The following is a 68,849-nucleotide window of genomic DNA, read 5'->3' on the forward strand; positions in this document are numbered from 1 at the left end:
TGAAATATTTTTGCTGAAATTTCTGCTGGCAGAGGGGTGGCATGGAAGGTAAATATCCATTGAAGAAAGTAGCAGCCTCGGTGGTCAATTTACACCATGTTTTCATGAGCACCTGGAAACTGAAATGACTTTGGGGATGTGTTAAGCAACCGTGGGCTGATATATCGACAGCAAAATATACAAGGTGGGAAATTCTGGTCTAGAGGAGGGATTGCTTTCTACGGCCAATGTTATCAGTAAGTAGGAAATGGGGGTGTTTTCAGAATTTTTCTCGAGCAGACAAGGTTATTGGCTTTGGGAGAGTCCCACAAGAACTGTGGCTTTTGGATGAAAAACTCGTGATGATAAAAGCTGTTATGTACCATCAGATAGTCTCCCTCCAAATCCATTTACATCCAAAAAACTGCATAGCAGGCTTCAGATTTTTAATTACGGGATATTTACTCTCATTTGAATCTAACTTCTTAATACCAGGAAAACCCATGCAGCGCACTCTCGACACCAACACGTTTGCCACGCCACTTCCCAGTGGGCAGAAGATGGGTGGAAGCGGCGAGGGGCCAGCGGCTCCGCAGAGCTGATGGGAGCCGGTTTCTACCCCACGCGTGGCGTGAGTGGCCTCAGCAGCACGGTGCCTGTGGCTGGGCTGCCACATCGAACCGCTGAGCCCGAGAGCTCGAGGCCCTGGGCCGCGGAGTCCTGCTAAGTGAAAGCACTTTTTAATGGCGATGTAATGGAACTCATTAGCGTCTGCCGTTTTATTACACGGGTTGAAAATTACTTATTAGTGTGCATACATTCACTCTTCATGCTGATCATTCATATGCTTTGCTAGAAGGGTCCAAGCGCATTTATCTCAGATTTATCTTCCATCTCTCCAGATCACACGGCTGCAGATGGAAAAAGCCTACAGCACTGCCTGTGAGCACTCAGCCTTGCCCTGGCAGGAGAAGCGGGGAGTTTGCTGCTTTGGCTGCGCGTGGTGCTTTCGTGCGCGGCCCCTCTCCCCAGAGCAGGGGTGCGAGGCTCTGGCGTTAAAAACCCTGAGCAAGGAGAGGTTAAAAGCTGGGTTAAGGAAGGAGATGTTGCAGGAGGTCTCTCCGGCAGAAACCTGCAAGAACAAGTGCTTTCTTCTGGTTCTGAGCTAACGCGGGTTGAAATGCCAGTACTTGGGGTAGTAGAATAAAAGGTTTTGGTATTATTTTAAAAATACTCGAGTCCTTTGTGATGGCCACAATGTGGCACTAATAGGTGTCTGCTGGGGTTGGGAGGCACCTGCCACGGCAGGGTGACAGGGTTTTGCTGGCTGCCCTCGGCCCCAGTCACTGCTTGGGGCTGCAAACTGGGACTAGCACTTGTGCTTCCCCCCGGTGTGGAAGAGAACCCGATCCAGACTGAAATGGTTGGGTTAGAGTTTGCTCATAAGGATCCTTAGGTCAAGCTGGATATTTTTCAACGGGAAACTGTCAGGCGTTCTGAAATTGAAAATTCCCAGTTAGATCTTAGATTTGTAACTGGTCGCCCTGAGACCTGGGAATGGTTCTGCACCAGCGTGATGTTTCTCTTACAGGAAGGAGCTCTGGGTGCCCTTTGAAAAGCTGTTCCCTCGTGGATGCCAGAGGTAGCCCTGCAATTTGGTCGGTCACGCTGCATTTGCGAGTCCCTCAGGAGCAGGACTGCTGCGACACCCCTCTGGGGCAGCTGGGTTCGCTGGGGCACGGCACTGCGGGGCTGCTGCAGGAACATTTGCCCAACCTTGAGTGTGTCGTCCCTAACAGCGTTCCTGCCTGGCAGGATTCACGGAGCAGTAACAACTACATAAATAAGTCAAAACGTGTGACTCAGGATAGGAAGTTAGGGCTTTTCTTGGCAAAATCCCCTTTCTCTTTTGCAAAGCATTAAAGGTGCCTGAGCCTTAGTATTCTACCATCCACGTGTAAAGCTTGGGCTTGCATCTACTCACCTCACCAGGGAACAGCATGATTGGTACTGGCCGGCAGCGAGCAAGCTGGTCCAAAGGTGCTGGGGAACAAGAAGATTCCTTTCGGAAGTGCACTCCTGGTCCAAGCTGACCATGAGGTGGGCACAGCCCCTGGATGCAGGGAAAAGGGATGTGACCAGGAGTGCACTGCAGCCACTGATGGGCATTCAGTCCTCGGGACCAGGCTAGAGCTAAAGTAAAACTGTAGGAAACATTTAATGGTGCTCCCCTGGCTCCCGTGCCTGGCAGGCTCTGCTACTCGCCAACGTAGCTGCTGTCATTGTAAGACCTGTGTTGCTTAGCTGGGCTCAGCTCTGGTTTTCACATTGCTGCTGGAGGAAATGAGGGTGGGAAAGATGTTTCTTTTTTTTTTTCCCCCCTTTCTTTAACGTTAGTTATTTACAAACGCGACTCGCTCAGGAAAAATACTCCAGGTTTGGCCACAAATGCCCCAGGGGTATTGATTCTTCCTTAAATACTAGTCAGTTCAAAAACTGTTATCACAAAGGTGTTTGTTTAAAGCACATTAGCTAAAAGGTTGAATGCATCAGTAGCTTCACGTAAAACATCAGCCACCCTGCTGGCTTGGGAGCATTCTGCGCTGGGCTTTATGAGGATTAGGGGGAAAATGCATTGGGCTGAAGGGGAACAGCTCAGCCTGCTCCACTTGGCTCACAACATGGTGCTCCTGTGCATAGAGACAAAATTAGGCAAGTGGAACCTGAGAAAGGGGCTGAGCCACCACCCAAACGGGATGGTGGAGCTAAGGGTTATATCAGTCACCTCGGCTGCATTGTGCTTCCCCACACCCCCCCCTCGCTCCAACCCATTGAACTAAAGCTGTTCCCAAAGGGAGGTTGGGGTTCGGGACCCCAGGTGAGGTCACCAGCCTCAGAAATGAAACTGGAGATATTCAGGGCCAGAGAGACCCAGAGATGATCAAAGAGGTTAACAGCCACCATGAAAGCATCTTTAAACCTCCAGGCTAATGTCAAAGCAACCAGGCGTCTGCGATAAACATGCAAGGCATGCTTCAGTCAGGGAAAAATAAATAAGCTGTTGTACCCAGAGCAAGGGAGGTGGGGAGCTCCTGCCCAAATCACTGCTCAGCAGAGGAGTTTCCCTGGAGACTGCTTCCTCGGAGCCTGCGCGGGCCGGCCCAGGGCTGGGAGGCAGCACCCGGAGCCACTTGGCATGGCTCGGGCAGGCACAGGGACACGACTGGGGTGAGGGGTGAGGCGGAGAGGCAGGCTCGGGGATGATGGCTAAGTGCTTTTGTTGAATTTGGGGAAAGCAGAGCTGGATTCGTTCCCAGTGAATTGTGCCGCAGAAATGCGGCGACTTCTTAGCTGCTGCTCAGCAAGTCCCCAGAGCTGAGGAGCAGAATATCCCAGTGCCGTAGATGCTGGGCAGAGCAGGGGAAGATGGATCCGGCAGAGGTGAGGACACTGAGGGAGGAGTGGGGCGTTGGAGGTTGCTAGACATGGCCGGCATGTGTGCACCAGCTGGAGATGGTGCACACCGAGCTTCCCTTCACCTGAAGGATGGGCGTTCGAGAGCTGACCAGCCACGGCGATTTGTCCCCATGGCTGATGCAGGAAGGTTGCACGGACACTTCCCTTTCTCCCCCCTTGCCCATGCGTTTATTTTCTAACATTTAAAACCGTGCTGGGGTTTGGCCTGGCTGGCCACCGAGCAAGCGTGGAGGCTGAGACTCGCCCAGCTCCCTCCTGCCTGGCAGCCCTGGAGCCAGTTTGGCTCTCAGCCACCACGGGCTCCTTCCAGCTCACGTGGCAGGCAGAGCGGCGTCCCGAAGGGACCGAGCGGCAGGAACGCTGCGCCCCGGCTGGGGGACGGGACAGGGGCCCGGCTGGGCTGCGTGTCCTCTGGATGCAGCCACCTTCCTCAGCCAGCAATGGGTTGTGCTCCCCGCGCAGGGACCCGCTCCTTAGAGAGGGTAAAGGTGCAAGCCTGGCTGGCAGGGAAGGCGGCCCGAATCGATGGGGGCTGTGGCAGCCCCTGAGGAACGCAGTGACCCCCCAGCACATACGGGACCGGGCTATACAGAGTACGGGATGTGGCCTGTGTAATTGCAACTCAGGTATCAGAGCATCCCCTTGGGACGTTCAGCCAGGCAGCCAGGCCAGCAGCCGAGTCTTCTGGAGTTATAATCAACTTATATAAACTTCCTTTTGGGATTTCACCAGCCAGATTCTTAAATGTGTTTTGGGATGCGGCACATGCTGGCGATCCCCCAGGCTGCAGCACGCGAGGGTGCTCTCCGCGCCGAGAGGTTGGGTACCGAGGGATGCGGGGAGCCGGAATGGTCTCAGCGGAGCATCCGCGACGGCCTGAGACTCCCTCTGGGAACCCGCCAGGCCCTTGACGCTGTCGCCCTTCCGCTCGTGTTTGTCTCTTCTTCTACCGCAGCTCCGCTGTGAAATCGGCTTTTTTCATCCTTCTCCACGCACCGTCAGCTGGGAGCGACATCTTGGGTCGCCTTGTCACGCCGTCGAGTCTCCCGCGGGGTTTGCGCGGGTGGCTCAGCGGGAGCACAGGATACGCCGGGGCTTCCAGATGAACCTCTGTTTGCAGCAGCTCTCGGGGCCGGCTCGGGGCGGGGGTCCGGGGCTCCCCGGTGCGTTCCGCACCGGGGAGCCCCGGACCCCCCCCCCGAGTTGGCAGCGGAGCCCCGAACCGAAGCAGGGCCTCTCCCCGCGGCCCCTTTAAGCGCCCCCCCCCCCCCCCCCGCGAAGGCCGCGGCCGGGCGTTGCATCAGGCACGTGCGCGCCGCCGCGCCGGCCCGCGGGCGCGCGCCCCGCCCCTCCCCTTCGCCGGCGGCGGCGGCGCGCGCGGGCGGGCCGGCCGGCGCGGCGCGCGCGCCCCCGCGGCAGTCGCGTGGTCCCCGCGCGTCTCCATATTGCGGCGGCGGCGGCGTGGGGGGGGGCGGCGTGGGGAGAGCGGCAGCGGCGGGGCTCGGGGGGGGGGGGGGGGGGGGAGTTCCCCGGCGGGGCGGGGGCGCGCGCGCAGATGGCGACGCAGGTGGAGGCGCTGCTGCCCGGCGCCCCGCTGCTGCCCGCCGAGGAGCGCGCCCTGGTGCTGAAGCCGCCGCAGGACGGCGGCCGGGAGAAGGGCGAACCGCCCATGGGCCCCGACGGCGGCCCCGCGGCGCCGCGGCCGCCCAGCGCCAAGCAGCAGAAGGAGGAGAGCAACAACCAGGAGAAGGAGAGCCTGCTGCGGGCGGGCGGCGAGGCGGAGGACGGCGGCGAGGCGGGCGGCGCGGGGCGCCGGGAGTTCATCGAGGCCCCGCCGCCCAAGGTGAACCCCTGGACGAAGAACGCCGCCGCCGCGCCGGCGGTGAACGGGCAGTCGCCTCCAGGTGGGTGCCGGGGCTTGGGGCCAGCTTGGGGGAGGCGGGGGGGGAGGTCGGTTGCGCCGCCGACCGCGCCCCGGCCGGCCGCGCCATGCGGCACGGCGTGGGGACGGCGCCGCGCCTGCGGCCTGCCGGGGAGCGGGGCCGCGGCCGGCGTGAGGGGAGCGCGGCGCCGGGAGAGCGTTGCGGCGGGGGGGGGGGGGGGGGGGGGCGGCGAGGGGGTGTCGCTGGAAGTAGGAAGCGGCGGTGCCGTCCGTGGCCATGAGGCGGGGAGCGCGTGTGCGGGGGAGGGGAGCGCGGCCCGGTGCGGGCAGCGGCCATGAGGCGGCGGCGGGGGGGGGGCGGGGGGCGCTGAGGGCCGGGTGGCGGCGGGCCCGGGCGCGAGGCGGCCGAAGGCGCTCGGCGGCGGCGCGAGGCGGCCGAAGGCGCTCGGCGGCCGGGCCCGGGCGGCGGGCACGCGGCCCCCCCCGCTCCCAGCATTCCGCCGCAGCGCGGCGCGGCGCGGGCAACGTGGTCGCTTCCCCGGGCGCCGCCAGCGTGCGGCTTCCCCCGGGAGCGCGGCCCGGCCGCCGCCGCCCCCCGGGAGGGGGTGCCCGGGCCCTTGCCTGGCCCGCGGCCTGCCGCTGCCCACGTGTGCGGCGGGGGCTCCCCCGGCGCGCAGGCCGCGCCGCCTTTCTCTGCCGACTCATGGCGGCGGGGCTGGGGGACTGCGGCGGCGGCCGAGCGCGGCTCTGCCCCTGCACGCCCGCGGCCGTGAATAGAGGCTGTCAGCAGGGAAGCGTGCGCGGCCTTGGGGGGGGGGGTGTCCCCAAAAGGCAGGCGCGTGGGGAAGCAGAGGGGCAGCGGCCAACGGTAGCGACGGGGTGACGCTGTCCAAATCTCGTTTGTAACCCGCTGCTGTCGTCAGCAAAGAAATTGCGGAACACCATTTCTGCGGAAGCTGGGATAGGTGCTGCTTTTACCAGGAGGGCATCGCTCATACCTGCTTCCAGTGACTCCGTACTAAGAGGAAGGCACACAAGTTTTCATTAAGCATCTTATTTAGGAAAGACTTAATTTTTCCGGCCTGCTTGTTTCAACTTTAAAATTGCACTGCCGGCTGTGGCATCAGATTCCCTATTAGTGTATGCGCTAGTGTTTTTGCAAGAACTGTTACTGCCTAGCATGATGATTTATCAGAGGTATTGATCTTTGGAAGATGGATAGCTCTGCAATTTCCACCTGGAAAGCTGTCATCTTAGTGGGAAGCGTGGAGAAGAGGTTAATTGTGCCAGGTAAAAGTCCCTGTTTGATTTTTTGGTGGTTGTCATTGTGTGCATCAACATAAGCAAAGCTTAATGAAATCCAGGAGAGCGTTGCTGTCCGCGTTTGCCTCTTGCACTGTGACATAAAACTGGTCACATCGCCCCTTTGTGTGAAAACTGCACTCCATCGCGCTGCCTTCTTGGGTAACAGTTCCTAGAAATAAACTAAAAGACGCAAAACTGCAAGATTGAACATTCCTGTTTGAGGCTGACATCTAAGGTGCATCCAGATTCGTTACCAGGCCCGTCACAAAGGTGGGTGACTCGTCAAGGTGAGCAGGTATGAGGTAGTCTGCCCAGCACAGGGAGGGGGCCCTTGCAACTCCTGAGAGGATTTTTTTTTTGAGGGAGAGAGTATGTTGGTAGCATGTCCACCTTATGGTAGGGTAAGGAAGTAGTGCTGCAATTCTCAGAATTTTCTTGGGCCCAGCACAATTGTCCCGGTATTCCCAAAGGTGTTTAAATAATGGAGTTGGTTAGTGGTGCGTTTTGGGACACTTGGCAGCAGCGACTGGTTCCTGCAGTGCCCAAGACGCTGCCGCTTGGCTCCCCTCTCTTGGAGGATTGTTTCTTTTGCTGCCTGTTCGTTAGCAGAAGAGAAACCATGTAAAATAAACATGGCTGGTGAGCTCCCATGAGAGGCAGGCTGGCAGCTGACCTTGCCTGGCAGCCCTTTGCCCAACTACCTTCTCGTAGAGTTTGCAGGCTTCTGTCGTGTCTTTGCTGCTTTGGACGGAGGATTTCTTTTGGCAGATGCTCAGAAAAAAAGATCTGGAGTGTGAGTTTTTGCAAAAGATGATGCTGGTGAGGTGACTTGTCGTGTTCTGGTGACCTCCAGGAGATCTCCTAAGGAAAGTGACTCCTTTATACGTTGGAAGTGGATTGAGAGCTTGTAAACTTGGAAAGTCATCACTGGATGTATTTGTTTTTTCAGCAGAGCTTAGAAAAACCATGGCTCCCAATCCAGCAGTGTTCCCAGAGCAGTGCTTGTGTGCTGGAGATATTAAATGTTTCCAGCCCTGATCCTGCCGGAGGTAGTGAGGAGACCGAGGAGCCTCGTGAGGACAGCTCTGTAAAGATAAAGGGATCCCTCTATGACTTGTTTTACAGGCTTTGAAAGCCCTAATTTTTTATAATTATTATATTAATTACAGGCCCGTAGAGCAGATTTAATGGACAAGACCTGCTCCTTAGGTGTTCACCCATTCTGTAATGGTCTGTGTTGGAATTAGTGCTTGTAAAAGTTTAAGGCATTGAGCTCTGGCCCAGAGAAAATAGAGCCACCTTCAAGATCTTTGTGAGTTTCTGCTGTTGGTGCTGGAATATGGATAGGCAAGAGCTTACCAAATCCACCTCTGCTTGGTTTGAACTGTTTGACTTGCTGCAGCTGGGAAAGTTGAATCCATTGTGGGGCTGAGGTAGGTACTGAAGAACAGTGTCCTTTTTTGATGGATTAGGATTTATCTTCAGAAATTGGTGTCTTGCCTACCTGCTGCAGCATTTTATGCTCCAGGTTGGCAGTGAGGTCTGTAATGGGGTGTTTGAGTAAATGTTTCTGCTTCTTCAGGAAGGAGGATTATTGAAGCAAAGCCTCTCCTTGCTTCTTAACCCCTCCTCCCAAGAGCACAACGGCGTGGCAGTAAGTGGAGCAACCATTAGATCGAGTTAGACAACAGCGATACTGCTGATGCTGTAAGTGGAGGCTGAGGCTCAGCTGTAGTGGCACACCAGAAAATCTTTCCTGGTGCCTTGGCAGGATGCGTGTTACATTTCTATTTGTGTGTGTTTCAGAGTCAGGGTACAAGAAAGCAGGGGGGGGGATCCTCTTTTGAGTCCTGAGGTAATGCATGGTCCTGTCCTATGTGGCAAGGCTTGTATTTGACACTGCTTACTGCTTGTGAGGGACGCTGGCAGAGCTGGTAATGATGCCTCATTTTTACACTCTAATGATCTAGTAGCGAGGTCTGTGTGACTGTCCCCTCGTTATTATACGTTCTCTTCTTATCATGTAAACAAATGCAGCCAGCAGCCTGACTGGCGAAGGCATGATGGTAGCGTGTGTGTCTGCAGTAGCGAAGGAAACATTTTTCTGGCAAAAACAGCTTTGCACTTTTGGCTGTAAACCAAATTCAAAGTATTTTCTCCAATTCTTCTGTAGAGGAGAAGTGTGGCTTGCAGTTAAGACAGCTCGACCTTCTGGAACATGTTGTTCTCCTCCACTGTGCCCCGTACCAGGGCTGGTGCTGATGCAAGCATTGGTGTAGACAGGTGTTAACAGCACCCCATTTTGAAAACCTGCTGGATTTATTTCAAGAAAGTTGCATCAAGGCACTTGGCACTTTTTAGTTTTTAAAGCCATTTACATCCTGGAAGTAAGAACACGCAGGTTTTAATGACTGGCACTGCAATTGCTGAGCTTTGCCCGCACTAACTTTTATGCCGGTTTTCATTCTTGTTGCGTACGCTCAGCCAGGAGAAAGCAGTGTATTTCCTAGTGGAGATGCAGGAGGTGTTTTAATTTCTTGAGTAGAGTTTCTTGCTTGCTGTTTGGCAAATGTGCTGGGCGGATAAGCAGTACTTTCCAGAACGCACACCTTAGTTGCCAGCAGCGAGCACCAGAAGTTAGCTGACTATTGTTCAGAGAGAGTGCGTGTTGCTTTATGCCAGAGCAGAGGCTGGGTTGGCTACCGGTACTGAGGAGAAGGCAGGGGAAGATTCATTAGCTTCTCACCCCTCGCTGACTAACTCCCCATAGGGCTTTCCTTGAAACCAGCCTCCAGTACAGGAGATAAGGTGTATGGGAAGCTTGTTTTACCTTTGGCATTTCTTTGCGTTCGGAGTAGACGCGTGCATCTGCCTGCTTGGGTATCCAGCTCTGTAGCACTGCACACACCTATTTCCAAAGTGTTGGGCAATTCTTGCTCTGTCGTGGCACGTAATTGTGGAGCTCTCCTCGCTGTTTGTTGCAACAGAGCTGCTATCACAGCAGGAGTCCTCCCCCCTCCACTACCCCAAGTTTCCTCTCAGACATACTGTTGTGCTCTGATCCCACAACTCACGTTTGAGTAACTCTTCCCATCTTGTTGGGGAGGATGGGGGTAACTGGACCTCGCTGCTCCAAAAAGCTGTGAAGGTTAGTGTTTTCCCTCCCCCACATACCTTTGCTCTTCAGCTTTGTGCTGGACCTTTGCCCTGTTCTGCACTGTTTGTTTCGGGAAGGCTGGGGAATGTGGCGCAGCTCCTGAGAGCTGACTCACGGGCCCTGGTTGCTGGGCTTTGGCACTTGCTTCTGCCACAACCTCTGGTTCCAGATTGCCAGGTCCAAGGCATCGCTGGAAGATTCTCACCAACCACCTCCTTACCTTTACAACTCCTTTTTTAAGCTGTTTATTGCCTCTGGTGCCATGGGGGTTTGCACTGGGATTGCATCTGGGATCACTGGATTAGGCAGCGGAAGGACAGACTTGGGTCGGATGTTGAAGACAAATCAAGTGCGAAAAGCAGGGCTGGGAACGGGGGCACTGGGGCTGCAGTGCTCTGCTCTCCCTTCCAAATTATGACACCTGATCCTTTCGCTCTGCTCATAGTGTGAAATTATCCTCAGGGGAATGCCAGATGCTGACTTGGATAGAGTTCGGTTGCTCTTTGCATACTTGAAACTACTTTGTAATGAATCTCCGACACCACCTCAGTGGTAGTGCTTGTTTGGCTATATAAGGAATGGGCATTTTAGTAGAAAGCTGTGCTGTCTAGACCAGGTTGGACGTTGCAATCCTTACAGTTACTATGGATGCAAACAGCAAGGGTTTAAAAAAAAAGTCATCTTAATGATGACTTAAATAGCCTTGACTACTGCCAGAGGATTTTGGTGTCCTTTGTGGTGGTGCACCTCTCAGAGGAGCTCCGCTCCCATCTCAGTAACCAGGTAAATGGAGGTACAGCGGCCTCGCTGTAGATCTGACAGATAACCTGTAGGAGAGCTGGGAAGGGTTTTTGCTCTGCTCTGACCGTAAGTCCAGTTGGAAGTGGTGAGCTTTGTTCATTCCCAACCGTGATACGCATTTACATTATGGCCTTTAAAATGTTATTTATCCTCTGGCTGTTTTGGCATTGGAACCTTTGCTGACTTCATACCAAGGGCTTAAGACTCCACGCTGCTGGCTCTGTCAAATCCCTGCTTGCTGTGCACCCAGGGAGCTTGGGGAAGGGGGTGGTGCAACCTTGGCGATACCTGCTGTGCTCTCTCATGGTGGTAATGTCATCTAGGTGGAGCTTTGCATGGGCAAGAAGTCATCTCCCGGGGCTGGGTAAAACTCTGGGTACTCTGTGTGGATGTGTGGTCTCTGGCATGGCCAGCTCGGCATTTGTCCCTTTCTTCGCTTGAGACCGGGCTTCAGTTCCAAACTCGTCCTGCAGGTCCAGGTCCTTCTTAGTGATCTCCGAGTGGAGTTGGGAGACTTTTCTCCTTGCATTGACGTAACTGGCTAATCTGAACATCTAGTAGCAAATGATGCAGCTGCATGACTTGAGCAGGTCAGAGGAGAGGTAAAAGAAAGGCTTCGAAGAAGTTAATGCAGTGCTGTGAGAACTTAAAGCAGCTACTTGTGTATTTAGGCAACAATAATTGGTGACCAGAACAAATGAGAACTGAATTTGGCCTTGACTAAATCAATTACCAGACTTCTTTGTGGGGAGAGTCCTGGGTCAGGGTCAGTCTGGATTGCTTGGCTGAAAGGAGAAATGGGTGTGCATGTGAAGGTCCCACAGCTGTGGAGTAAAAACTGGCACGAGGCATTTGGTGAAAATAGGTTTGCTGATGGCAATTCTAATACTGCGCAAGATACACGGGGTTTTTTTGTGAAGGGTTGTGGAAACGGTGGTCAAGTCAAGTGTCAACATGTCTCTAAACAGAGGCTCCTCCTGTAATTGCAGGTTCCCAGAAGATCCTCCTAACTGAAGTTTCCTCTGTCAGAGTACGTGTTTGTGCTACAGTTTGGGGGGCTTCTGTGGGCAGGCCTGGGTGGATTGCCTTTTCTGCACAAATTGGCACATGATATGTTGCAGCTCCACTGGTTTCAGTATTGCACCGGGCTGCCGATGCCGGTTGAGCTGCTGGAGCCATCCTTAGCAAGTCGTACGGCCCAGCTTTGGTGTGACACTCGCTGTGGGTTTTGCCAGGATCAAGAGCTCTTCCTGCAGCATTAAAGCTACATGTGCTGGGGGATATTCTGCTGTGGCATGCAAGGAGAGGGAGGAAGGGCTGTGAACTGGCTGATCCAATACCTGCATTATCAGTGGTTTACCTTCAGTGTTCTTCTGGAGCAGAGCTGACTTAGGAGCAGCAGCTTGCCTCGACAGTTCCATGTGTTGCAGCGCTGTCTGGAAACATGCAGCGGGCAGCTGGCTTCAGTACTCGGCAGTGGCTGTGACTTTATTTTTGTGGGGTTTTGATGTTTTGTTTTTTCTTCTTTTTTTGTTTTGTTTTGAGTCATTCTGTTCCTTTACATGGTCACAAGTCGGAAGGATTGGTAGAGATCTCTGCTGCGGATAGCTTGGGGCTGACAGTGTGTGGGAGGTGACCATGGTGGCCCTGCCTGGGTTGGATGCTCTGGTGTGACGGGTCAGGTGGAAGCCTCCGTTGGCTTTAGAAATGGCCGATGGAGGTGGCTGCTGGTGTGACTGAGGTCTGTCAGTGCCACTCAGTCTGGCTCTGGCGGCACTTGGAGGTGACACAGGCACTCTTTCTTCACTTGATCTAGAAAATGGCACTCCGGTTCCCTCCAGAGCGTGCGTGGCACGCACGATGTGCTGGCGGGCGCAGCTTGCCCTGACCTGTGCTCCTGGGGAAGCACGTTTGCTTCCTGCCGGGCACCCCTTGAAGTGGCTGGAAACAGGTCTGCAACCTGCTGCTTTAGCAGGCAGAGCTGGCCCGTGACCTGGCCACATGCCTGCAGGTGCTTCTCTTCGCTCCCGACTTGCTCCCCAAAGTGGCCCTGGCCTCTGACGGGGCCCAGGAGAGGCATCCCTGCCCCACGAGCAAGGTGATGGAGGTGAAGCATCTCTGGTGCTCCACAGTGTTACTTGTTTGGTCTCTGGCAAGCTCTGCAGACATCCCTTGGGGATGGTGAGAGCGATAGCCAAGGGGATACTGGGAAGAAATGGGGGCTCGGATGGGGCTTGTGAACCTCACGTGTCCTTGACACATGAGCCAGAGTGAAACTGTGATTGGAAAGCTGGGCGGGGGGCGGAAATGTGCTGCCTGTCCTTCCTGCTGGGTGCCGGTGCAGCCGGAGGGGCTGTGTGAGCCTGGGGGGTGGCGCGCACGTGGGAGCCCGGTGCTGCTCCGCTGTTCCCTGCCCAGGTATGGGGGTGCAGCCCCAGAGGCTCAGGGGGTGGTGGGAGGAAGCAGAGTCCGTCCCGAGCGCACTGCTGAGCACATTTTTCCAGCTGAACAGCAGCGTGTGCTGCGCTCCTGCAGAGTGACTCTGCAGTCTGCAGGGCATGGCTGCGCGCTGGAAGGGATCCGCCGGCAAGAGGGAGGGTGCAGGGGGCTGCTTATCTCTTCTCCTTTCCTGGCAGTCATTTGGCTTTTTTGACTCGCCTGCCGAATGCATGCATGGAGAGAACAGAGGGTTTTCCGAGCTAGATGCATTAGGCTTTATGAAGTCTGAAACACTGAGAAGTGAGTTTTTCCTGACTAAATATGTGGGGAAACAAGTATGAAATTGGAAAAGCCACAAAAATGAGGAAAGGGTAGACTTTTGTTGGTGGGAAAGAAAGAGGGAAAGGTGTGTGGGGAGATTGGTGTCTTATTTGCCTGGTAACTTGGAGGTGCTGCCAGAAGGGGGGTACGTTGCTAAATACTTAGCACTGTCTCTAAGCAGATTATTTGTAATATATATTCAGCCTTCACACTAAATTCACTCTGCTCCCCCCCCCGCTTTATAACTGTGCTTTTGAAAGCTTCTGGTCAGTGGTGCAAATGAGTGATTATTAATTTACCAAATGTTAGTTACCAAACTATCTGGTTTGCGCACTTACAGATGGTGAAGCTAGTGATGGAATGACAGAGTGAGAACTTATGGTTAATAAGCAACACAAATGTTTGATAAGCCAATGTTCCCTTTACTTCAAACTACAGGAAATTAATTTCTTCAGATTCTACAAGGTCAGATCTTCCATTTTTTTTATTAAATGTTGCAAAAGAAGCACCGAGTTTATTCCTGCAAGACACTTAAGATTCTCACTACAATAATTTTATACCTTTACTGTAGCCCTTCCAAATAGTCACAAAGTCAGCATAGCTCAGGAGCAATGTCGGTTTATGTCCGCTCTCCTGGCCTCACAGAACAAGCCTACTGAAAATAAAGGCTTGACCATAATAACAAATAGCAGTGCTCTTGGCCTCATCTAGTACAAAAGAGATCTTCAAAGGAGTGACTGAAGCACTTCGCCCTACCCGTGTACCTCCAGACGGGCTCACGTTGGCAAGTCAGCTGCAAGGCTGCACAAGGGGGAAGGTAAAGGGAAAAACAGAGCAAAGAATTAAGTGTAAAGAGGGACACCAGTGTGCATGATGCTGAGAAATTATGTGACTGTAGCAGCAGATACTGAAATGTGGAGAAATGCATTGCAAAAATGTCGTTGGGAGGTTTTACTCTGACTGAAACAGAAGCGATAGGGTATTTGTGCACGAGATCCCACCCAACAAAACAGAAAAGCGAATCACGGAGGTGTCTCCACCATGTGCTCAGATGACAAAGCATGAGACTTTGGGTGTGATCATACTAAATTTCACTTCCCAACTCCCAGCTAAACCTTGAAAGCTCGGGGGAATAGCTAATATGATCTTCTGAGTGCTCAGAAATCCTCTGCCACTGCAGAGGGTCTTGCACTGAGCTGAACAAGAGGGGGACTGATTTCTTTTGGCTTCCCAATCTGAGGTGAACTCTTCTAGCTCCCCTTTTTTTAATTGGAGAATGACAGATGTGACATTTGCATGCTGCACAGGGAGTCATTTGCTGTAAGTGACCCATGTTCTTAAAATGTAAAATTAAACCTGTAAGTAAAACTGTGAAGATGATTTGGAAGAGACGTGGCAGATTACAGGCAGACAGCCCTCTTAACTTCAGTTGGAGCTGAAATCTGAGTTGGTGTAATTAACAGCAGAGAAGTGGAACCAAGCAAGGATGGAGTTTGGAGGGTGATTGGAAAAGCTGTGTGTTTGATTAAAACCAACCAGATAGCCTGGACCAGAGAGGGGGAACATCTCAGACTGTGAGTCTGATGATTTCTAATTCAGTTAAGAGATGTAATTATGTTGTCTTCACTGTGCTGCCTTGTGTATCCTGCAGACCCCCTGCTTGGCGCTCTGCCCGCAGCCCTAAGGTGGAGAGCGCCTTGCAATGTTCAGTTCCTGGGGTTTTCACAGGGATTTATGGCATCCCTGCCTGATGTTACGGGGTATACCCATGATACTGGTGCTTTTGAGGAGGTGGGGGGGATCCTCTTTCATGGAGAGGCTGGATTTCTGGCTACGGTAATGGATTCCCCTCTGCAGGGAGGAGGATCTGTCTTGCCCACTGCTTATTGAGCTGTCCTTAGGCAAAGGTTTGCTGTGGTGTCTGAGACTGCCTGCCCTTGATGTGCATGCAGAAAAGCATGTTGCAGCGCAGTGTGCTGATAACCCTGTTGGAGGAAAACGCCATCCTATACCTGTTTCCACAGTGTGGGATCCGGTTGGCTTCTGGGCCTCACCAAAATCGTTCCTGTATTTCAGTGAGAGTCTCTGAGACACGTTAATTTTGCTTGGTCATGCCTGAAATTTTACTGCCAGTAGCTTAAAGAACAATTTGGGGAGGGTGACTGTGATCATGGGGCCTAGACTCACGTAGGGTTGGTCTCCTGGAAGGCCAGGCTTCCAGCAGTGTCACTTTGGGCTTACTGGTGATTAAAGGACGTGAGGCAGAGCGCTGGGTTGCCAGCTGCTTCATGGGAACAGTAATCAAGCACCTTCAAGGTGCCTTGTACTTTCTCTGCAGCTTTTTGTTGGGTGCGTGAATAGGAGTGTTAGGACTCATGCTTGGAGCCTCAGCGCTTTGCTGCTTCTCCGTTTTGGAGATGGGGGAAGAAGGGGTTAATGGGAGAGAACACCCAGTGTTTGTTCTCTCTGGTGCAAGCACTGATAAGTGGATGGGAGAAAAAACAGCCGTGACCTTACAGTTATTCCTTTTGTGCCTGCACGTACCTGAGTGTTGGATTCGCAGGACTGTCTGTTTGGAGAGCTCTTGCTTTTCCTGGTCAGGGTGACCAGATGCATTCCCCAGAACCTTGTTGGCATCTCTGGTGCTCAGAGAAGAGACCTGGAGCTTCTTCCAAGCAGATCTCTGTCAGGTGCTTTTGCTGGGCACAGTGCTGGTCCCACTGGTGACCGTGTGTTCAGCCGGAGTCACAGCCTGCTCGGTCAGCTCAGCTCCCCTTCTGTCTGGAAGAGACTGAACATCACCATTAAGGTACTAATTTAATTTAGTATGTGGTGTGAAGTTAAAGCTAGGGAGCTATCTCAGACAGATAATGCTCTGATTTTGGAGTAGGTGGGGTTTTTTTTTTTCGCCCAGGGGTGTTCCTCTTGCAACTCAGTGATGCTGGAAGTCTTCATCCCTTTTCAAGTACATGAAGTTAGCAGGGGCACCCTGAGCTTCACCAAAACCACAGTCGTTTATATGCTGTAAACCTATTCCAAGCATTTGTTTCCACGTGGTTTGTGTCAGAGCTCACACTGGCTGCAGCTCTTCAGCCGGTGTAGGTGATGAGGGTGTCTGAGAAGGAACCAAGCCTCTACTCTGGATGGAGAGCAGAAAACCAGTTACTGAGGTCAAGTGGTCTGGATATCCTTGCAGAGAAACAGATTTGGGAGCTGATAGATGCTTATGTAGCTTTCTTTTTCTTGTACAGACCTTATTGGTGTCTTAGGACCTAACCAACATCACATTAGGGTTGATCCATCTGTTTCAAGCTTCAGCTTCTCTTTGAGGGGGTGAAGATACTGCAGTAGCAGAGCATTGTTAGGAGGCATGGGAGGTATTTGCCCGGACCTGGCAGCTGAGGGGGGTTGGGAAGATCTGGGTGGCTGAGAGCTGGACCCTCCCTGAGCCTGCTTGGCAGGTAATGAAGGAGGGGAGCAGGAAGCAAGCAAGATCTCAGGAGGGACTTAATTGGCCATGCTAATCTTTGGGTTTGGGGTTTCTTGCTTTGCTACTTTTTCCGAGCAGACCTCGCCCCCTTCTCCACTGAGCGATGCTTTGAAGAGCCCTGTAACTGTCTCAGGAACCTGTGCAGGCACTGCCTTGGCCTCTGAGGGGGAGCCAGGTGAAAGAGATTCGAGCTGAAATGTTGCCTGGGGATGGAGAAGAGATGCAAGCAGCGCTGGTCTCTTTGCAGCAGACACTGGACTATGTAGTTTGGGCCTTTTCCTTGCCTGTGCTGTTTGCACTGGGAGGATTGCCATCATAGCCAGAGGAGCAGAACTGAATCGTCCCCGCCGGGCGGCAGGTCAGGTTAGGAGGAGAGATTCCCAGCGATCCTGCTGTCCGCCAGCATTTCCCTTCCCTGTCCCTCTCCCAAGCAGCCAGCGCAGCCCTGCAGCTTTCAAGCCATCACAACCAAGTTCTGGTCACGTCTCTGCTGCCGAGTCCCCATGTGACCTTGGAGAGGTCATTTTTTTGCTGACATCCGAGTCCTTTGTCTGCAAAATGTGGAGGATGATTTAGTTACAACTTCATGGGTCGAAAGCCAGAACAAATCAGCTGGTGTCTTCCTGTAGCAGCGGCAGCATAGATGAGCCCCGTGTCCCGCTGGGAGTGGCCGAGGAGCATGCTATCGTGTATGCTTGTACCTGTGCATGCCAAGGAGCAGCCCTCGCTCAGCCCACCAGTGCAGTGGTACCAGTCAGTGTACTTTGGTGACTGGCAGGTGACATAAAGCGCACTGAGGTCGTTTTTCCCCCAGTTTGGAGAGCAGAAGGGTAATTGCAGGTGCGGGGGGCACAGTGGGTGCAGGGAGCTGGTTCTTGCTGGCGCTCTGCCTGCGGCCGTGCTGCCCTCCTCGGCAGTTACGGCTGTGGGTTGCTGTAATAATGAGTCAGCCGTTCTCTTGCATCAGGGCTAATGAGCCGCTCTTCAGTCGCTGCCTCCCGGGCCCTGTTGGGAAGAAGCAGTGTCCATGGTGGAAAAGGGGGGCTGGGGACAGGCAGCGGGTGGTGCAGCTCCCTTCCTGGCTGTGGCTCCCAAGCAGGGAGAAGGCAGGCTTCCTGTGAGGGTGTTTGGATTCAGCACCGAAGTGTGGCTGGTGGAGGAGCCCATTTGGCAGCATGCTTCTGCCGTGAGGCAGGGAGCAGCGGAGGGGAGGTGTGGGCTCATAAATGGGGTAGTCTTTCTGGACCTGTCCCAGATACCTGAATAGCAGCAGTGGCCAGATAGCCCCTGGGGAGGGGGTATGTGTGTGGGTGCATCAGCTTTTCTCTTTAAATGCCCCATTTTAGCATACGGTCTCCTCCTGCATATAAAAATACCATCAGGCAAAAATTGAGATTCTGTATCCACCCCCCAGCACCACCTAAAATAAGGATGACTGCCCTCAATTTAGTTACGTCTCCTGGGCTTTTTGTGCAGCAACTCCGGGTATGGGTGTTCAGAGCAAGCGCCTCTGTACCATGTCTGCACCCTCACGTGACAGTCCTGAAGGGGATGCTCCGCGCCTGTCCAGACATCCTGCCGGCTGCAACCCGCACCCTTGACCTCCTGCTCGCTCCTTCCTGTACCCCCCTTTGCTGATAACAGGGAGATTGGTGAAATGTGTTTTCTGCTGAGATGTTATGGGCTGTACGGATGATGTACAGAGCTGAGGAGGATGGTAAAGGGCTTGGGAAATACCTGGCTCGGCAGAGACTGGTGCTGCAATGAAGAGATCACTGGTTCCTGTGGAGATTAATCCCTCTGTTTAGACACCAAGTCTTTCTGGTTGTGGGCACATTCCGAGAAACAAAGTGTCTGCATGGAGGAAGGGGAAGGAAATGGGAGGCCACAGGGCCCAAATTTCATGGGTCTTCCTTGCTTGCATCGCAATATTGTTAACTTCTCGCTCCTTCCCATTTGGCTGCCTGGGGGCTATTTTCTATCGGCGCAGCGTGGCAGTCTGGGTTTGGCTGGGAGGTGTGCTGCAGGCAGGGGCAGAGCTGCCTGGCTCCTGCACGGGGAGTGCCCGCTGCTGGGCAGGTCGCTGGTGCGTCGGATGGTGGAGAGCTGCTGCAGAGCATCATCCTCCACAGCGTCTGGCCTACGTCAGGGTACCTGGCGTTGGGGTGCCTTGGGCAGAGGCAGGCAGGAGGGCGGTGTGTGTGGTGGGAGGAATCAGTAGGGCTGGTTTGCTGGCTTTGGCTTTCTATCTTGGGACTTTGAGCAAAATCCCAGCCTGGTGTCTGTGCCTTGGGTCCTTTGTGTTTGATTTTTAACCTTGGGAGTGCGGGGAAGGGAGCTGACCTGGACTCAGTCCTGCAGTGTGCTAGACAGGCTCCTTGGGGAGCAGCCCTAGGGGTTTAGCACTGCCCTGCCAGCCATGCACATTTCTGCCTCCTTCCCCACCATGGCTTTCTTGGGAAAAGAAAGTGCTGCCTGATTTAGACTTCTCTTGGGCACCTCAGGTGCTGCCCTTAATTGGCAGGCTAATTTCTAATCTAGTCATTTGTGCTTGAAAGGGAAGAAGGCATCCCAAAGGGTTGTTGTGCCTGGCGGTCCCTGACCAGCCCTGCCTCATACGTGTGCTCCCAGCAACCCTATTTTTCAGAAGAGCAAGTCCTGCAGACTGATGGCTATGTGCTCTTTCTCAGCAGTGGGGAAAGCTGCCCGCAAGCCTAGCGCTGTGCATCTGTGCTCTGGAGAGCTTGGAGTCAAATCTGCATTAATTGTAGGTGTGATGAGTTGGACAAGCTCAGTCTCTCCCAGACAAGAGGGCTGAGGACTTGGAGGCAAGTGCCCTTCCTCAACAGGAGTTGCACTGGCAAACCTCTCAAAGTGAACGTGAGCAACGTCTGCCCCTGGCCATCGTGTGTGGTTCTTGCTTGCTACCGACCTAAGCAACTGAGAAGTTTCCACTGCTTTTCTGGTGTGTGTGGTGCCAGGTCTGCTATCGAGTTGTTGTGGCTAAACTCAAGAGAAGCTAGGTGAACCTCGGTGTGCATCCCTAGAGCCGGATGGGGCGGCGGGGATATAGCAGTGAGCTGAGCAGAGGCCTTGAGGGAACACAAGCTTGGAGTTGCATCGGTGACATAACTGATAGGACACGTCCCTGAGGGGTCACCTGCAGTTGTTACCTGATTTGGTGGCAGTTGCGGCTTCTAGAAGGGGGTAGCCTGGGCCTCTTGTGGATGGCTGGCCGTGTAGATGGCTGGCCAGGCTGTGGCATGCATTTGATGAAGAGTTTGTTGGACAGGCTAATGGGAATGCAAACCAGAGAACTGCACCTGGTAGCATATAGCAAGGGGAATGGTTGCCAAGGCCCGTAGTTCTTGGCTGGCGCAAAGGAATTCCTTTTCTCAGCCGTTGTATTATTATTATTTATTGTTGTTGTTGTTGTTATTAAAATTTGGGGTTTTGGTAATAGCTGTTACAGCTAGTCGATCCAAACAGGTGGGATACACATTAACCAGTGCTTCCACCTTGTTCCTCTGTGGAGAAGCTGTCTGGAAGTTGCACAAGTAAGGAAATGCATAAATTGCCTTTTGTTTGGGACCTGTTAGATAGAGTGTTTCTACTCACTGTTGTAGGAGCCTGATCTTGTCAGCAACCATCAGAGAAATACAAGACTTCTAGATGCACCTGGGTGATGTGCTGGTGAAGGGTTGCAGTAGAACATGCAGCCTGCAAAAGATCCAGACTGGTGCTTGGAGGATTTTCTGGATATGTTGTTTTTTCCCTGAGATCATACCTTCAGCGTGGCCACAGACCATAACTGCGTAATGTTGGAGGGAATTTTGATATCCCCCCCTCTTGCTTCTGCCGCTCATACGTGGGATGAAAGCGTCTCTGCCTGAGGATGCCTTGAACATGGTGCACTGTCAAAGGCAGAGAAGTAGGAGCTCTTTGGTAGAGGCGTGTTTTTGCTGTTTCTGCATTGGTTGAGCCCAGGCCAGAGAGCATTGCCCTGTTCAAGGGGTAGTCCTTGCTGCAATTCTTGTGACTTTTCAGCAGAATGTGTGTTTTGGGCAGCTGATAAGCAGGAGCCAGGGGCCTCCCTCTGTCCTAGGAGGACCTTGGCTTGCTGGCAGCTTCCCTTCCCCCTCTTACACATTCCTTGAAGAAAACATAGTGTATTGCTCTTTCAAAAGTGCTGTTTTCATAGCTTCTTGGGGAGCCTTTAGCCACAGGGTTTCTCCACACATGCTGTGCTGCGTGCTCCTCAAAAGAATGAATCTTTCATCTGATCCTTCCTAGCTACTTCAGTGAATGTCTTCCTCCCAGCAATAAATTGGGTCCATTAGGAGAAGGACCTGTACTTCTAACTGGAAAGAGCCTGGGGGGTTGGAAGATTGAGTTATCTGTTCCAGGATCTGAAACTCTCCAGACTCCAGCAGCTCTGCACAATGGGCTGTGCTTGCTGGAAGAGCCACCTGAGATGGGAAGGCGAAGGCATTCCCCCGGGGAGATGGATGATGTGCCAAGGCACAGGGTGCCTGTTTGGGTGATGGGTGTATACTTCTGGCTGCCCGTTCTCTGGTATAGGTGCCGTGCTGGAGCCAGGCACAGCTGTTGATGTCCCTTGTGGCTATGAAAACCAAGAAGCATCAGGAAAATGCTCATTTTGCTTTTTGTTTTGGCTGCCACCTGCGCTCCCCGGCTGGTCACCATGTTAGATGCTCTCTGTGCACGTTTCCATTTGATAATGCTGGCCAGGGGAGCATGGGGGTGCCACCGACTAGCTCACTGTGTGCAGCTTTGTACATCTCATGAGCTTTTTATTCCTCACTGCTGCCTGCTAGAAGCCAATATAGAAAGTTGTTTATGAGAGCAATACGTTCAGGTAAACATTGTCTCCTTCAAAATCTTTCTCACAACAAGTGGTTGAATTGAGCTGGGTTCCAAGCTGGATTGATGTTTAACTTGGGATACTAAGAAAATACTTCCTCTGTTTAGCTAAAGCAAACAAATCAAGAGAGGAGGGACCTTTTAAATATGATTCTCACTCCAGCTGCAACCAATACTGATTTTTTTCCTTTTTTTTTCTTTTACAGATATATTTCCAGCTGACGGCCAGTCTGGTATGTATTAATTAAAAATGGAGTTCTTCCTCTCTCTCCCATGCCTTCCCTGCACTTCTCTTTCTGCAGAGTCAGCACTAACCAGATTTAGAAGAAAGGAATATGTAACAGACATTTATTTAAAAAAAAAAAAAACAAAACAAACAAGCAAACCCAAACCAAAACAAAACCAACACCAAAACCCCAAACCAACCAAACACATGTAACCAACACACCCAAACCAAAAAACCTTCCCCAAAAAAACCAAACAAAAAAAGCCCCTCTAATACTTGGCCATTCCTGTATGGCAGTGACATGTTTTATGCTTTCATGTAGTGATAACTACAGCTGCTGGAAGGTTACTTTGTAGCATGGCAAATTTGAGTGTCTGGGTAAAAGAGTTTGGGAACTTGTAGGTCCTGATCATCACACGTAACTGAAAACATTGACATCTCAAGATGCAAATGTAACTCGGAATTGCTGCTGTTAGTCTGTATATTAGTTGTATACAGCTTGATGTGTCCATGAACCTGAAGATGTATGTCTCAATTTGCAGTACTTTGAAAAGTTGCAGACTTCCCCCTTGGCTTGTTTAGTTTGTGTGCTGCTGCTGAGTATCGCTGTTAATGACAACCGGGATACACGCTGCGTTGCCATCAGTGCAAGACTGATGATGACTTCCTGGCCCCAGTAGTCTGTGCAGCCTCGCCAGGAGGGACCCTTCAGAAGAGGATTGGGCTCCTGGGGAGGCTACTCTGGATGGAGGTCCCAAATCAGAAAAGCGATGTAGTTTTTAAAAGCAGGTACTCATGATCTCAATTCTTGCCTTTCCTAAGCTGCCAGGGGCTCTTCATCCAAGTTGATGTTGTTGGAAGTGCCAAGACTGAAGGAAACATTTATGTTTTACCCAGTGATACCAAAACAAGTCAGTAAGATCCTGTTGTCTCAGAGCTGTAGTCCCTTGTGGAGATGTTCCATAGCAAAGGCACTGGAAATGGGGGTCAATGACTGGCTTGGCCTTGTGCAACCTCGGACATGTCACTATATCCACCTCCTACCTGCATCTTTGGCTTTACACGGGATCACATTTCTCCAGTTCACGTGATAGCATGAGGATAATTTGCTGCTGATTGTGGAGGCATTGTGTAATCAGGATTTGGAAGTATGGAAATCAGCTCCATTGTCTGAAAGCTGATTTCAGTAAAAATAACTCACTGGTTTTGAGTGGTCTGGTGTAACATTGGAGACAGTGTAATTTGACTTCATGAACTGAACAGACAGCTGGAAGTCATGAATGTGTATGTGTTTCCAGAGCTCTAGCCAGCTAACAAGGCCATGGTATATAACTAGATCCACTGGAGCATTGCAGAAGATGACTCTGTAGGTGTTGGAGAAGGGACCCAAGTAGTAACCCAACCCATTTGTAAGTCTTTCATGATTTTCTTGCTTTCAGAACATGTGTGAGAGTGAAATATTAAGACTGGCTTTGAAGGAGCAAAAGTATATTTCCATGTGTTGAGCTCAGAAGAGGCTTTTCTCCACCCTGCTGAAGATCTGCCTTCATCAGGTGCTGGGTCTTGTCTGCCTGTGCTGCAGACTCAGATGTCCTCTGTTTGGCACAACTCCATTCTCTGCTCTCCACCTGGTTGGGGACCTCCACAGCTGCCTCCAGGGTGGGGCATGAGTGTGTGTCTGCAGCAGATGATAGTGTTTCAGTAAGTGCATGTTACATGTCAATAGTGTTGCAGAAAACATTATCTACAGAGCTTGGGAGCTTTTTACAATTTTATATTTTTAAGGAGATAAGTGAAAGCTTAAACAGGATTCCTCTTAATGGTAGCCGCATGGGACAGCGCACAGTCCTTTCTCATGCCTTCTCCTGAAAAGCCTTAAAGCTGGTGCCATGCTTTTTCTTCCCATGTATTAAGTGTATCTGGAAGCCCTGATATCTCAAAACACAGTGAATTGTGAACGCAGCAGGCAAAGGCAGGGTAGCACCACTGACAGGGGGCAGCAGGCTTGCCTGGAGCATACCTGCTCCTAGCGTCAGAGTTGTTGTGTGCTCCTGAGGCTGTCGTGTGTGACTCCCTCACCTCCCTTTCATTGCTGAGGTTGTTTAACGAGTCAGTTTGCTCAAGTCTGTTACTGCAAATCACCAGGACTCCAATATCTATGTCAGTGCCTATTTTTTAAGGTTAATCTTGTAAGGCCAGGTGGGTCTGTATGGCTGGTTTTCCCTCTTGGTGAGAAGTCCGTTGTTCTTCCTGCCCAAGGAAATGGTTAGCATAGTGATGGAGGATGCTGAGTTGTGGTAACAGAGTTGGGACTGGAATGGGTGGGGAGCCTGAGCCAAAAATCAGCCATTTTGTAGGCAGAGCAGCTGTAGCATGCCCCAAAGCATGTTCCCGCTTGTTAGCGTATGGATGCTGGAGGCGTTCTGCCCTCAGCCTGGTGTCACGTGCAAGCGCTATGGAGGTGGAAGGGCGGCAGTGTTTGTGTCCTGGTTACCTAACAGCATTTGGAAATAAAGCTGTTCTCGGAGAGAGGTGACTGACTTTCCTTCTGTCTAGCAGAGCAGTTCCTCAGTCCTCTCCCACATGCAGCGACTAGGATTTGGCAGCTGTAGGGTGCTTTTCAGAAGAAGCCACTTCAAACCTTGTGATCTGGAGTTCAGGTGGAAAGTGGAGAGATTTCAACACCCTTGAGAGATGTGGTGCTGGGCTTGGTGATGTGGTGACAGAGCAGAGGGACGGAATCTTATACTCCCCACTTCTGCTGTTAGAGGAGGGCTGTGAGGGCACATCTCTACCCGGATCTCTGTGGATGTGTTGGCCGTGAACATCTAAACCCTCTGCGAGGCTGCTGATGCTGTCCACGTCCCAGGACTTGTTGCCACATGGAGTGGTGAAGTTTGCTGCCTGCTATTTGAAGAAATACTTCTACTTACTTTAAACAGATCTCCTGCTAGCTTCGTGTGCTGTTCCTGGTTCCAGTTGGTCAGGAGGTGCCATCCTGGTATCGTATGCCGCAGCCAGTCTTCCTCAGCAGTGGAGGATCCCAGCCTTTTTAGTCTGACCTCTTAAGGAGCTGCCTCTGGGCAATTTAATTGCTTTTCTCTGTGCGTCTGTAACACTGCTGTGCCCTTGTTGAAGTGCAGAGACCAGAGCTGACTGCAGGATGCCATTGTGGATGCGCTGGTGTTCAACACAGCAGCAAGTAATGCTCTGTCTTGGTCTCACTACTCCTGATTTTATAATCTTCTGCTGTGCCCTGAGCTGATCATTTTGGAGAATTGTCAGCAATGGCTAAGATACCTTTCTTGAGTAATAAATGCCACTTTCAATTAAATGCTATGAAGTTTTCACTAAAGAGATGTGGGTGATGCTCTCACTGGAAGGAAGCAGTTTTTAATCCTTTATAAAGAAAAGGAGGGGAGATGGATCTTTAAATTAGGAGAGAAAATGCTGTGTTGCACTCTTTTGTAGCTAGGTATTCCTGACTCCTTTGGGAAGGCTCACTCTGATTAGGGTGTTTTTACTCTTTTATTCTGTGTATTGAGGCAGGGGAGGCAGCCACCTGTAGCACTGGAATTACCTGGATTGGAGAGAGTGGTTTATGCAGCAGGATCCACGTGATTGTGCACCCAGGAAGGAAGCTGGCAGCATTTGTTATATCAAAGTTATTTAGAAAAATCTTGAATTTTGCTGCATCTGGCTTAAGGTGGGGGGCATAAGTGAGGAGGATGTTTGTTGTGCTTGGAGACCATGCCCTGAAATCAGCTCAGCTGAGATACAGTAATCCTTAAGTAGCAAAAAAGGAGCCTTTCTGCCTGCTCTCAAAGATTGCAAGGGTATTTGGCTGCCTTGTTGTTGTCATGGTTTTAATGCTCTGGATTCACCAATGGGAGGAAGCTCCCATACCCGTGCCTAGTTTAATCCAGGTGGTTATGGGACTGTAGGATTTCTTCAGCTCATTTCTGGAGACACCCTGCTTAGTGAGTGACCTAGGTCTGGTCTCCCTAAATTCCTGGGAATGTTTGCTGCACCTGGTCCTACCACCAAATGGCTATTGCTTTCCCCTGCCCCAAGAGATGGGGCTGGATTTCTGCCTGGTGGTGGCTTTGTCTTCCTTGGCCTTGCAAACTGAGCTGCTGCTCGTTTTCCTTTTGTCGTACGCAGTCGGGGAGGCAGGTTTGCAGCTGATCTGGTGTGGGCTTCAAGGGTGAGGTCTAGCGGTCACTTTGCAAGTGGCCACTGCGCAAGGGACATGCTGGTCCTGCAGAGATTCCTCTGCAAAAGTAGCCAAAGTCGGGTACAGGAATCACAGCGGGGAGGAACTAAGAATGATGCTATTTAAATTACCTCATGGTCTCCTTTCTAGAAACCCAGTCTGTGGCTCTCTTCTTTGAGATGATAGGTTTTCCAGAGGCATGTTTTGTGCAGAGTGTGCACCTTTGCCTTGTACAACCCCTCGTCCCCCTCCGCTGGCACAGGCGGTGGGAGCCACACCGTCCCCTTCTAGACAGTGCGAATGTGTAGAGCTGGACGGTCTCGTGGCAGGCACTTGGCTCTCAATTCCCATCTCTTTGTTGTTAAATATTTACAGTGAGAGGTACCAGATGCTTCCCAGGAAGGGTTTTGTCAGCTTCCAAGTTCCCAGATGCAGCTGCAGAGCTGCAGAAGAGGCTGACGGCCATTAAAGGGATTGCATCAGTGTGATGCCCTGGGTTTGGCAGCGACGCAGTGACCTCTTCTCGCTCGTGCTACGGGCACTGCTGCTTGTGCTGTCTCATCGGCTGCAGTGGGATGTGGGCGGAGAGCACCCCTCCGCTGATGACAAGAGATTAATGATGTCTGCTCCTTGGGCTTTTTTTTCTTTTTTTCCCCTTTGAAGCTATTCCGCTGCGGTGGGAGGGGGAGCAGGGCTGCGGTGGGAGGGTGTGCGGGCGATGCTCTTGGCTTTTGTTGCCGCACACCTTTTTTCTGGGACCTTCTCTCTGCGGTGGTGGCACACGCACACGTGTGTGACTGCTGCATGGCTGCCTTTGCTCCCTCTCTGTTCTTAGCATGGCCGTGTCTGTCTAATTCACCCAGCCGCCCTGCAGAGAAAGAGGGGTGGCTGATGGAGGCGAGGCAAACTTCCCATCGCCAGCTCTGAGCATTGCCAGCCCTGGGCGTGCAGAGGCTGGCAGGCCAGCCATTGCTGCTGAATGCCACCCCTGCACTGGTCACACTGGTCAGGTTCCTAGTGTGCCTCCTGTTTTCAAGATAAGGGCCAGGACCTTGGGCTGGGCCCTGTTTGTTGCTCTTGGTGCTTATCAGCTTTCGCTGCTGACAAGGTGACCTGCTGCACAGCGCTGAGGATGGGGAGGGAAGGTCCCCCCAGCCCAAGCTGCGCACTGGTCTGGACCCCTGGGACGGCCCACGGGCACACCAGGCTTGCTCCATGCTGGGCATCCCCGTCTCGGTGTTACAGGTTCTGGCTGGATGAGGGACTTCCTGGGTGCCGTGGAGGTAGGATGTCCGGAGGTGGCATGTCGGCTCCTCCAAGGGGGGGCCAGGGAGGGGCGGGCTCGCTAGGTCATCGTTTTTCCAACTAAATATAGTTGCCCGTGCTTTCATAAGGCCAGGATTTTTGCATCACGTGACTGTCTTATCCCTCCCAGCCGGCAGTCGGTCAGAGTAGGGGATCGTGTGTCTGAATGGGTAATAATTAACTGTTAACTAGCTTTTCATTAGAGCCTGGCAAAACAGGCAGAGCAGTGCAGCAGGGGTAAGCAGGAGCGGAGGAAGTTGCTCCTGGTCCCTCCTGGAGGGTGGACACCCCCCTTTAATTTGCAAATCAGTTGCCCCCAAAGGTGAGTGGGTTGGGGTTTGTTGTTTTTTTGGGTTTTTTTTTTTCGTTCTGTGTTTTATAAGGAGTCGTGAGTCCTGCCATGCCTTGTGTGTCTGTCCTTGCTCTCCTGTAGTTCCCGCTCATGTCACCCCTCCCTCTCTCCCACCACCGATTTTTTTTTTTTTTTAGGTCATGAACTGTCAGCTGGTCTCTGAGCTGGCTTGGAGGAGAGCCTGACCCTCCAGTTCCCCCATGATTTGGCCTGCCTGCATGCCCCCAGGCCCCTGCAGCCTTGCCTCGGGCACCCTCCTCTCCCAGCGCCGAGGTCTTCTTGCTGCAGCTGGATCAACTTGTGCCTTTTCTCAGGGGCCCCAGCCCGCCGGTGACGGGCTGATGCGGCGTTTGCCCAGGAGCGCTGCTGGCTTTTCCAGCCCCTCTCTCTGAACCATTTAACCCCACGGAGAGTGTTTGCAGGTGTCCTCAGAGGCCTTTCTCCTCCATGATGGCAGAGGAATTGCTGGCTAAGCGCTCTGCCAGCTGGAGACTTGTCTGCACCAGACAAGCCGGGTCAGGCACTGGTGCTGGAGGATCCTCTCCCGCAGGGGTGGTGGGGTGATGGCTGCCCTTCTCCCTGCTCAGGGAGGGCAGGGTGGCTCAGCAACTGTGGGGGCCTGAGCCAGCCCAGCTCCCTGGTTTTGACAGTTTCTGGAGTCTGGTCAGCTGGGTGACCTTGGCTGCGTCCCCAGTGCACTGCTTCCTGGGGTCTGGGAACCACTGGCTTTCCCAGCAGAGACCCCTTAGTTTAGGGCTTGGTTTTCCTTAGAAAACTGGGGGGGGGGGGGGGGGGGGGGGTCCTGTGCCATCTTGTTCTGCTTGAGCCTGGCATCTCAGGGATCAGTGCGGTGCATGAGTGTGGATTGTGTCTCAAAAGTTTCCTAGAAATCCTCTTCGGGGAAGAGCTTTGCTTGAAAAGGCAGTGGAAAGATGTCACTCGCCCTTGAGAGAGTTCATTTGCTGCCTTTAATAGTAGCCATCTGTGCCAGGAAGAATCCACGGTGCCCTCGCTGTTGCTGTTAACGTTAGAAATGCCCATCGGTGTTACTTAACCTGCTCCTTCCAGAGTGTAGCTTGGCCACAAGTTGAAGCGTTTTTGTCTTGGACTGGGAGGCTACAGAGAGGAGGCTTATGCAAAGATTGTCCAGACCCTTCCTGCCCCGGAAATAAAAGTCAAACCCTGCAGATAACTTGTGTGCGCAAGAGCTTGTAAGAGTTACCTGCATTTAAAAAGCAATACTGTTTGTCAGCTCCCTGTGACCAGGGCTGTGTTACACCTGGTGCCCCTGCTTGCTCTGAAGGTGTCTGTGCTGCCTGTAGGGTGCTGTCAGCAGAGACAGGCTCTGTGAGTGTCTTGAGCTGCTTTACCTCCCCCTGCTCCAGGGCTGTCTTGGGAATATCAGCCGAGGGATGTGAGGGCTTGCAGAGCTGGGAATGTAACTCAGGTGCCCACGCTCCCAGCCTGTGACGGCACTCCCCCGGCACGCTGTACTGAACCTGCCTGTACCCCTGGCCTCTCCCTGTGCTTTTCCAGGGCAAACTCCTGAGCTCTCGGAGCCTGCCTAGGACACCCAGGTGGGAGTGTTCTCATGCTCTCTGCAGAGCTGTCAGATGCCCTTTTTGAAGTTATTTTTAGTGAGTGATCTTTGCAGCAGTTGCAGAGCTTACATTGCAGAGAAGTGTAGGCAGCTCCCTGCTTCCTTTGCTGTTACAGTAGGGCTTGTAAGGTGGAGCTGTCTGCTGAGGAGCTGCAGAAAATTGCTTGGAAGGGTTTGAGCCACGGTGCCTGCAGCTTGCCTCTTGCTCCTGCTGAACAGGCTTCCCACATGCTTTACAAGCCTGAATCCCGCTCAACCATGCAGCTTAAGGATCCAGTCTTCTGCTTGGTCCTGACCTTGCCCATTCTACAGCAGTTTTTCTTTCATGTGTAAGAAACTTCTGATATTGCAGAGGTGTTGCAAATATTCCTCTTACCTTTGTAGACAAGGCCAGGTGCTGCACTGCCAGCTGGGAGCCACGAGACTCTGTGCTGCAAGCAGTAGGACCAACTGTGGTTCTCCGCAGTCCCCAGGAGCGGGTGGGAGCCCCTGTTGTGGAAACACAGACTCCTTTATGCTGGAAGATGTCCTTGCGCTAGCGTCTCACTCAAACCTGTTGGGAGGACTTCCATCGCAGTGCTCCCTTGATTTCCACCTCCATGCATTCACCTCCAGCTACAACCGTGATTTGGTGTGTGGTAGAGCCATAAAATGTCGCAAACCTAGAGGAGGTGCAGTCTGCATGCCCAGTTTGCCCTCACCCTTGCTGGTTTTGTGTATCATATGAGGTCTTCGGCAAAACGTGAGCGTGCCAAGCAGTCAGTGCTATAAATCCCAGGCTTTTACACTTGTGTGTGGAGCTGCAGAGGCAAGCGTTTCCCATTTCAGTCAGGCATTAGCTCTGACATGGCTGAGGCTGGTGCTGGGACCAGCTCCTTGGGAGGCAGGGAGAAGTGGAAGCTGCTGCTTGGTCTCTGGGGGTATCTGCACCTCTCTCTGCACAGAGGGGTGCTACCAAATCACTCCCTGGGGAGACCAAGGTCCCCTCTGCTCCCCTGTGCTGAGTGTTCCTGTCTGCCCATGCTTCCCAGCCCTGTTACAGTAAGGATGTGTTGCCCACCGCTGCTGTCCTGCTGATGAAGAAACGGGTGCAGAAGCCCTGGATGGTGGGCAAAAGTGTTTGCCGTCAGGGCTTTCTCTGCCTGTAACTGCAGGCAGGTTCTCCTTGGGATGGGCTCTCAACAAGAAAAACCTTCAGCACTGTCCGTAGCTGGCAGGCTGCTGGTGGGAGGGGGAAGGCTGTTGTTGGCTTGGATCACATTTGGCCTGCAGGACTGATCCTGCAAACATCTCTGGAGAAGGTGTGGTGTTGGTGGGCATGAAGCTTTACCAGCTGTGTCCTCTGATGGCTCAGTCAGGCTCAAACTCCACGTTGTGGAGCTTGAGTGCATGGGCAGTGATGGGTGCTACGGGAGAGCCTCTGAATCAGTGTCTTGCCCCTGCTGCTATGTGGATCAGGCTGCCCTGGGAGAGAGCTTGTTTGAGACCTGGAGGAAGGACAGAGACAGGGTTGACGCCCTGAGTTTCCCACATTGGCAAGGTGGGGAGACACCTTCGTGCAGTTGCTCTCTGTTGGCTCCCCAGGTCTCCTTTGGGACCAGCAAGGGGATTCTTGCAGCCACAGCAGGGTCCTGGCAGGCTTGCCTGTGGCTGGCTGCCCGCCGGGTCCCTCTTTCTTGTGGGAATTGCCTTGCAGCTCACTGCTGTCCCACCACATCTGTCCTGTGCGCTCTACCCCAGGAGGGACTCTCTTGCTCTCCTGTAAAGATGCTGAAGGAGCTAGCTACCTCTGGGGGAAATGGCTAATCCCTGGGCTGATTGTTGGTGCCTGGACAATGAGAGTGTATGTACAAATAGTGTGAGCGAGTAGTAGTTCTCTTAGGTGTAAGCTGTCTAATGGTTTCTATCTTTACTCTTCTCAGAAGCTGTCATACCTGAGTGTCCTTTGGTTTCTCAGGAGGTTAATGCGGTACCTTTTCCTTGCTGTGTCAGTTTGGCTGGGGCACTATTCCCCCCTCTCACTTGCAACCTGCCCAGACCCCCAACCTGCTCAGGGCCCAGCTCACCCTTGCCCAAGCTGCACTTGCTCCTCCTCACCTGGAGACTTCGAAGAAGCATTGCTGGTGTGGCTGTCCCGGAGCACTGGGTGTGAGCTGCAGTCCTCTCATGCACCAGGACCATTCCACAGAGTCCGGGGAGGAGGGAGGATCGTTTGGAGACTGTCGAGTGGTGAAGTGGATCCTGAGTGGTGAAATGGACCCCGTTGGACCGCTGGGCACATGGCTGGCTGTTCTGTGTGGTGCCCTGGGGCTCCTGCCAGGGCTCCAGGGAAACTGGGGATACCAGTTGGCTCTTCCAGCCCCAGGAGGACCTGCGACGCGGAGCATGCGCCCCTGCCTCAGCCTCTCCAGCACAAAGTCCATGCTCTTGGCTTCAAAACCTCCTTCATCAGCAGTTTCTGCTAGGTGCCAGGCTGTGTGCTGGAGTGGCTTGGGGGCAGGCCGGCTCCTTTCTGTTGACTTGGCTGCCAGGGAAGGAGGGGTGTGCTGTGTCAGGGACAGAGTGCATGCCGGAACCGAGGACTCTGCATTCCTGCTGGGAGCCTGGGCTGCCCTCTGAGGCTGTCCCAGCTGGTGCTGGGGTGCTCTGAGCCCTTGTCTGCATTGCATGAGTGGTACACCAGGAGCGGGCACTACAGCTTTCTTGCTAGAGGTGCAGGTATTTCTGCTGTAGAACACCAGGTCTCTGCCCAGCCCTGCAGATTTATTCCACCTCTTCTTTCACCTTCTCTAAAAATCCATTACAAGCTGCACTGTACGTAAGAAAAGGCAGGGAACCAGGCCATCAGGCATTGTGTTTGATTTCCCCAGGTAAGGCAGTAAATATGTCTCTAGGCTGAGCACAGTGGTCCTATGGCACATGTCCCTCTTGGGGAGGGGGGCACATAGCTGTGGACCTGCTGTTGACCTGGCTGTCTGACCCTTGTGCTGTGTCTCATCTCCTTCCAGGTGCAAGGTGTTTGCTCACCTGGCTGCCCCCATGAGCTTCCTGCCTTGAGGGCTGCTGTGCCGCAGCCAGCTGCGGGCTGGAAGGAAAGCACAAGGTGTCTGCACAGCCTTGCCCTTCTTGGTGCTCACTGGGCGCATTGGGGAGCGAGCATCGAAAGCTGGTGAATGCTTTGGCTGTGCCTCAGCCATGGGAGGTGTTTGCAATACTGGCATTGGGGCCACAGTGCTCCCACCTGTGCCTTGTTCCCTTGGTTGTTAAGAAATAACCTCCTCTTGGCTGGGCAACCCCATGGGCAAATGATCTGGTTCTGGCTGCAGGCAGCAGATCAAAACTCAAGACCTGCTTTTCTGTTCCTGGTTGTGCCAGCATCTGCTCTGTGGCTGCCGACAAGGCCTCTCCTTCTTTCCCTGCCCGCTGTCCCCTTGCCAGTCTCACACCACTGAAGCCCTGGGTCCTGCTGCAGCTGTTTTGTTTGTCCCCTCACATGGAGGGGTCCTGTTTTTTTGGGGGGGCGGGGGCAGTCAGGCGGTGCTAGTGCACCTGAAAATTACTTACTGCTGCCAGATAAATGCAGAAGGAGGTTTGTGAAATGCTAGGAGGTCCGAGACATCTGTCAGCAGCTTTTAAGGACTCGGCTATCAACCAGGGCAGTATCTAGTATCCCTCGGTAGCACTGCTTGTTCTGAGCTCCTGTGTGGTGGTGAGCAGCACCCGCTTGCTCCCTATTTCCCAGGTTGATGCAGTGATGAAGGGCAGCAGAGTTTGGCAGGGGGTCTTTTCAGCTGTGCACAAAATGTGTTTCTGTCCTTGTAGGAAGGTTTTATTCTGAAGCCTGAGCACCTGGATTAGCCTAAATGTGTTTTGGGTGGGTTGGGTTTGGGTTTGTTTGTTTTGTTGGGTTTTTTTAATCACTTGAATTTGCTAGAGTCTCTGAGGGAACATGAAGAGCAGTTTTGGGTTTGTTGTGTCCAGGGGCTTGACTACCAAATCGCTGATGGGTTGGAGCTGGGGCCCTTGGTTAGGCTGGTGTGCCCTGGGGGGTGCCAGGAGTGCACAGTTTCTGCTTGCCGTGGCTCTTGGCAATGCAGATGGTGTGTCTGTCTATCTGCTGGCACAGTCACACCCCCTCGGTCTCCTGCCTTGGTGTGAGCAGTCTCCACCACGACTTGCAGATCTCGACTCCATCCATGCTGGCGAGAGCTGCCTGCAGCCCCCGCCGCAGCGCTGGCCTGGTTGCACTCCCTGGAGCAGCCTCCCTGCCAGGCTGCAGCTTTGCTTTGCTTTGTGTTTTGTCTTCCGCAGTGCTCTGCAAATGCTAATTAGTCTTCTCAGCACCTCAGCTAGATAAGGGATCCCTGTTCCTATCTTGCAGATAAGGAAAGCAGCAGAACTTGTTTCAAACAATCTCCTCCCTCCCCCGCAAAGATGATGGAGTCCATGGCACCCACCCCTGCAGCCTGTGCCCCTGCGTCCTCTTTCACTAGAGGTTGTGAGGGGGCTTCTCTTTGACTGGTCCCCAAAAAAGTACAAGAACATCTGTGCATCTATGGCCGTGAGGCTCCTGAGCTGAATCAGCTGGAGGAAAGGGCTGGATGCCATTGCCATGAGTCCCAGGGCTGCGGTGCAGTGGGAGCAGGCACCCAGGTGAGATGCTCACAGTGAGAGGGAGCCCTGCTCTCCCCCAGCCAGAGATCGGTGCCTAATCAGGCTGCAGAGCAAGTTCAGTTATTTTTTTCCTCAGTGCCAGGCATGTTGGTGCTGTCAGAGCAGGCAGGGGTGCTCCGTACCTGTGGAAAACTGGGCTGGCTGCACGTTTGTGCTGTAGCACGTGGTGCCTTTTAAAGCTATATTTGGTTGGTGACATCTGTGGGTGTTGAGTGGAGGATTTTAGGGGCTGTTCTGAAAGCGCTTGCTCTTCCTACGCTAGCAGGAAAGTTTAAAAGCCTCGTGGCAAGCTTTGTGCCATGTGAACCGGGATTCTCAATGAGGTGCGTGTGGAATAAATGAGGGACACGTGGGACTGCCGCTGCTCATGGGGGGAGGCAGTGCCGGTGGGCTGGGGAGGTGGTGCGGGGAAAGGGGAGTATTTGGGGATCCAGCTGAGAGCTTGGTCTCTCCCAGGGGTGAAATCTCCACGCAGAAGCCTTGGGGAAGGGAACCGAACGTTGCTCCGTCATGCCATGTCTGACTCTGCCTTACTGACACTTCAAAGCCTCCAGCTCTGAACAAGGCTGGGCCGGCAGGATGAATCACAGGTTTCGAGGCTAGGAAGGGGACCGGTTTTGATCATCTAGGCAAAGTTGTCCTGCCTTACACAGGAGATCAAAGCCAACTTTGAGTGGAGCTGGGTAGGCTGTTCGGGGTTTTTCCTGGGGCATCCCCAGATAGCCTCTGCTGTGCCTCAGGGCTCTTCTCTTCACCTCCCTCCCACCCTCACCCCCCCAACCCAGTCTGGGATGCTTTTCTTTGAAACAAAGCCAGCGGAGTCAGCAGAAATGCTTGCTCCTGATGGCTGTGTGGCATCTGGCATGGGCTGCCTCTCAAGGCAGGGGCCAGCGGGCTCTCCTTTCCCTGCCAAGCACCGCTGTTGTGGAGGAGACCCTTGTATGTGGTCCTCACGGAGATGGTTTGTGTTAGGCAGCAGCGTGCTGCTCTCTTGGACTCTGTGTGCCCTGCATGAGCCTGCTCCTGATCTGGAGACCTTGCAGCCAAACCTGGGAGGGAGAAGACAAGTCGAATTTCTTTTTATGCTTGCAAGGAGGTGGTGTGTGAGCAGGAGCCAAGACGGGTCATGGTGGGGCTGAGGTCTTGACTTGCTGCAGGTCTTGTGTGAGGTCCATGGTGGTGTGAACCCCAACAGCTGCACGCTGATACTTTAAAATGCCCCAGAGGCACTCAAGTGCCTAAATACTTTTGGCTGTAGCAGGATTTAGGCACTTCCCAGATCTGGCTCCTTCTCTCTGTACATTCCCTGTCATGAACTTGCCGCCCCGTGCTGGGATGCACTGTAGATCAAAGCACGAGACATGCAGTGCCCATGTGCTGCAGGCTTGCGTGTCCCTCCGTCAGAGCCCTCCTCTGCTCCCTGGGGAGGGCCAGCCACGTCGGTGCATTGATGGGCCTTGCCTGTTCAAGGGCATGTTTGTTTTGCTGTGCATAACAGCAGATCAAGTTCTGCGTGGTGCTTTACAGAGCAAGCTGAACTGCTCACCACCCCTCCTCCCTGGCTGGTAAGGCCAAGTGGGGAGGGCTGAGCTAAGTCAAGGAGTGCCTTCCTGCAGCAGGACGGGGTTAAAGGTCCATTTCTTGTCCAGCTGGATTGATCAGGAATCTTCTGATCTTCATGGGGCCCTTCTGAGACCCAGATCACAAGCTGGCTCTGTTTTCTGTTCACCACCTCCTCTTAGCCCTCCTCTGCTGAAGGGGGAGCTGGCTTGCTTCCCACCTGCCTCCCTTCAGAAGTAATGCTTCCACAACCCTCAGCTGTGTCTTTTAACAGTTTTGTTCTCCTCCTCTTGCAGAACATACGACTCCTGCGAAAGTGGTGAGGGCTGCCAACCCAAGACAGCGGAAAGGAAGCAAGGTAAGGCTGTGCCTACCACCTCCCTATCTGGCCTTCAGCTTCTGCTGCAGTTGTCAGCGCTCCATGAGCATCTTGAAGGTCTGGTGAGCAGATCACTTCCTTCGCAAGCCTGGTTGTGGAGGGGTTGACGTGCTGGCCTGGCTGCTTCCAAGAGCATGGAGAAGAACATCCTGATTCTCCATCTGCTCTTCAGCATTTTAGTGGTCTTGCATGCTGCCTGGACTGGTTTTCTGCCCAACTAGGCTACGGGAGACCTTCTCACCTCCCCTCTTGCAGCAAGACACTTGGAGCGCAGTGCTGGATGTGGAGAGCCTCTCCCCCCATGCTAGGGACACCCCAAGTCCCTTGTGGGGTTAGCCAGTGCCCTGCTTTGCAGAGCACACAGGGTGGGTGGTGTGATAGAGCACTGTGCCCGCAGGTCCTTTCTTCCCTGTGCAATCTGTTCTTTACTGGCACATAGAGAGCCAGGGTAATTGATTTCAAACAAAGAGACTCCTTTGGAGGAACCAGGGCAATCTGTTCCAGGGGATCAACAAGTGATGGAAGGACAATTGCTTCTGAGGATGTTGCATGCAGCTGGGGCACAGCTAGGGACATGGGATGCTGGTGTTGGCTCCCAGCAGCCAGTAAAGATGCGTCTGAAACTTGATATGACTTTCCTTATCTGTTCCATCCTGGGAAGAGGAGGGCCCTGGGGATTGAAGGTGCTCCTGTCTGTGAAATAGGCACAGCCCTGCACTGGACGTGGTTTTCCCAGGAAAGCTGCCTCCTGGGGAGAGGAGCGTGTCACTTGAATGTAGAGACATAATCTCATGGGGGACTTGGTCCCTCCAAATTAATTTTAGAAGTAATAACCCCACAGGGGCAAGGAGGAGTTTCTGTGACCAGATAATCTTAAACTTAGTGCCCAGCCATGATTCATCACGTACCTGAGCAGCTGTTTGGGTCCTTTCCTCTCTGTCCTGCAAGGTCCCCTCTGAAACCTGGAAGAGGTAGAAATGATGGTAGTGGCCAGGTCACTTATTCAGCAGAGAAGCCACTGAGGGCCCCCCATGTGGCCATGGGGTGTCTGGAACGAGGGAGCTCCCATCACCATCAGATACCTGCTTGAATTTTCTCACCAGTTCTACTACCGTGATCCCTTTGCTGTTGCCAGCTCTTGGTTGCAGTTGGGCGCTTGAGTGAGGCCTGGCTGTAACCTGCCACTAGGTGGAGGCAGCTTTAATGGGATGCGGGTGGTTCAGGTGGGTGTAGGATGCTGAAAGCTCTGTGCTTTCCCTGTCCAAGGGACACTGCCTGTGATGAGTGAGTTACCTTGGGTGACTTGGTGCCAAATGATGCTGCTGGGGCAAAAAGTTTGGTGGGAACTGGGAGGCTGGTAGCTTACAGGGCTGGTGGCAGCCTCATTATGATACCTGATAGACAAAAACTTGTCTGCAGTTATTTGGGATTAATTCGGGGGCCATGCAAGGTCACCCATGGGACTTTCTCCCTGTGGGGAGAGGGAGCTGTGTATATGCAGCTTGGGTGTCACCCCCAAACCTCTTGGGGACAGCTATCTGCAGGGCAGTGGTGGGTGGTGGCTGCGACAGCGGGGCTGGAAGGGCTTCTGGCTGCTGATGCAGGGAGCGGCACCCGCAGCTTATGTGCTAATGAGACCTCTCTCTTTGGATACAAGGTTGGTGACTTCGGTGATGCCACAAATTGGCCAACACCTGGAGAAATAGCCCACAAGAGCGTCCAGGTGAGAACACAAAATTGCTCCGGTGAGGGGGATAAGGCCCTTGCAGACCTCCCTGTCCCTCTGTGGTGCTGGGAGCGCTGACTGAGCCAGGCCATTTGGGGTCCTGAGTGTCAGCGTGGAAGCAGCCAGGAATAGCATGCAGGGTGCAGGGGATTTCCTTTTAGGGCTGCCCCGTGTGTCGGGCTCCCTCCCTCGGTGCTATTCTGGGAGCCTGGAGCCCAGTCTAAACCCCTGGGCTGGGTGAAGCAGGTAGGGCAGCTCCCAGGCTTGCTGTCCTCGGGGCTGCTCAGTGCAAGAAGGGGCCTGGGCAAAAGCCAAGACTTCCATGGGAGAAACTGAAAACACACGCAAGAATGGCCTGGTGTGCCCGAGGGGCATGGCCTTCCTTTCCTGCTACAGACGTGGGTGTCGTTGAAACCTTTCTATTTTTGGATGCTGCTTTGCCAGCTCCTGGCTGGCTGTCAGGGCATGAGGGTCACTCACCCTTTGCCATTGGAGCAGTCCGGTCCCTCGTAGGACACCCCCATCTAGGAGCACCAGGACTCCCTGACAGTCCCTCTCAGTACCTTCTGTGCCTGGGGCTTGTGTCTCAGCTCGAGCACTTTGCAGCATCTGTAGAGCCCCTTACCCTGATCAGACATAAGCCCTTCCCCCTCCCTTCTGGGAGGCATGGAGCAGGGATGCTCCTGGCCTAGGGCAAGGTCCTTCTGTTCCTGCTCCTGCCGGGATAGCTGGGGTCTGCCCAGAGAAGCTGGAGCTCTTAATTTCTCCCACCTCTCACATCTTTCCTGCACTGGTGTGTCTCTAGCAGCCACACAAAGCACCATCCCTCCGGAAACTGCCTGTCAAGAAAGACATGAAAGAGCAGGAGAAGGGGGATGGGAGTGACGGCAAAGAGAGCCTGAAAACCAAATCAGATGAGTCTGGGGAGGAGAAGAATGGTGACGATGACAACCAGAAGTCAGCCCAGAAGAAGAAAGGTAAGGCGGGACCTGGAAGGGACGGTACCCTGGGCTCAGCCTGTCTCCCCCTCTGCGACCCACAGCCAGGTGGTGGCAACCACCGCTTTCCCTGGGGGCCTTGCTGGGGGACATGGTCCCAATGCAGGGACAGCTGCAGCGAAAAGGTGTTTGCAGGCTTCATTGGGACAAAGTGTCATTTTGGTGGGAGCAGGTGGAGCAGGGCCTAAGTAGGGGCATCTGTGTGTCTGTCTGGGGAGCATGGCAGTAGTCTGCCCTCTCTTGTGTGCTCTGTGGTGGCATGGAAAAGTCCCTGACTGTGTGTTGCATCTGCCATGGTTGACACGTGGGCTCAGTTTGGCCTGAGCCTCGGTGGGCAGAGGAAGGACAAGTGCTGTGAAGCAACAGGGGAGTTTTGTGTCATGCCCCTCCATGCCTGAGAGTCCTGGTCGGAGCCTTTCTGCATCCAGCGAGGCCTGGAGGGATGTCTGAGGACAGGGTCGGTCCAAAAGGCCCCCGGCTTTCTCTCCTCCATGTATGGGGGCTGTGTGGCAAGAGGGGGCTGTGGGGGAGGAAGCAGATGCTCTCTGAACCTGTGTCACACCCAAACCCTGTCCTTTTGCAGGCAACAAACACAAGTGGGTCCCTTTGCAGATAGACATGAAGTCAGAGGTGCCTAGGGACAAAACGGCCTCTCGGAACAACCGGCAAAATGAGCAGCACAGGCACCCCTCCAACAACCGCAGCGAGCTGAAAGGTGGGGGCTCGGGTTGGGGACCTGTTCTCCCTGCCCCGCAGCCATGGGGCAGAGCAAGCCCTGACGCCATGCATGGCGTGGGGTGGTGCGGATGCTTCCTGTGTTCAAAGGGCTCTAGGGGCAGTGGGCTTGCTCCAGGGAGGTGCCTTCATCCCGTAACACTCCTCCTCCTGTCTCTCCTTGCCCGTCTGCTGCAGGCTGGCACCCGGACAACAAGCACGAGCGCAGCTGGCAGGACCATGACGAAACCTCCAGTGTGAAGAGCGAGGGAGGAGCTGTGCGAGGGACCTTCCGGGGCCGAGGCCGAGGCCGCGGCAGGGGCCGGGGTCGTGGCAGAGGAGGTGATGACTGTATGTGTGGTCTTGTGATAGTAGGGAGGCAACAGGGCATGTGCCGAAGTATGCAGGGCTCTGTGTGTGTGAGACCTGGGGCTTCAAAGTGGGCTGGGGAGGGCAGAGTGCCATAGGGATATGGAATAATATTGTGGCAGCTCATCCCAGCTGATAAGTTGAGCTCTTTTTAATAAAAGCAAAATTCTTCTTAACATTTTAATAAAGGCAAATGTCCTTCCACTACTCAGGCTAAGCTCTTCCACCTGTTTTCTGCCCCTTGCAGTACATCTGCATGCAGGAGTTGAAGCATGCTGATACTCTGCGTAGGCTTTATGTCATGTTGAGGGCCAAGCAAGAGTCTTGGCCTGGATGGGGAAGAGCATCTGCACTGGCATTCGGCGGGGCAGTGTCTGTGCTAACCCTGACACAGCTTCAGTGTAGGGCCTTCATGTGTCACCAGGGCTGCCCAGCTGCTCCTGAGTAAGAGGGCTCCTGGCCTCTGTTTGGCTTGGTGTGTTGAGGCTTTGCTGAGATCCCTTCTGCAGCAAAGGCTGAGATGAGGGATGCGGGTCAGTGATGCCCCTTTGTGGGCTGCCGTGGGGGCCCCAGGAACAGTGCAGAGGGAGCTATTTGTGCAGGAGTCTGGCCCCACCTGGCAGCACAGCCCGTCTAGCAGATCCCAAGGGCTCTGTGCTGACCCTTACTGGTGTCCCACAGGGCACTTCGACTACCAGTATGGCTACCGGAAATTCGAGGGCTCCGATGGCTCCCGCACCCAGAAGTACGCTAGCAACATCACTTACTACTTTGACAACATCAGCAGCGCAGAGCTGTACAGCGTGGACCAGGAACTGCTCAAGGACTACATCAAGCGGCAGATGTAAGCACCACCTCTTCTCCTTGTCTGAGTGTTGGTTGGTGATGGGATGTCCGCAGATGCCCTCCCTAGAGACTGCGCAGCTAATCCTGTGGGTAGGGTAAGAGCCGAGGTGTGTTGACTCTGTGCCATGCAGCTTACAGCACCAGCTTGCCCCAAGTCTGGGCTCCCCAGGCTGTGTCTCTGCAGCCTCGCAGTAGCAGAAGGGGGGCGGGGATTATTTCCTCAGGGATGCCCAGAGGAAAGTGGCTTGGAGCTGCCTCTCACTGACGTGTTGTCCATACAGAGAATATTACTTCAGCGTGGACAACCTGGAGCGAGACTTCTTCCTGCGTCGCAAGATGGATTCAGATGGCTTCCTTCCCATCACCCTGATCGCCAGCTTCCACCGGGTGCAGGCGCTGACCACTGACATCAGCCTCATCATCAAGGTCAGGGCAAGGAAAGATGAACTTTCCTTCTTGTTCTACTTCTTGCCACCCCTGTTTGAGGCCTGTTTTCTAGATGGGCTATAGGTGAGATGCAAGTGGAGTCTCCCCTTGTCCTTGTCCTTGACTTGCTCTCTCCTCCTCTTGGTCCTCCTAGGGAGGAAGGGCTGGGGCTGAGCCACTCTGCATGCCAAGGCAGGGCCCTAAGTTAACCGGGTATCACTTGATTCCAGGCTCTGAAGGACAGCAAGGTGGTGGAAATCGTGGACGAGAAGATCAGGAGAAAAGAGCAGCCAGAAAAATGGGCTCTGCCTGGCCCTCCTATGGCAGACTACACGCAGACAGATTTCTCACAGTTCATCAACTGCCCTGAGTTTGTGCCCCGGCAAAGCTTCCAGAAAGAGACAGGTCAGCACTGGGAGAATGTGGAGGGAGGTGTGGGATGCAGTGTTGGTATTGCAGTAGGACTGAGACCCTGAGAGTCAGGAGCATTCCCCAGGACAGGGCTCTGCTGTTTGCTTTCTGCTTGGTGGTGGGAGCTGGTATGGGCTCTGTCCTCAGACCCTCAGAGGGCTGCTGCCTCTGTACATAGGGAAATACAAAAGAGACTCAAATCTGTGGGTTTTCTTCTGCAGGGGCTGAAGGGATTCAGGGAGGGTCAGTCCTGCTGGAAGTCTGTTGGCTGTGCTTGGAAACACTGTACCACTGCTAGGCAGAGCAGAGGACGCTCGTGAACCCAACCTTTCCTTAATGGGTGAGGGGATATTGGGCACAGGTGGGGCAGCAGATATGGAGCTGTCAACAGAGTGCTGGGAAAGGGTCTGCTGTCCTTCATGGGCAGCCCCCTGCTCTTGTCACGCCATCCCATGGGGGCTAGCAGGAGCCCAGGGCTGGGCCTGAGAGGCCAAGTGGAGGATCTTCTTGGTGCTGTTGTAAGAGTTAGCTTAGGCAGGAGAAAATCTGTTTGCACTGGCTCCAGGCTGTCTTGGGAAGGTTTCTGCAAGAGCAGTAGAGTCACCACCTGCTTTAGGGCTCTGTGTGTCTGCAATAGTCATCTGGAGAGCTCTGTAGCCATCACCAGTATCACAGCCTTAACTGGACACTCCTTCCCTCCACCCCCAGCACTTGTGGGCAACATGCTGGTGAGCCTTGGCCACTGGATGCTAGCTAGTCCCGCAAGGTGTGCAATGCTGCCCGGCTAACTCCCTCTGCAGTCAGGTGCTTTTAGTACACCACTCCCCAGGCTGCCTCCCTCCCTCCCTCTAAAGTACCCTGTGGCTCTTGTTGTCTCTAGAGTCTGCTCCTGGCTCCCCACGTCCCGCCAGCCCAGTCCCCACCAAAACAGAGGAGGTCAGTAACCTGAAGACGATGCCCAAGGGCCTGTCCGCAAGTCTGCCAGACCTAGACTCAGAGACATGGATTGAAGTGAAGAAGAGACCTCGCCCCTCCCCAGCCAGGCCCAAGGTAGGTGGTGATGTAGGAGCTGTTGGGGTGGGGGTCTCCCAGTTGTCCGGGTGACTTGAATCATAAATAGGCAGGTTTCAGATCAAATCAGGTCCGTCAGTCATGGGAGTGACGTCCTAGTCTCTCTTGGTCCCATCTGCCCCTCTTTGGAGCTGCATCTCAGTGGTGTAAATAAGATGTTCTCCCCAGATGGGCAGCTTCTGGCTGCACTAAGGAAACACGGGGCAATAGTTGGCTCTCCAAGCAGTAGGCTTGTGCCGCTCTGCAGTCTTTACCCTGTGTCACCCTTGTCCCCCTACCTGTAGAAACCAGAGGAATCAAAGACACCGCAGCAGCAGAAGCAGAAGGACCAAGATGAACCTGAGGAGCTAGACTTCCTCTTTGATGAGGAGATGGAACAGATGGACGGCCGCAAGAACACCTTCACCGACTGGTCAGATGAAGATTCGGATTACGAGATCGACGATCGGGACGTGAACAAGATCCTCATCGTGACGCAGACGCCTCCTTACCTGCGCCGACATCCTGGTGGGGACCGGACTGGCAACCACACATCCAGGGCTAAAATGAGCTCAGAGCTGGCCAAGGTGATCAACGATGGGCTGTACTACTACGAGCAGGACCTGTGGACAGAGCAGTTTGAGCCAGAGTATTCACAGATCAAGGTGAGAACAGCTGATCCAAGGAAGGGAGTGCATGTGGGTGTGGGGCTCCTCATGGGGAGCTTCACGTGCAGCAGACTGGCTGCCTTGGTGGTGTGGAGTGGAAAGGGTGGTACAGCAGGTTACAGCCCTCTTGAAGGGGTAGGGCTAAGCTGAGATTAGTCCTCTTGTAGAGCTCAGGATTCCTGGCTTGCTGTGTTGGGGATGGACACAGTTCTGTAATGTGACGTAAGGCTGCAGCCAGGTAAAGTGACGGTAACAAGGTGACCTGGAACATGGGGTCCATTGCTCCACTGCCCGCCGAGGTCTTGGCAGGCAGTGCCAGATCTAGGGAGGGAACCAGGTGTCTCTGCACTGTCCGTAGTGTCCAGCACTCCATGGCACAGTCCCTTGGAGACTGCACTTACTGGGGACGGTTTCATTGGTGGCTGGGCTGCACTTGGCCTGTGCTCTTCTCCACTTTGCTGCCAGTTTGCATAGACTTGGACTTTTTATAGAAAGCCCATCTGCTGCTTTGAAACATTTGAGTCCCAACTTGGTGACTCTCTTGGTTGGGGACTTGCCTAGGCTCATTCAGCAACTGGTGTTACTTTTGGCTGCCAGGTGGGATGGCCCATTGGAGCTACCAGCTGGGCTCAGTGTTCCTACGTCTGGTACCTGGCCCATTGCTGAAGCAGTGCTGCTTTTTGAGGTGACAGACAGAAGCTGAGGGTGTGGGGAGAGCAGGTGGCAGAGGGACAGTGTGTGCTGGGGGTATGGGTCCTTCAAATACATAGGAGCATTGTGCCCCACCGCTGGTGTGGCAGTGAGGATGCAGGGAGGAGGCTCTAGGGACGCAAGAAGGTGGCAGGGGCAGCAGGGTCCTGGCCGAGCTTGCCTTGAACCTTGCTGCACTGGTGCTGACCCAGGCAGGTAAAAGCCTGAAAGAAGCAAGCAACAGTTAGTGGAGCTGCCTTGTAGGATCCCTGAAAGCTTGGGAGCAGCAAGTAGCTCAGATCTGGCCCATGCAGGGCCCTGTTTTCAGTCTGCTGCATCTCCCCTTCCTGGCTCTGTGCAGCACATTGCCCTTCTGGGCACCGAGGCCTCGTCGCTGCACTTGGTGCCCAGCATTGTGGCTCTTGCACAAGCGGAGCGGTGGTCACAATGAGCTGATGGGATGAGGGCAGAAGAGGGCAATTGGTTGCTTCATCATCTTCCTCTTCCAATGCAGCAAGAAGTGGAGAACTTCAAGAAGGTGAATATGATCAGCAGGGAGCAGTTTGACACCCTGACCCCAGAGCCCCCCGTGGATCCAAACCAGGAAGTCCCTCCCGGTCCCCCCAGGTTCCAGCAAGGTAAGAGACAGGGGACATGAGCAGGTGGGACTGAATTTGTCCCTATTCCTCCTAGTGAGAGGTCCTCGGAGGTTGGGTAGCAGCTGGGGAGAAGGAATTGGGGCCACTGGTGTGGGGGATTATCTTTCGCAGAGCAATGCTCTTCTCCCAGCTGAATGTTTTGGGGCTCCAGAAGAGGAGGCCCAAAAGCAGAGGTGTCCCAGCAGAGTGAGGAAACTTTGGCAGACTTTGATGTAGCTCCCTGGATGTGACTTTTCTTTTGGACCCTCTCGGAGTACCTGGAAGGCAGCTGCCCACTGGGCCTTGCTTGCCTGTGCGTGGGACCTGGTGCCCTGTCCTTCTCCTGGGGATGGGGGATTTGTCACTGCTGTTAGCCACTGGGAAGCAGATACCTTGTGGAATCCCTGAAGGCTCAGTCTTTGGATCTGCTGCTAGGCTTTGGGCTGTCTGGCCAGGCTGGATTTGAAGCTGCTTGTCTTGGAGGGCTCAGTGTCCCTGCATTCCTGCCCCTGCTGCTTCCCGTCTGTGAAATGGGTGTCCTTTGGCTGTAGTGATGCTCTTGTGCTCAGAGCTCAGCTTGACCCAGGGTGGGGGGGTTTCTCTCTGCAGTACCTACAGACGCTTTGGCTAACAAGTTGTTTGGAGTCCCTGAGCCTTCAGCCATCGCCCGGTCTTTGCCTACGACTGTACCAGAATCGCCCAACTATCGCAACGCCAGGACCCCCCGGACCCCTCGCACGCCTCAGCTGAAGGACCCAACGCAGACGCCCCGTTTCTACCCAGTGGTGAAGGAGGGCAGGACAATAGATGCCAAGGTGGGACCGGGGCTGGGGTGCAGGATGGCAGCTGGGGTTTCGCAGTGGGGGCTGGGGAGGAAGGGGACACGTCCCTGATGCACTGTGTCTTGCAGACTCCGCGGAAGAGGAAGACAAGGCACAGTTCGAACCCCCCGATGGAGTGCCACGTGGGCTGGGTGATGGACTCTAGGGAGCACAGGCCCCGAACTGCCTCCATCAGGTACCAGAGACGGGCATGCAGGGTCACGGAGGAGCAGAAATGGGAAAGGGAGCGACTGTGGGAAGGAGGGGGAAAGACAGCATCTGGTCTTGCTGGGGAGGTCTCCTGTTAGGTGGCTGCAGAAAGGACTGGGACCCTAGTTGTTCCTCCTGGAAGGAGCTGAGGAAAGTCTGAAGCGTTGGAGTAACGAGATGAGACTTGGTTGGAAACATTGGTTCCCTTCCTAGTAGGATACCCCATGGCTCAGGTCCCAAACCCAGAGTAGACAGTCACAGGGAGTTGGTGGGACCCACAGATAAGTGCTGTGGGGTGGAGTGTGTCCCCTCTCCGCTATCAGCTGGGTGATGCCAAGGAAGGGGGTTGATGGGACTCTCTCATGCTCAGCTCCAGCCCTTCGGAGGGGACCCCAGCTGTCGGAAGCTACGGCTGCACCCCGCAGTCCTTGCCCAAGTTTCAGCATCCTTCACACGAGCTGCTCAAGGAGAACGGCTTCACACAACATGTCTACCACAAGTACCGTCGGCGCTGCCTTAACGGTAGGGATGCCTGCACCGCAGGGCACGGGGCAGGGTGTCTGTGCTCCGCTGCATTGGGAGGGCAGGGTATGGCTCCAGAGCACGCCCATGGAGATAAGTGAGGAAATAAGCAGGGTCCTACAGGACAACCTTGCTGGTAGCTGATGTTTCCCTACAGTTTGTGGTGAGCACAAGCTGTGGCTCAGGGTGTCCAGCACTGGGACTGGGTGTAGTCACAGTGCCACAGGGCCCTCCTGTACATGAGCCCCTGTGCAGAGCTGGCTCCCTGGGAGAAGATCTGCCTTGTAATCGTCCCGTCTTCCCAAAACAGAGCGGAAACGACTGGGCATTGGTCAGTCCCAGGAGATGAATACGCTCTTCCGGTTCTGGTCCTTCTTCCTCCGAGATCACTTCAACAAGAAAATGTATGAGGAGTTCAAGCAACTGGCTGTGGAGGACGGGAAGGAAGGATACAGGTAGGAGAGGAGGGGCAGAGTGGCCTTTCCTGGGAGGGGAGTGAGGGAAGAAGGATTTGGCCTTTTGTAGGGTTCACAGCACAGCAAAACAAAGGCAGCATCTCTGCCTTGCTCAAAGGTAGGACTGGGGCCACCCTCAGTCACCTCCTGCTGCTGACACACAGCAGGGCTCTTGCCTCAAGAGCCTCTCTGCCCGGGTGTTGCGTGTACTGGTGTCTGAGCACCACATGCTGCTCTGTTCCCAGGTACGGTCTGGAGTGCCTTTTCAGATACTACAGTTACGGGCTGGAGAAGAAATTCCGGCCAGACATATTTAAGGACTTTCAAGAAGAGACCATCAAGGATTACGAAGCTGGTAGGTGCCACCTTTGGCCTCCCCTGGGGTTGGCAGTGATGTAGCCCAGCTGCATGGCTGCCCCTGCACCTCTTCTCATGACTTTGGGGAAGCCACGTGATGCTGTACGTTAATGTGTGTGACGGGGACTGGCTGGATGGACATCCTTTTGCTCACTTCACGGGAGAGGGTTGAGTGGATGCCTACCAGCCTGAAGACTGCTGAAGGGATGGAGGGGGACAATGGGAGGCTGTAGCTCTCCCAAAACATTTCTCTAGAGGTACTGGTTCCTCTAGGATTTCTCAAGGCCCTGCAGTGGCTGAGCCTTGTCACCACCAGGTCAGCTGAGCCTGGGGACATCCCCTGTCAAGAGGACTGCCCAGTTCTGACGTAGGTTGCTTCCCTCCAGGATCTCTATCTTGCCTCGGTTATGCCCACTAGTGGGACAGGAGGGTCCGTGGGGCGAGCAGTGAGGAAGGCTGGAGGAAAGGGTTCTGATGTCTGGATTGATTTTTGTCCTGCTGATGTCTGGTTTGGTTTTCTCCCTGCTCCAGGACAGCTCTATGGGCTGGAAAAGTTCTGGGCCTTCTTAAAATATTCCAAAGCCAAAAATCTGGACATTAACAGCAAACTGCAAGAATACCTCAGCAAGTTCAAGCGCCTCGAGGACTTCCGAGTGGATGTGAGTAGACACAATGCCTGCACCACACTGATGGCCCCTGCAAACACCCTTCGGCCCCCTCCAAGAAGGATTTTGGGGGCCGGTCCCCAAGCGGTGCCAGGCAGGGGAAGTCAGTGACACCTAGTGTCATGCCCTATCATTGCAGCTGGGCCAGGAACAAGCTGCGGAATTTGAATATTGCAAATCCACTTCAGAGCAGCTCTCTGGGGAATTGTATGAGCCCATCTTCCCTGATGAGCTGAGGAGGGAGGAGAAAAGTGAGCCTTGATGGCTTGGATGGAGCCAGCACCGTATGGAGCTTCGGCTCCCGGACTTCTAGACTGTGTCCCTATGTGGGAAGGAGGTGCTTAAGAGCAAGTTGTCACCCTTGTGCTTGATTGGAAGTCAGTCTGTCTTTCAGCAAATCTGGCAGCAGTAGATTTGGAGAGGAGGGCAGCTCTGTGCTTGGGATGGGTGTGCGTGTTCCTTGTGGGTCAGGGGAGAGGTTGCAACTGGAGATTTGCGGGAAGGCTGTTCTCTGATCCAGGGGGAGGGCATCTGCATTTGGAGGAGGCTGTGCTGATACTGGGGTGCTTCTCTTCCAGCCACCCATGGGGGAGGAAGGTGGACACAAGCGATACCCTACGACGTCAGGGGGAGATGGCAGGAAGCGCTACCCATCCCAGTCTTCCAGCAAAACGGTCAGCCAGTGCCCATCCAGCCAAGCCCACACCTCACCCAGCCAGCCTGCACAAGAGGATGCCAAAAACCTGAGCCAGCAATCTCCCGCCCCGTCGGCTGCAGAATCGCAGACAGTGGGGAAGTAGAGAGGCTGCAGCATCTGCTTCCTGCCGGGGGATGGGGTGGGTTGGTGGGGGACTGGCTTGGAGAAGGGGAGACGTGAGGGGGTGGGACAGGAAGGGAGCTGGAAGGTGGGTGCCCAGGAATGGGCTGCTTGGGAGAAACTTCAACGCACACGATTTTTTTTCTCTTGTGGCTGGAAAGCAAAGATGATCTGCATCTAAAACACCATTTTGCTATTACAACCTGACCAGAGCCAGACCTGCTCCCAGCAGACCCATCCTTTGCTTTCCCTTCCTTCCCCACCTATGCACACACTCATGTCTTAGTGTCTCTTCAAAAAAAAAAAAAATGTTCTGGCTGGGTTGGAAAGGGGAGATTTTTTATTATTATATATATATATCAAGTTTTAAATTATTGCTAGAAGTTTGTCTGGATTTACCAAAACAAGTCTGCTCTGTGCAGCCCCAACAACTCCCCTCTGTGTCCCCCCTCGGATCGCAGGACAGCCTGCTCAGGAAGCTCGGAGGAGCGAGGTTCCCTGATGGAGGACCGAAGCCGCAGCATGTCACGATGCTGCGGAGCCTCTGATCTCCACGACCTGGCTGATGTCTCCCATTCCACATATGGCGGTGCCTCTCCGACACCGGCCGCTGCGACAGGAGCATCATCCTGTTAGTCATCCTGGTCCCTCCTCCCCAGCGTCTTCACCTCCAACCTTCCCGAGGGTCTGGCTCTCCCTCCACCCGCCTCTCCCTTCCATCACGGACAATTTGGAAGTCAACCAAAGGACCTTTGCCAAGGATAGGCTTGTTCTGACTCCTTCCTGCAAGGACGGCTGGTGGGAGGCCAGCAGGCACCTGGACTCAAGCCTGCGTGGACGGTGCACCCGCTGCCCCAGGAATGCCCATCGTATGCAAAGACAGGACTTTGCCGAAGGAGGTTTTCTCTTCCTTTTCCCTTGGAAAAATGAAACAACAAAACAAAAAAAAAAATCACAAACCCCTTTAAAACAACAAAAAAAAGACCTCTTTAAAAAGACACATCTCCCTTTGCTTTCTTCCTTGGAAATATTATTGAAGAAAAAACAAACAAAAAAACAAAAAACACACACAAAAAAAAAAAGTTGCCTTATGGTGGAGCTGGACTGGGGGAGGCTCACTGGCTTCCTGCACCCTGGGGCGTGCCGGGCTCTCGGTCCCCCCGGCCCAGAGACTCCTCACGGCATTGCTGCCGAGCTGATCTTCCCTGCGGCCTTTCCTCTGACCCCGCAGCTCGCTCGGATGCCTCCCCCACCTCGCGGAAATCCCCTGCCAGCCCCGATTCTCGTGGGGGAAGGTGCCGAGGGCAGTCAAATCCAAGACTTGTGCTCACAAAAGTAGTTGAAGCCGCTATGTTGTGTATAGACCGTTGTAGCATCCTCCCCGCAACAGCGACTGTATGTGCTTACGGCCTCGCTCGGACCCCCATGCCCTCTCCGAGCGGGCTGGGGCGGGAGGTCGGTCTGCTCGGCTCTGCGCCTCCAGCGTGGTCGGGGGGTGAGCGGGGAGACCCGTCGCAGCAGCTGGAGGGACTGGTCCTTGCTGCGAGCAAGCGGGAGGGCTGGCATGTCCCTGGTGCCACTTAATGCTGTAGCCTGACGAGGGAGCGCCGCAGCCCCAGGGAACCCCTCTCTCGCAGCCATCGCTGGCCCCGGGCTGCTGGTGGGACTTGTGCTGGCTGCGAGTGGGAGACCTGCCCAGCAAAGGAGGGCTCTCGCTTGGGTTTCCTTGTGCGTTGTGTCTTAGCAGGTGGCTGCGTGGAGTCTCCTGCTCAGGGCAGCGTCCCTGTGCATCTCTGAGGGCTGAGGTAACACCGTGCTGCTCCTTGCTCGGCTGAGGCAAGGGGGTGGGCTGCAGAGCTGCTGCAGCGTTTACTTGGTTCCTCTACCAAGGAGGAACATACAAGTACCGGGTGGGCTTTGGCAGGCAAACCCTCCCCAGGCTCATGAGCTGCAGTCCCTTGCAGGGGGCATGTGTCAGGGGTGAGATCTGCTCCTGGGGCCCAGAAGCAGCACTGGCAAGTCATGGTCCCACAGTAAGGGTAGATAGAAGCTCCTTTTCAGCCAGAGCCGCTTGCCTTGCTGCTGCTGTGCTCTGTCTCCTGGGTCAGGATACCTGCTTTGCAGCGGGCTTGGTTGTGGCTCCGGCACTCCATCCTCGTGAGCTGTGAAGTGTGCTCCTGTGCGCCGTGTGGAGCAGTCACCGCGATGGGCTACTCAAAGATGCGGCTAATTGCATTACCCTCTGCAAAATCACAAGCTGGTAACTAACAGCGTTTTCCCAAAGTATCCAGTTGATCCAGAGCTGCAACTCGTAGCTGGGAGGAGGAGTAATCTCTCCAGGGCCATCCCTGTACGGCTGCGGGGCTGGTGGGTAAGAGCAGCCAGGAGCCGAGAGCGGAGATGAAGAGGGTGAGCTTGGGCAAGTTGTTGATCAGCAGCGGCTGTGATGCTTGCGGGGCCTGGCTGAATTTGTCACCTTCCCGAACTGACACTGCGTCGAAGATGCTGCTTTAGTAGGTGGGGGGGAGGGGGGGGGGGGGGGGGAGTGGGCTGGTCCGTGTGGAGCAGCTTGGTGAACTGCTGCTAGAATTGAAAGCACAGCTGGGTTTGAGTGAGGCTGGGTGGCTGCTACGTTGCCGTTTCTGGGCGGTGTGATCCTGCCCTGCTCTGTCCACCCCTGCCCCATCACCCCGCACCTTGGTACCACTTGCAGGCCTGGTTTCAGCGTGCCAGCCTGTCCGCGTCCCTGGCTTGCTCCGTTACAGCAGCAGCGCTCTGGGGTTGCGGGGTGGTAACCGGGCAAGTCAGGCAAGTAACGCTTGTACAGTGCTGCGGCTGTGACTGTTATCTCTGGATTTCCCCTCTCTCACGAGCCAGAGTCAGATCTCTGAGGTTACGGATGCGGCCGGGTTTGCCCCTGATTTGGGAAGGAGGAGCCTCGGAGGCTGGAGATGGGGTTGATCAAGGACACCGGAGATGCGTTGCTGGTTGTTCGCGGGTGGAAGCGGGTCTGGATGTGCCGCGGGTGGTCCTTGCTGCTGTGTCCCTGTGCTCCTCTCGTCGGCGCGTGCTCTTGTTTGAAGCCAATTGTCTGTGTTTTAGCAACAAATGAAATGGGAAATGAGGAGGAACGAGCTCCTGCTGTGGAGTTGTTGCTTGTGGAGCAGACTGTGGAATTGTTTGGGTGGTAGAAGAGGTAGGAAGTTTCCCAGAGAATTTCCCAAAATCTGAATTGATTTTAAATTATTTTTTAATTTCGAAGGCTGAGACTAGTCTTGGCATGGAAGAGTTTTTCCCCCCCTCTGCTGAGTCAGTGGTTCGTCACATCAGTGTGGCTGAGGGCCCTGCATGAAACCCCCGTTTCCCAGGGGAAGGTGGGTCAGAAGAGCAATCCCAGCGGTCCCGCCGCCCTCCGGATTCACGGCCTGTGTGCCTTGTTTTACTGTCTGTCGGACAGCGGCGTAGCCAGGGAGCGAAGGGAAGACGGAGTGGCGGCCTGAGGCAGCTGTTGCTTGCTCCCGCCTGTCTCCCTCCGGACCGAGGGGACACGGGGCCGTTGGCTCCGCTCCGCCGGGCGCGCTGCCCGCGGTGCAGAGGGCAGGGAGCTCCGGTGCTCTGGTCGCAGGGCAGCACCCTGCGACCCTGTGCTGCGCGGCGGCCGTGGCGAGGCCGGGGCTGCAGGGCGCGCAGTCAGCGCCAGGCAGAGGAAGGGCTGACCGCAGCAAGGCTTTCCCTCGTCTTACGGCTCGCACGGGGGACAGGTCTGCAGGGGCACGTCCCCTCTTGCTGCGTAACCGCGCACAGAAGGCATCACGCGCAGCTCGCCGCGCCGCTGGACGAAGGGACAGCTGTCCAGAGAGGGGTTTTGCTTTTGAGGAAGCTCTTGCCCTCCTGCTGAGGAGGGAGTTTGGCCTTGCTTTTAGCTTGGATGCTTCACCACAATCATGTTTTGTGCTTTTTTTTTTTTTTTTTTTTAAAATTTTAGTGGTCTGAGTGATCAGGTATGTGTACTCCTGTGAACGCTGCTCTGTCCCGCAGCTGGCGAGGGCTGCACGGTGCTGGCGCCCAGCCACCGGCACGGCCGAGGCAGCCCCGGCTGCTTTCCGAAAGGCTGGCAGAGGCCGTCGGGCCTGCAGGCAGAGCGGGGGGAGCGCTCCCCGTCTCGCCCCTCTTCTCGGGAGGTCCCAGGCTGCTACAGCCGGGGCTCCTCGACGAGATCCCATGTGTCAGCCTGTCTTCGGGATGCAGGTGGTTGCAGTGGGTACAGAGCTCCGGCGTGGGGTCAGGAGTGGAGGTGGAAAGTGTGTTTCAGAGGAGGCTTTGTTGCTATGCCATGCTCATTTGGGGGGAGGAAAAAAAAAAAGAAGTAATAATCCTGCTGCTCTGTTCGCCTGTCTGTCCCTCTTCCTGCTGCCCCCCTCACACCCCTGATGGCGGCTTGTCACCTGCAGCCCTTGGGGTCCCTTGAGTTTCGGCAACTGCTCGTCTTGCTGGGGACTGGTTGACTGTACTGTAACAAAATGATGCGTTAACCTCAGTATCCTGCCACGTGTCTGTACACGTTCAGCATGGCAGTGCAGAGGGGGCCTTCTAGCTGTTAATGCCTTTCCAGTTATTTTATCAAATGGAGAAAAAAAAAAAAAAGAGGAAAAAAAAAAAAAGGAAAACTGTAAATGTAGCAAGCTGTGTTTGCAATGCTTATTTTCTCCTGTCTCCTCTGAGACTGGTCATGTCACTTTGTCACTGTTTTGAAATGGATGTTAGGCTCTTTTTGAGAGGGTTGCTACACTTGATGTTAAATGCCTCACTGACTTTTTTTTTTTAAAGGTTTCCAGTACAGGTAGTAGATGAATGACCCCCTTTTTTTTTTTTTTTTTTCTTTTTTTCCCCCCCTTTAAAGAAAACGTTCATCTCGGTGGTGTGGCGTGGAGCGGGTGGCCGGAGGGCAGCGTTTCAATGAGTAGTTTACAGTTTCACTTTCTGCAGACACTTGAACATAGGACCGATGTATCTGTGACAAGCACATCCCTTTGGTGGGAAGCTCCGGAGGCGCGGGGAGCGCCCTGGGCGCCAGCCAGCCCCCTGTGCTCGGGTCAGCCCCAGGGTCCCCGCGCCGTCCCCCTGCGGCTCGCTCTCCAGGGTCGGCCCCGCTCGGGGGCTGGCTGGCGCCGGCGGTGTCCCCGGCAGGAGGGGGTGCTTGGCTTGGCACCGCGCGGTGCCTCGAGCCTCCCTGGCGCGGCCCCGCTCCCCCTCCTCCTCCCCCAGCCTGTCCCGGTCCCTTTGGGGTTGGAAACCTTTGGATCTGTGGCTCAGCAGCCCCCGCTGAGCTGCACCGCGGCGCGGGTGGCCCTCTGCTCGCTCACCCGGAGCAAAAGGGGCGATGGTTCGATGTGCTGGCCCTTCTCAAACCCTGTGTGTCCCAACCTCAGCCTTCTGTTTCCCAAAACTAGAAAGTGTGTGCAACCTTCTTCAGCTGCATTTATCGTAGAGACAAACTTAAAATGACTCATCACAGACCATGTATCACTTGGGAGGAAAATCTTGTTAATATGGCCCGCTGTACATGATCCATCTTCTGTCGATAGTACATAATCTTTGACCCATGTGCTAGGATCATCATCACATATAAAAGGAAAAGAGAAAAATGTAAAATACTTGAATGAGAGCTTGTATTATAACATTAATATTATTCAGAGTATCTGCTTTCTAGGCTGATGTGATTCATTATTCTAGTAATGCTTTAGTCCTTTGTAATTTGTGGTAATTATGCTTTTTCCTTTTTAATACAAAAAAAAATGTATAAAAATAAAAACTTCAAAAGACAATGCAGCCTGGCTTTTCTGTTCTGCTGACTTGCCCTCCCCAGGGGGCTGTGGGTGGATGAACGGGCTGGGTTCATCCCGTGCGGTTGCAGGGACGCGAGGAGGGATGGGGAAGAGAGTTGGCTTCCGCGGGTGGAGCTGGGCTGACGGCAGGTGAGCACAGCGCCGGGCAGCCCTGTGTGCCCTCCCCTTGGGGGCTTGCTTAGGATGTGGGTCTGGCAATGGAGAGAGGCAGGTGATGTTTTTGTCCCAGGTCCCCAGACAGGATTGAGACTTAAAAAGATCCTGGAGAAAATTCGCAGCGTGTCTCGAGATCGGTTGTGTAGGTACTTACGGATGTGCGCACTCTGGGTGCTTTCTGTTGGGTCCTTTCTTACAGGGTTTCCCTGATCTCCCCACGGCTCAGGACAGCAGTGACTCTTCTTTCCCTGGCAAGTCTCTTGCCGTAGTTTATCATTGTACAGAGCTTGTTGGCTTGGTTTGTGCCTCCTTTTGCCGTGTGGGGAGCGAGACGAGGCTCAGCAGGAGGAGGTGACGTACCAGGGCTTCTGCCACGCAGCGCGTCAGCTCCCACCTCTGCTTCCCCGTCCCGTGAGGGGGAAACTCGTTTTACGTTTGCAGACATCAGTTTGTGGAGCAGAGATGAGGATGTGACAGCCCTTAATTCAGACCTGTACTGACCTCTCGCATAAAGAAAAACTGCTCAGGGGAAGTCAGGGCTCTGTTGCATGTGCAGGGGAGAGTGTTCCTAAAGCTGTGGTCCCGCTGACTTTCCATGGGGTGTTCCGAGTGTCAGGTGAGTCCCAGGGGTTCTGAGTCTCAGAAAAATAGTGTTTCTAACTCCTATCATGTGTAGTTACAGGGATCTTGCTGGTATTTCTATACAATGCTGCTGAAAGAGGCCAAAGCATGGGCTGTGAAAACTGAAGTGTTAAAACCTTAATAAAGAGAACTCCCCAGGAACTTCCCAAAGCCATGTGGCACACAGCTGGCTTACGCTCAGGCAGCTAGAACAGTAGGCAGAAGGAACAGTACAAGTAATTAAGGGAAAAAACCCTCTAAGCTTTGTTTAAAAATAGCTTTCTAGAGCAGTTTTTTTGTGCCTTAGGTAGAAAATAAGAGGCAGTAAAAGTGCAGTCTTCTCAAGTAGCATGTTTTAAGTTCAGTTTCGGGTTTTGTTATGTGTGAACAATAACTTGTTTCCCAATTAAAATACTATTTGGCATAAATCATTGTCTCTCGCTTTGCTAGTCACTGGGCTCTGCAAGAACCGCAGGCTGCTGGGTTCACTCTGCTCTCTTGGGTGCCTCGGGGATGCTTTCCGAGAGCGGTGTGAGGCTGAGGAGGACCCTGTGTCTCTCGTAGGCTTTCGTTTGTCTGAACACTGTATCTGTTCCATGCAGATAATCCAGCACTCCCAGGACTCCGTAGCACTGGTTGAACCTGGAAACCAAACGGAGAATAAACATCGCTGGAAGCTACTGAGGTTACCTTGCCCTTCCTGTTTCCATCTTTCAGAGCCCTGATAATACGTCCATGCGATTTCTGCCACTGCACCCGTCTCCCTCGCAGCGCTAATGAAGCCTGGGTGAAAATTCTGCAGCTTCCCTCTCTGGTGCCATGGGTACCCAGAAATGGTGGCACTGAACAACAGCCATCTCTCTCCGGGGCAGCTCAGAGCTGCGGGGGCAGCTGGACAGCCACGTTGCCGTGTCTGCGCACTCCCAAAACTCAGCTGCCCCGGGGCGCGGAGCCGCCGTGCTTCCAGCCCTGGGATACTGGCACAGCCGTTCTGCCCAGAGAGAGCCTCGGCTCCGCAGTGATCCATGTCCTGACAGGAGCCGAGCTTCGGAGGAAATGACCGGTAATGAGAACTGGCACCGTGGTTTGGGTGTTGCCCAACATTTGGGTGGCGGTAGAACTGCCACACTGGCTGTTTCTGCAGGAAAGACAAATGGTGTTCAAGGAAATACGTCTATGAATTTAGTGCACATCTGGGAAATGGGAACACTTCTTCCACTTCTGTGGTACCTATCCCTGAACAACATGCTGGAACTCTGCCCTCTCCAGTGTAGGAGGAGGCTGGGAATCTCTGCCAGGAAGGGTTAATTGCAATTGTTTGGGCAAGGTGTTATGGGATCGGTGTCACTGATCCCAGTGTATGGGAGGAGCACAGACAGGGAGGCTCCTGGCAAATTTATTTCAGTTGTGTGATTTGCCCTTGCTCTGTCTTTACTCCAGATCACATGCAGTGTCTGCTGAACTTCTAGGAAGAGCCTTGCAGAGAACTGTCTCTGACCCTGTGCTTGCACTGGGGAAAGTCCAGGTAATACCTGCTGCTTCAGACGCTATCTGCTTTCTTTCCTCCCATGTAATCTTAGGCAACTTGAAACGCCTGGCCCCAGCTGCGGTGTTTGTGCTTTGGAGAAAGTTTCCAAGTCAGCTGACGGAGGAGGGTAGGTGTCAGTGAGGTGGCTGGCAGCTGTGCGGGCAGTGGGCTGGAGTCCTCTGAAATCCCGATCTCTGTCTAACTGCTTTAAGGGCTGACAGCGTTCAGCCTGCTATCGGGTGAACTGGACGGGCTTCTCTGCTTGTGCCCAAGTCACGCAAACCCACTTGACTCTCAGAAAGGAGCACTGCCCGTCAGCAGCGCCGGGGCGCAGGCAGGAGGGGAAGGGGAAGCTGAGCAGTGCCCAGACGTACTTGAGGTGGTGGAAGTCGTGGAACTCCGGCGACGGTAGGAAGGGCAGGTGGTAGCCACAGTGCGAAATGCTTGTTGTTAGGAGAGCAAGGGAGAACCATGCTGCGATTGAAACGATATGAGACCCCATGATCATCGGGCCGGTCATGACAGGCAGCGTGTTGGAGAGCTAGAAATGAGAAGCAAACTCTGCCTCATTAATCGGTCCACAACAAGCTGACTCTCCTCTAGGAGCTGAATTGTTTCACCTGGGTGATGCATCACATTAGTTTTGTGCAAACAGCATAACGGGAAGATCCCTCTGCAAATGCCTTACTAAAATTACATAATCATCAAAGAAGTAATTTACTCTGAGCTGAGTTTTACTCACTGCAAAACATAGTCACAGCCCAAGCTCCCTAAGCTTGTAGCAGAGGTTAGATGTGACATCAAACCAGGGGTGTGAGGGCAGCGCGATTCCAGTAAATTGCCCTGGAGTCAGAGGTCTGAATTGCAGCTCCCTCTTGGAATAATGCTGAAGCTGCTCTTGGGAAGCCTAGCTGTCAAAGGGCACTGGCCTGGGGACGTGTGCAGTCAAAGGCAGTGATGTGATGATCCAGCTGCATCACTTCATGTGTCCTACCAGTGGCACAAATGGCTGTCGCTGCCCAGACCAAGCTTACTGCAGCAGCTAGGCTCAGCTGGACTCTGAATATAAAAAGTCATCCTGCTGCCCAAAGACTGTCAATCAGGGAGACTCACAGAGCTGGTGCTGCAGGCCAGGACATGGTACCGAGAAGTGGAGTCTTCTGAAGGTGGGATGCGTTTACATGAGAAGTCTTGGCTGGAGCAGCGCTGGGAGACACTGCTGCAAACACTGATCCCGGCCACCAGCATGAAAATCTTGTCAGAATTCTGACCTCATGCAGTAACCCAGATTGTGTGTCACATCTCATGCTGAAAGCCTCATCTGTGCTCTCAGCCCTCTCTGTGCTCAAGGAAGCACTGCTCAGTCAGTTCCTTATCTGTTGGAGGCCCTTGGATCTGCGCTCTTAAAGCTAGCGGGGTTCAGCATAATGGGGTACCGCAACCCCTCTACAGCTAGGCTTCTTGGCGATGCAGCTCAGCTTCCTCCTCTTAAGAAAGAAGAGCCTAAGGGTGCATTTGCTTTTCTTCTCTTATCGCTCCTCCTCATCCCATGGAAATCACACTCCGCGCAGGAACTGGACGGTGACCAGAGGGGAATCCACTTACTATGTGTTCTAGTGGGTGAGCATAAATGGAGACCACGCCAATGGGGGCTGTCCATTCATGGTGCTTCTTGTGAATGTGCTTATACAAGAGCGGGAGGTGAACAAGCCTAAGTAGAAAAAACAGAGAAATGTATGTTTTGAGGTCCGTAAGAAGGGAATGTAGAGTAACCTAACGTAGAATTTCTGCTGGGGACTTGCTCACGCCTCTTCTTTAACATAAAGATTTTTAGAGCAGCTGGGAATCAGGAATAGTGTGGCCAGCAGGAGCAGGGCAGTGATTGTCTCCCTGTACTCAGCACTGGTGAGGCCACACCTGGAATACTGTGTCCAGTTTTGGGTCCCTCAGTACAAGAAGGACATTGAGGTGCTGGAGTGTGTCCAGAGAAGGGCAACAAAGCTGGTGAAGGGTCTGGAGCACAGGTCTTATGAGGAGCGGCTGAGGGAACTGGGGTTGTTTAGTCTGGAGAAGAGGAGGCTGAGGGGAGACCTTATCACTCCCTACAACTATCTGAAAGGAGGTTGTAGTGAGGTGGGTGTTGGTCTCTTCTCCCAAGTAGTTAGCAATAGGACGAGAGGAAATGGGCTCAAGCTGCGTCAGGGGAGGTTTAGATTGGATATTAGGAAAAATTTCTTTACTGAAAGAGTGGTCAAGCATTGGAACAGGCTGCCCAGAGAGGTGGTGGAGTCACCATCCCTGGAGGGGTTCAAAAAGCCTGTGGACATGGCACTTTGGGACATGGTTTAGTGGGCATGGTGGTGTTGGGTTGATGTTTGGACTGATGATCTTAGAGGTCCTTTCCAACCTTAATGGTTCCTAGTTTTACTTTCATTAAAAAATATTCCAGCCACCAAGCCAGGAAACATGAAATGAATTATTACTCTCCCCTTAATTGGTTTAGTGGTGGACTTGGTAATGTTAGGTTAATGGTTGGACTGGATGATCTTAAGGATCTTTTCCAACCTACACAATTCTATGATTCTGTAAGAGTGTAGGACTCCTGGTTTCCTTCTCTCTCTTTTTCTTTAACACAGAGGCCTCACTTAACGTATGTGTCCACTGACTGATGTTAAACTTAACTCCAGATAAATCCTATAAATCAAAGTCCCTGAATGACTGATTTGCTCAAACCTGGGAGTACTTTTGAGGGGAAGACTCACTTTATATTTTTACTGGTTTGACTTTATGTACTGGTAACTATTAGAGGCAGAATTTTAGGTTCTGTGGGCCCTTAAGAAATAATTTTTATGGGGTTTTTTTGTGTGCATTTGTCCAAAAGGGAAACCTGCATAGTTCTGAGAATGTTGTGCTTGCTTCTGCGCAGCCTTGCAGGCTTTTTTCTTCCTTGTTTTAGGTTTTTCCTTTAATGTTGGTGTCAGTGCTTAGAAAGCCTGCAGTGTCAGGAGCCAGGCCCTGTTTTGTAGGTGCCGTACAAGTGAACAGATCAGTCACTGACCTCTTGAGCTTTTTTCTTTCAGGATGGTCAGTCTTGTTCTCCTCTTTCTGAAGAAAGTTGGGTTACAGCTTTTGTGTGAAGCTAGCTGTTTGTTTTTTTTTCTTAGCCTCTAAGCTGCTCCACCTTTGTAATTTCACCCATTTTGGCTTACTAGAGTTACTAGCAGCATTGCAGCACCCAAGCCTCACGTTGTAAGGGTGGATTCTAGGACCTGTAAGTCTTCCCATATAAATGCAAGACTGGTGGAAGGAGCAGGGGCGGAGGGGACTAGGACCATTGCTGCTACAGGAGATGGGTATAAGCTTAAAGGCATGGGGGAAAACCACAGAGTCCTGTTCCTGTGCTCAGCTCACCTGTGTGTATAATAAAAGAGAATTTCCTCTATTAAGGTGAAGATGCTTAGCTCCACAAGAAACCAGCGGAAGGTGGGTAATTCCTTGCTGAAGGTGTTGCCCCACCATTTCATGATGTAGAACATGGGCACAAGCATGGGCAAGGAGATACAGAGCTGATTAAACAGTACTGTGTAGATGGCTTGGCGCAGTCTCTTTGTGTCTACCTGCAAAAGAGAAGTCAGGAGTTGAGGCTAAATCAGAAGCAATGTGGTTTTGAGTTGGGAGGATAAAGAGTGTTAAGATTTGTAGGCTGGTTCTGTGTTAGTGTTGGGATCAACTTTTTAACGAGCCGTCAATCCAGATCTGATCAGTAACTTAATTACAAGAACTGCCTTCCTCTCTGCAGTGGAGATACAAGACTCGGCTTGATTCTCCTTGAATTCTATTTGGTTGCAAAAGAAAAGCCTAACAGGTTCTTCTCCCTGCTCCTAGCCTAAGAGACTGCAGGCAGTGTTTAGCCAGCAGAAAAGGCAGAGTGTGAAATACTTACAGGATCATTCTTGCCCAGCTGAATGCGATAGCGAGTAATGAAAGTTGGCTTTCCTGTTACGTCAGCCACCATCAGGATTCCATTGAAGCACCAGAAAGTAAGGCTAGGAACCAATGCAGCCCCTGTGGTGTGAGGAAAGTGCAGAGATGTGTGAATAAATTGAGAGCTATGGCTAAATTAGAAACAAAATACAGTGGCATAGTACCCAGAGGACCTTGCTGGGACCCAGATGTGCCAGGTGTGTATCCCCTGTCCCAAAAGGCTTTAAAATGGAATATGGGTAGGTTCTGACACCCGGGTAAGACCTAGGGAATGAGGAGGAAGTTAGAGTACACAAGTGTCTTGCAGGTTGAAACTTGCCACAACTGAGACTAAGAAAGGGCTTTTCTAGGAGGCTGGGGGAATCTCTGTCATGGGTGGGTTTTAAATACAACTTGGATAAGGTCAAGTTGATCCCTGGGACCTTTGAAGCCATTTCAGCAGCAGCAAAAAAGATCAAATTTTCAATCTGCATAGGGGTCTAATGATGAACCAGTCCAAAGGCAGCACAGTTGCACTACATCAGCTGTGGCTGGCTTTGAAGCCTACATGTGCTTTTGCAGTGAGAGGATTAGTGAGTTTGGGAAGGTATGTCCATGTCCCCCTTATAGATGTAATACGTGGATAGTTCCTCCTACAGCAGAGGGTTATTAACCTGAGTAACTCACCGAGGAGGAAGATTGTCCACTCCTTTCCCTCAGACAAGTAGTAGAACTTTAGCCATGTTGTTTGCCAGAAATGGCCTGAAGTGTCCCAGATACTCTGCACGCACCTGTGGGAATAAGCGTTCTTGGTTGTCCATCTTTTCACCATGCACTTTTTCCCCTCTCCACAGAAAAGTTGCTTCTTAAACCCCTTTGAACAATCTTACCAAGAAACAGAGTTCACTAAGGCAGTGAATATGAGCACTCCTGTACCAAGGACACAGGCAGTGATTTTCGCAGCATTCCAGAGCTTCTCTTCCTGTGAGCAAGCAACAAAAGTAAGCATGTGCTGTTGTGTCCTACATTAGCATTTTTTTGTGCAGGAGGACAAGGTAGTCCTATGATGACCCGTTTTGTTTCACAAACATTCTAGAGAACATAACAACAAAGCTGTTACGGGATATCGTGTGTAACGGGGGCGGGGAGTACACACACATCCATCTGCTATGCCACCTAAAGTGTCACTGACATAGAATTTCTCTGGAATAACCAAAGGGAGAGAAAGGGCCGCTGATTTTTTTTTTTTCCTCTCCATTTTTATTGGGCATGCTTCTTGGTACCTGGAGGACTATAATATAAGGGGCTCCTGGATAACTCAGAGCACTAGGAATGGAAGACCTGGGGGTAAGGAATGGAGCTCCATCTCAACACTCCATCTCACCCTACCAGTACATTCTCCCTCCCAGTATGCAATATGCTTTCTCCCTGCAGTAGTCAAGAACTGTTGTGCTCAGATCATCTGATTAACAGCTCCAGTTAATCCAGAACCACTCCTTTCAACTTTCTTCTTTGCTTTGAAGACCGGTTCTGAAGTTGGGCTCCTGTGCCCAGAAGCTTGCCTTTTTCCCCCGCAAGTATAACAGACGTTTAATACAAGATATTACCTTTCCTTGTATAATTCACTTTGCTGTGCCTTTAGGCCACCACAGGTACAACTCAGCTCTAGTACTGAGAGTACCACTTGTCCAGTAGGTACCATGTACTATCTGTATAGAACAAATGCACATTAACAAGGAGCTAAAATACTCAACTTTTCAAAAGTATAAAGTTCTCTGAATCCCTGCTCTCAGTCATGGAAATGTTACGTACCAAAGAAATATTCCTGTGTACAGCATAAGGGCACCTGTGACGTTAGCATGACTTTTATCACAGTAAGGATTTTAACTATGCAAAGCAACTGCGAGAGAGTCCGAAAACTACCAGTGAGACCTCTTGATTCCAGGAATAACGATATTCAAAAAGCATTATGCAATATGTTCGAGCATTTAAATATTCAAAACCAATTTTTTTATCAAGTATATGACAAATATTTAATTAACTATCTGTCTTTTAGAGTAGCCCAAATTGGAATTGGTTCTGGAGTTCAGAAATCTTAATTTGGGTTTTATTGGGTGTACATGCATTACATTTATCTGCGGGATTAATGATTAAAAAAATAATCAATGCAATTCTAAAATAATAGTGTGTAATGACCAGCTGGTGTCTTGTTCATTACTCCGTCCTTCCTGTTTTTTAACTGTGGTGGTGTGATGCAAAAACAGACTGGAGTAAAAATAGTATGATTCATAGCTGCTGTCCTGCTTGTCTCCTGTCAGAAAGGACAAACAAGAGAGACAGACCGCTAATAAACGTTGAATGCAGGTGTGTTTAGGGTAATACAATATAGAGGAATCCTTTCAACACAGCTTTCAGTGCTAAGAGCTTCTTTAACAGCTACAGAACATTAAACATCGCCCAGGACTTGTCAGCAATATTTATCTGTCCCAGGACAGAACTTTGCTCATTAGCACTGAAACTTTCCTCGTTAAAACAAGCAAATGTTTGCTTCTATCATCTCTTTTTTTAATCAGGTTAGCAACTGGGGAGGAAGTAATTTGAAGGACTCTTGCCCTACAGCTTGATGTTTGTGAACCATATAGGTTTCTATTAGAAGCAGTGCAATCAGTTGCCAGTATTTTCACTGGGTGTACTGAACTACAAACGCAAGGCTGGCAAAAGCCATCTATTCCGGCTTCAGATAGTGCATGCTGGATTCTGGGCTGGAGATTTGCTCCCTGAGCAGTTTCAAACTTCCAGTTGCATCCATGTCACACCTCATGCATGCTGACATAAGACTTTCTTAATCTTTTGACCCTGGAACACCATCTACCTGTTCTTTAGAAAAAAAGGTTACAAAAGCTATAAAAAGCTTAGAGCTTTTTAACAGAATCATATCTTATATAACCTTGTTTCTCCTGGGATGAAGAATGAACATACCAGAGAACAACTCTGATGTCTTACAAGTGTCAGAATTTTTAGTTAGACCAAATAGTATTTCAGATTCTTTAGCATCTTCCAGCTGAAGAACTCAAAAAGTTCCAAAAACTACTAACTCCTAATACTCATCAGACAATGTGTATGTCCTGCTTTGAGGTAGGACAGAGAGTAGCTGAAGCTCAGCACTTAAGCTCTTTTAAAAGCCCTTTGGCTAGCAACTGTCTTGTTTTGAGGCTGTGTTTTTAGTGCATGTGATGAAGTGATTACATGAATGAATCACAGTATAATTACATGAGCTGCAGAAGCAGAGAGAGAAGTTTACATAGGGGAAAAAAAAAAAAATCTTGCTCATCATGTCCAAGTGCTAACACCCTGTTCCTCTTCATGCCAACAGCTCCAGCACAGTAGTTTCCAAACTCTGATCCATGGATCGCCTGAGATCTTGCCCTTAAAGGGCTCATACAAGTTGAAAAATTCCTTAAGTGCAGAACTGGGTTGCTGCCTGAAGGTAAAGAGACTGGGGCACATCAGCTGGGAAATACACTGTTTAGCAGGACCACTTTGAGAACCAGGGCTGGTTAGGTGGCACAGCTGCCGGCTACGGTCGAGCGTTGTGGTCCCTTGCCACGCAAGCAAAGATAAGAGGCCCTTCACCAGTTGGTGCTGTAGCTGCAGTCCACTGGAGGGGGACAAATGCTGGGAAAATATTGCTGTAGTGATAAGAGGTGAGCTCCTACTTGCGCCGAAGTGATCAGAGCATGGATGTGTCTGTCACTTCTCTTAGATGATTAAACGCGTCCAGCCTTCCAAAGCACCTGCATAACGCATTCTTTAAAAGATGACCTTGAGCCTTTACCTGCTTCTGCTGCTCAGCCATGGTGGAATATCCCGAGTCTCTTTCCATCTGAAATAAGAGGTGATCTAAGTCAAGTGAACCTTGTACAGCTGGAGACTGGAAGAATACACTACTGACAGCAGCAAATCCCCTCAAATTTGAGCTCAGTTGCAAAACTGTAAAATATTTACTCTCTGCTCTGTCCTGTCCTTCTTCCTCCTTCATGTTGGCCACAGAGAAAAGCTGAGCTCTTGAGAAGAAAAATCCCCTTATTTCCTGATGAGTTAGTACTGTCCCAGACTAACATGGATGCAAGGGATGCAAGAAAAATGGGAGAACAGCCAAAACCAAAGCTTTTGATCGTGGCACTGGTGTGTTGCGGCACAGCTGCCTCCCTTGATCTGGCCCAGGAAGACATTGCACTTGGTAGCAACTCCAGCCCTTCACAGACTGCAAGGAAATGATGATATGGGACACGCGCTCTTCCATAACGACGGCATGCTGTTAAACTAACAAGGATGAAAACAAAAATCTGACTGCAACAATATGAGTTTGTGCCGCGAAGACTTAACACAGTAGAGCCCCACACAGCCTTCACTCATGTGGCAGAGGAACTGTAAGTTACAGCTTAAGAACATGGTAAGTGAGAAAATCATCTTTGCTTCAAGTCCCACTACGGTCAATTTGGGGGTTCAAAGTCCTAAATGAACAGCTGGCCACCTCGTAATAAATCTCCCTGCATTTGGCTCTGGCTTGACCATTTGTTGCTGGTTTTGGTAAAAAAAAAAAAAAAAAAAACAACAACCAAACCCGCTGTTCATGGCCATGGAAAGTTCTCTGTATTTCAGGATATGCTGTGGCTGTCCTAGGGGACAGCATAGCTGTTTTTATATTGCTGCACTCTTACCATAAATTATAATTAGCAAAAGCTAACAACACATTCCTTAAGGTTTTCTTGGTTTCACCCAGTCTTTAAGAACAAACACATGAATTCTAATAATATGAAGGCCAGATTACTGAGGATTGCAGAATTTAATCCATTTTGCTTTTCATACACAGAGGAATATTCAAGCACAGGCAAACTGTTACCTGAGGTAAAAAGGAAAGTACAAAGAAGGTAGAAAGGCACCTGTCTAACAGCTGGAAAACTATTAATTAGAAAGAGGATATTCTATTACCTTTATGATGCTAGCAAGGCTCTTGGGAATACTCCTTTTGCAGCGTTTCAGGAAGGAGGAATACACTGACAGAAGGAAGTCCCCGTATTAGCCAGGAGGTTGCACTTTAGCTTTGAAATGATAGCTTTATGGGTACATTCTTAGAAATGCAACTCTGTTTATTTACAGGCATTTCCAGCTGTGTTTCCCTACATTACATGTTAGTATGCAGGTCAAGGGGCACGAGACAGAAAAATTGGACAACTTCTTCCTGCTTGGGTTCCTGCTTATTTGTGGACAGAAAAGGACAAGGCCAGTCCACCAAACTACATACTTTAGTGGAATAAACTGATGTTAAATGGTTCTGAGAAGAAAAAAAAACGATTCTGAGAAGAAGAAAAAAAAATAATCAGGCAAAAAGTTATTTGAAACTTGAAACTATGAGCCTGAACTCCCAATCCCCTATTTTGACACTAGGGTTGTATATACTCCTAAAGCAAATGCTAACTTTCGGTAGCAGCCTTAAAAAAAAAAAAAGTTAACTTTGTCTCCCTTGGCCAAAAAAAGTAGTGTGAGAGGTGCCCTAAGGTGCTATTGCTTAAATTGAGAATGTATTAAGGAAGTCACAGTGTCCTAGGACTTCCCATCTTTCCCCAGATCTAGATAGAGCTCCTTGCTATTACACTGTGAGCTACTAGAGCCAGTCTGTGAGACCTTCTGTATGTTTTTTTTTCTCCGATATATCAAGTTTGCCAGCCACAACTTTATTGAAAAAATATAGCTGACTAACATATCTGATGAAGAATAGCTATAAGTAGCATTCACAAATAACCTGCTAGCCTGCATAAAACAGTGTAAATAACTTGCTACGGGGCAAATTGATCTCATCGTCATTTCCAAAAGACCTTCCGATCACAATGACGCATTTTATGTTATGTAACATGTGCTATATGCTCATCTTGTCACACAGGTCCTCTCAGTGCGGATGTGCCCACTGTCTCTAAGAAAACACTACTGATGCTTGAAATATGTCAAGTTGGAATAATCCATTCCTTTTTGAGGCTTTGCTCCATTCCAGCTTTCTTAGCAGGCTGTTTGGAGCTTTGAACAGTTCGAGTTTTGAGTATCTGCACCGAGGGAGATTCCACAGCTTCTCTGGGAAACCTGTTCCAGTATTTGACTACCTTCACTCTAATTTTTTTTTCCTCCCCCTAGTATCTAATCAGAATTTCCCTCATTATAACTTGTATTCCTTCTGCTTTTGCTGTGCACCTCCCTGTCTTCTCTACAACCACTCAGTAGGGAGCTGAAAACAGCAATATGAAATTATTCTGCTGGGACAGTAAGTAAATAGGGTTGGACATAGTTTTCTGTGGTTAAAGAGATTATTCAACTCTGATGACCTTGTAGTAGACAACATTAGATCTCAGAAATGCACACATAAAAGGGGTATCTCAGTTAGCTGCTTGCTGGAAGGCTGATGCTCCAGAATGGTTCCTCCACACAGCACTGCTGAGTCAAACTCTGCTGAATCTTTGCATGTGAAGAGCTAGAGAGCAAAGCACAGTAGAAAATGTGGCCCTGCTTTGAGTTTTTAGGAGGAGAAAGAGCCATTGCTTGACTGAATCTCATATTCTGTGAGCTTAGGAAAGAGTTAAAATTATAATCACATTTCTAGTAGTACTCCTTTTAAAATAATCAAATTATGATAGAAGTCTTGCTTGGGCAAAGATGTCCAGTTCGAAACAGTACTGCCATGTCTGCTTACCCTCCCTCTCCCCAAAAATCTCAGTACAGTACCTTTATTAAGTCACATTTACAGGATAGAATTTTACATTATTTACATTAAAACAAGATAAATTTTGATGGATTAGGTTTTCCCCAACATCTCATTACCTGCTCTTTTTTGTTGGATAATGTCTCTTCTGATTCAGAATACACCAAACGCATTAAAAAAGTATTCGTGTAACCATGGCTGTTTCGGCAAACAAAAAAGCCATTCAACGGCTTGGCACTGATCTCATGTTGGCATGTTACACAGCCCCGAATCAACTACTGAAGGTCTCAGCTGCCTGCAGCTATTTCTAAATATTAGCTAGAACTGGTGCTGGGGAAAAAAAAAAAAAAAAAAGAAAAAAAAAAAGGTTTCCTTTTTGGCTATTTCAAATTAGTTAACACAAAAGTTGATGCAAACCAAATTCTCAACCATACAGTAAAAGTAATTGTTTTGCCAATCAGTCCCTTGACGTTAAAGGGGAAATATATACTAGTCAATAAAGAATTCTAATACTTTTTAAATTATTATTATTCTTTCGATGAACTTCATTTGTCCAACAACTGTCCATTAAGTCACAGATCTGTTTTCACTGGATTTTCCACTTCAGGTATCAGAAAAAGCTAGTTTGTCTAAGTCATGTTTTAAAATGCTCAGCGTAATCTGAAAGGGAAAGAACGCCCATATTTTTTACATTTGTTTTAACATTTACATTATTATTTATGTCCCACCTCTGCTGTCCCCTTACATTTCTGTTGCCCAGACAGTCCCCAGCTGAGGCTGCACAAGTGCCCACGTCTCCTTGTATTGTACCCACTATTGGTTTGTGTTGTGTTGTATCCTTCTTCTGACACCGTCCAAATTGTCCTGCTGCTGGCAGGTGCGGCTGAGTAGCAGGGTATGTCTGCTGTGATGGACTGGCTGCCTACCACAGTTTTCTTCATATTCCTTTTTCCCTCCTGCTTGAACCTTCTGCTGTAGACCTTACCTCACTGGAATCAACCTTTATAGTGCATAGACAGCGGAAAACAACCGTGCCTGAGAGAATAACGGGCTACGACTATCCGTGAAAGTATAGAATGTATAGAAAGGAAAACACAAGGAGAACTGACCTGCTCACCCGAGAAGTTGCATATCAGCCACACTGTGTGGGCAGACACAGGACCAGACGTCGTGTTTGGTGGATGTCCTACTGTGCCAAGCACTGCACAGATCCGAAGGCAACCACAGTTCCTAGAAAAGCTTGCAACTGTACTTTAAACAGACACATGACATCATTGCCTTTTAATTATTTCCTCAAAGTTTCTATCATATCTTTTCAAGCTGCTACACCCCTGAACTCTGGCTGCCCATTCTTTGCTCACCTCCTGCCGATGGTAGCCTAGGAGAGATCCTCTGTGTCTCTTCAGAGCCCAGAGTTCAACTCCTCACCTTTCACTACTGCTGTGGAAACTTTATGAGGGTTTTAGGCAAAGGCGACAGGGGTGTGTCTCCAAGCAGGAGCTGGCTGTCCCCTCCCAGACAAGTCATGTGAAGCCAGTGCCATGTCACTGTTAGTAC

At 52.2% G+C, this 68,849-nt stretch overlaps 2 protein-coding genes across 4 annotated transcripts; one reads left to right on the top strand and one right to left on the bottom strand.

The window, feature by feature from the left end:
* The first annotated feature begins 5,011 nt into the window (after nt 1–5,011).
* LARP1 (La ribonucleoprotein 1, translational regulator) lies at nt 5,012–48,431 on the top strand. Of its 3 annotated transcripts, none has more exons than XM_075714797.1 (19): nt 5,012–5,360; nt 35,965–36,026; nt 37,705–37,770; nt 38,582–38,750; nt 39,355–39,534; nt 39,684–39,836; nt 40,536–40,698; nt 40,982–41,126; nt 41,357–41,531; nt 42,418–42,587; nt 42,893–43,252; nt 44,460–44,583; nt 45,193–45,398; nt 45,494–45,600; nt 45,985–46,136; nt 46,447–46,591; nt 46,837–46,946; nt 47,480–47,607; nt 48,192–48,431. In XM_075714797.1, the coding sequence occupies exons 1-19, from the start codon at nt 5,012–5,014 to the stop codon at nt 48,411–48,413; spliced, it is 3,186 nt and encodes a 1,061-aa protein (XP_075570912.1). In that variant the 3' UTR covers nt 48,414–48,431. The 3 variants fall into 3 exon arrangements, with proteins under 3 accessions (XP_075570912.1, XP_075570913.1, XP_075570914.1); XM_075714798.1 differs by having other exon boundaries at nt 39,684–39,740; XM_075714799.1 differs by lacking the exons at nt 5,012–5,360; nt 35,965–36,026; nt 37,705–37,770; nt 39,684–39,836 and having other exon boundaries at nt 38,590–38,750; nt 39,355–39,486.
* Nucleotides 48,432–55,538: 7,107 nt separating this feature from the next.
* Nucleotides 55,539–64,427, bottom strand: FAXDC2 (fatty acid hydroxylase domain containing 2). The gene is made up of 8 exons (XM_009487479.2): nt 64,380–64,427; nt 61,435–61,526; nt 61,232–61,335; nt 60,525–60,646; nt 59,993–60,198; nt 58,187–58,292; nt 56,956–57,122; nt 55,539–55,695 (listed from the first exon to the last, which is right to left on the bottom strand). The coding sequence occupies exons 1-8, from the start codon at nt 64,425–64,427 to the stop codon at nt 55,539–55,541; spliced, it is 1,002 nt and encodes a 333-aa protein (XP_009485754.2).
* Nucleotides 64,428–68,849: the final 4,422 nt, after the last annotated feature.

The sequence above is a fragment of the Pelecanus crispus genome, chromosome 8, assembly GCF_030463565.1.
Source record: "Pelecanus crispus isolate bPelCri1 chromosome 8, bPelCri1.pri, whole genome shotgun sequence".
Taxonomy (NCBI): Eukaryota; Metazoa; Chordata; class Aves; order Pelecaniformes; family Pelecanidae; genus Pelecanus; species Pelecanus crispus.

Coding starts and splice junctions, on each gene's coding strand:
- FAXDC2 (XM_009487479.2), bottom strand. CDS start 64,427: ATGGAAAGAGACTCGGGATATTCCACCATGGCTGAGCAGCAGAAGCAG. Junction 61,336..61,434: donor TTAGTGAACTCTGTTTCTTG/GTAAGATTGTTC, acceptor TTATTCCCACAG/GTGCGTGCAGAGTATCTGGG. Junction 60,199..60,524: donor AGCTGGGCAAGAATGATCCT/GTAAGTATTTCA, acceptor TCTCTTTTGCAG/GTAGACACAAAGAGACTGCG.
- LARP1 (XM_075714797.1), top strand. CDS start 5,012: ATGGCGACGCAGGTGGAGGCGCTGCTGCCCGGCGCCCCGCTGCTGCCC. Junction 42,588..42,892: donor CCTCCCCAGCCAGGCCCAAG/GTAGGTGGTGAT, acceptor CCCTACCTGTAG/AAACCAGAGGAATCAAAGAC. Junction 46,947..47,479: donor CATCAAGGATTACGAAGCTG/GTAGGTGCCACC, acceptor TCCCTGCTCCAG/GACAGCTCTATGGGCTGGAA.